The 72,089-nt window shown below is 35.2% G+C and overlaps 5 protein-coding genes and 1 pseudogene across 10 annotated transcripts in view; 2 read left to right on the top strand and 4 right to left on the bottom strand.

Annotated features, from left to right (window-relative positions):
• Positions 1-37,409: 37,409 nt before the first annotated feature.
• On the bottom strand, positions 37,410-38,320 carry LOC107806168 (homeobox-leucine zipper protein ATHB-52-like). Its single transcript, XM_016630275.2, has 2 exons — positions 37,997-38,320; positions 37,410-37,900 (listed from the first exon to the last, which is right to left on the bottom strand). The coding sequence occupies exons 1-2, from the start codon at positions 38,185-38,187 to the stop codon at positions 37,480-37,482; spliced, it is 612 nt and encodes a 203-aa protein (XP_016485761.1). The 5' UTR covers positions 38,188-38,320; the 3' UTR covers positions 37,410-37,479.
• A 3,095-nt stretch (positions 38,321-41,415) lies between these two features.
• Positions 41,416-45,053, bottom strand: LOC107806170 (uncharacterized protein At4g28440). Its single transcript, XM_016630279.2, has 2 exons — positions 44,672-45,053; positions 41,416-41,745 (listed from the first exon to the last, which is right to left on the bottom strand). Exons 1-2 carry the CDS (start codon positions 44,910-44,912, stop codon positions 41,558-41,560), a joined length of 429 nt encoding a protein of 142 aa, XP_016485765.1. The 5' UTR covers positions 44,913-45,053; the 3' UTR covers positions 41,416-41,557.
• A 2,384-nt stretch (positions 45,054-47,437) lies between these two features.
• LOC107806169 (putative aminotransferase TAT2) lies at positions 47,438-51,550 on the bottom strand. Of its 2 annotated transcripts, none has more exons than XM_016630276.2 (7): positions 51,099-51,550; positions 49,552-49,891; positions 48,970-49,188; positions 48,793-48,852; positions 48,390-48,560; positions 48,213-48,306; positions 47,438-47,835 (listed from the first exon to the last, which is right to left on the bottom strand). In XM_016630276.2, exons 1-7 carry the CDS (start codon positions 51,425-51,427, stop codon positions 47,705-47,707), a joined length of 1,344 nt encoding a protein of 447 aa, XP_016485762.1. In that variant the 5' UTR covers positions 51,428-51,550; the 3' UTR covers positions 47,438-47,704. The 2 variants fall into 2 exon arrangements, with proteins under 2 accessions (XP_016485762.1, XP_016485763.1); XM_016630277.2 differs by having other exon boundaries at positions 48,390-48,545; positions 51,099-51,548.
• A 5,994-nt stretch (positions 51,551-57,544) lies between these two features.
• On the top strand, positions 57,545-59,173 carry LOC107812237 (UDP-glycosyltransferase 79B6-like; annotated as a pseudogene).
• A 1,646-nt stretch (positions 59,174-60,819) lies between these two features.
• Positions 60,820-64,592, top strand: LOC107812240 (uncharacterized). 3 transcript variants are annotated; one of them, XM_016637294.2, is made up of 5 exons: positions 60,820-61,323; positions 62,698-62,916; positions 63,114-63,139; positions 63,226-63,497; positions 64,220-64,592. In XM_016637294.2, the coding sequence occupies exons 1-4, from the start codon at positions 60,952-60,954 to the stop codon at positions 63,464-63,466; spliced, it is 858 nt and encodes a 285-aa protein (XP_016492780.1). In that variant the 5' UTR covers positions 60,820-60,951; the 3' UTR covers positions 63,467-63,497; positions 64,220-64,592. The 3 variants fall into 3 exon arrangements, with proteins under 3 accessions (XP_016492780.1, XP_075083175.1, XP_016492781.1); XM_075227074.1 differs by having other exon boundaries at positions 64,224-64,592; XM_016637295.2 differs by lacking the exon at positions 64,220-64,592 and adding an exon at positions 63,747-63,878.
• A 1,212-nt stretch (positions 64,593-65,804) lies between these two features.
• LOC107812239 (protein SAWADEE HOMEODOMAIN HOMOLOG 2) overlaps positions 65,805-72,089 on the bottom strand; it is an 8,595-nt gene continuing 2,310 nt past the window's right edge. The window contains exons 2-10 of one of the 3 annotated variants that reach the window (XM_016637290.2): positions 70,936-71,021; positions 70,799-70,844; positions 70,485-70,692; positions 70,305-70,355; positions 68,926-69,007; positions 68,776-68,827; positions 68,235-68,378; positions 68,035-68,154; positions 65,805-66,929 (exon numbers count right to left, since the gene is read on the bottom strand). In XM_016637290.2, the coding sequence (XP_016492776.2) occupies positions 66,090-66,929; positions 68,035-68,154; positions 68,235-68,378; positions 68,776-68,827; positions 68,926-69,007; positions 70,305-70,355; positions 70,485-70,692; positions 70,799-70,844; positions 70,936-71,021 (1,629 nt within the window). In that variant the 3' untranslated portion in view covers positions 65,805-66,089. The remainder of the gene's footprint in view (positions 66,930-68,034; positions 68,155-68,234; positions 68,379-68,775; positions 68,828-68,925; positions 69,008-70,304; positions 70,356-70,484; positions 70,693-70,798; positions 70,845-70,935; positions 71,022-72,089) is intronic. The other 2 variants (XM_016637291.2, XM_016637292.2) reach the window with 2 other exon arrangements.

Raw genomic sequence — 72,089 nt, forward strand, 5'->3', positions numbered from 1 at the left:
ACAGAACCAGACAATGAAGAAATTAACAGAGCAAAGCTTCAAGATTTAGTGAGATTATATCAATTATGTCTATCTCAAAGGGGAATGGGGAGAGGTTTATATAGTAGCAAAAATTAGACGAATAAACAAGGCAACAAAGTAAATAAAACCTAAAATAAGGAAAGAAAGCATGCATAATCGATTTAGATCAATTTAGGAGAGAAAACGGGTAAACCCTAGTTCAAGAGGGAAAGCACAAATCATCAAAGATCTCACTGAAATCGGACTCACATATCGTGGTATTGAATGTATATAGACAAAATAATGATCAGAATCAGAGGTTCAAACCACTTTGGTTCGATCTCAGGAGATCTTGCTTGCCAAACTTAGGCAAGCACCTAAGTAACACTACAAACGGACGACCAATACCAAAGGGCTTCAAACATGGTAAGAAAATAATGGTCGAATCCCATTATCAGTGGGATCAGGAAAGGGAATTAAGAGGAGGCTAGGGTTCTTCAAAAGATAGAAGAGGAGGTTAAGAGCGTTTAGGGGTGGCGGGTTAGAGGGGAATGTATTAGGGTTTCAGGTCTAGGGTAATTAAAATGGTGGGGTGATTGTAGACCGTTGATCTTGAAAGATCACCGGTCGAGATTAAGGGATAAGCGAGGCTGGTCATTTGGAACGGGCATCAACCGGTTTAATTATAGGGGTCATTTGGATTGGGCTTTGGGGGGTTGGGTAAGAGATTTGGGGCTTGTTTGGTCTGGAAATTGGCTCAAAATTTGGGCAAGCCTTTAAATAAGAAATTAAGAATTTTTTTAAAATAAAATAGTTAAATAAATTATAAAAATATTGTTTATGAAAATTAATACCTTCAAACAATAGTATAATATTATAAAAATATAAGATATTATTTTAACCCCGAATAAAATGACAAATGCAATACAATTGTAAAATATAGACTATTATTGCGAGATTGTGGAAATAGCCTGAAAATATTAATGTAATTATAAAAAAAATAGAGTAAAATACCTAAAGCAAATATTATAGATGCAAAATAAGGATTAAGGTAATTGAGTTATAACAAAATAATTTGAAGGAATAATTAATAATTATTCAAGCAATTTAAATACAAAAATCAATTTCAAAGCTGTAAAAATTATGAAAAATTATAGAAGATCCTTGCATAAATCTTGTAAATTAAATAATGATGCAAGTTAATGTTTTGAAAGCATATATGATTATTTGCAAAAATATGAGGGCAAAATTGGATATCAACATAGTGTCCACTTTGGTTGCCATGTCATTTAGGGTTAGTGGGCCCTCAATCATGTCCCTAATGACTGGGTGGTTTGGGATCCAAGTATCACTGAAGAAGCTCACCATGTTCCCTTTGTGGACAACCCATCTACTGACCTTGTTGCATGTATCCCATCCTTTGAGAATATATTGCCGGATTAGTGATTTGGGCTTCTTAGGGGGTATGTTTCCAGCTACAATGCTTAGAGATAAGGACTCTAGCCCATAAAATGGAAGTGTTATGGTAAATCCTCTAGGCTAGACCAGCATGGGAGGCTTTATACTTGTACTCAGCTTTCTGCAAACCCATCCCAACATGAGACTTCTGCCTAGTGACTTTGTCCCAACTAACCAAATGCATTTATTTCTTATTTGGAGTGGTGCCCCAGATAAAATTCCTTTGAATCCTATCAATTTGGTTGGTCGTCTTGGTGGACAATTTGATGTATTGCATAACATGGCTTGGACTGCTGCTGAGGGAGGCTTTGGCTAGAATGATTCTTCCAGTCATATTTAGGCAATTTGTTTTCCAGCTAGCTAGCTTGAATTTGAGGGAGGCTTTGGCTAGAATGATTCTTCCATTCATATTTAGGCAATTTGCTTTCCAGCTAGATAGCTTGAATTTTATATTGTCTAATATGAACCAGAAGTCGTGGAACATTGGGAACCCAAGGTACTTTCCAAAGGATATAGTAACTAGGATTGAAAGGGTATTTGTGAGGTTCTCCATTGTGTCAAGCTTTATGTTAGAGAACAAAAGAACCTCGGACTTGGTAAGATTGATTTTTTCCCTAGAATCCTCATTGAAGGACTACAGGATAGAGTAGATTGTGTTCTAGTTCCTAACCTTTGCCTTTGCAAACAATGTAAGGTCATCAACAAAGAAGAGACGAGAAATATGTGGGCCAGACCTACTGATACTGATAGGAAGCCATTGCTTCTCCTGAACAACTTTATCAATTAACTTGGAGAGCTTCTCCATGCACATAATGAACAGGTAAGGGGAGATTGAGTCCCCTTGCATGATTCCCCTACAAGGCTTGAAGGTGTCAGTTTTGCCACCATTAACTAGGATGGAGAAGCTTGATGAGCTAATACAGGATAAGATTAACTTAGTTAGCCCAGGTGGGAAGTTAAAGGCTTGTAGTGTGTCTCTAATGAAGGACCACTCCAGTCTGTCAAAGGATTTCTCTAAGTCATTTTTGAGAATCATGTGAGAACGGACCTAATTCTATTGACAATGATCTTAGAGATGGTCTTGTAGACGGTATTACAAAGACCTATTGGTCTGAAGCTTTGGGGCAAAATGGCTTGGGGAAACTTGGGAATGAGACAAAGAAGAGTTAGGTTCATGGTCTCATCCATGGAGTGTGTGTCAAAACATGACTTGCACAAGTCAACTACTAAATTTCCCACAATGCATTTGGTAAAAGAATGGGTTAAGCCCATCGGGGCCAGGAGCCTTAAAAAGTGTAAAGGAGAAGATAGCCATTTTGATTTCTCTATCCTCTAGGGGCCTATCCAAGCTATCTATTTGAGAGTTTGAGAGAGTATGGGTCATGTCCAAATGACTGGTAGTGAAAATGGATGCTTGAGTATGGGAGGAAGTGTAAAGGCTCTTGAAGAAGTGTATTATATAGGTCTTAATGTCCCCTTGGACATAGAGCCAGTTCCCACTGTCCTATTTGAGGGACATGATTATGTTCCTTCTTCTCCTATTGAGGGTGGAGGTATGGAAAAACCTAGTATTAGCATCACCTTCAATTAGCCAACTGACCCTTGACTTGAGTTTTCAGAAGTCTTACTCATTATTGAGGATGGATTCAAGTTCTCTAGTTAGGCTACTTTCCAGATTCAACAGAAAATTTCTAAATTGGTAATTGGGAGATTTTTGGATTCCAGCAATTCTGGCCTGGATCCTTCTCTTTTTGTGGAAGATATTACCAAAGGTATGTCTGTTCCACTGGGTCACTAGGATTTTGAAGGTGTTTTTTTATTGGATTAGGGAGGTGTTAGGGGAGAAGGCTCAATTGATGATGCTAGGAAAGGAAGGGTGGCTAGTCCACATTGATTCAAACCCAAAACGTTTATTAGAGTTGTTGATAGTATCCCTTTTTAGCATAATTTGTATAGGGCAGTGGTATGAGTTGGTCCTAAGAAGATGGTTCACACTATCCTCGGGGTACTGATAAATCCAGTAGTCATTAGCAAAGCATCTATCGATCCTTTCTAAGATTAGACTACTCCTATTTATTTATCTTTTGTTTGTCCAAGTGTACTTACGGTCTTTGTATCCTAAGTCAACTAGCCTGTATTCATTGAGGCATTCCTAAAAGAGGTTGTTGTGGCTTAAGTTAATGGGATTACCCCCCAAACTTATCCCTAGATTTTAAGACTTCATTGAAGTTTCCACCTACAAACCAGTTCCCAATATTGCTCTTAGAGATAGTAACTAGACTATCCCATAACAATTTCCTATCAGCTTATTGGTGTTAGCATAAATGACTGAAAATAACCATGGAGTATGGGATGGGAGTACCTTCACCATAACATAGATTCCCAGAGGGATAGTAGACATTTCATCAACTTTGACACAATCCTCTTTCCACATCATAACAATCCCACCTGACAACCCCACTGCCGGAGACTAGATCAGCATGTCAAAATGTAGTTCCTCAGCCAGTTTCTTATGGCCATCCATCTTAGTTTCTAACAGAACCAACATTGATGGTTTGTGGAGCTGCACCATTTCAATGCAGCGTCTCCTGAACTCTGCATTGTTGATGGTAGGCTAGAATCATGTGTTTTAGTCATAGTTTACACTTTAATTACTGCATTTTACTTGTGTTTGAGCTTAAATGTTAGTGTATTGCGCTTATTATGTGTTTTATACCTTGTAGGAAGTAATTTCGAGTTAAAGAGATATTCAGGAGCTAAATTGAACACGTCGAAGCTTTAAAGTCTGAGTAAAAGTCAAAAGGATTAAACCGGGATTGCGTTCAGGGGTTTGGAGCCAAGTCTGAATATAAAAAATTGACAAAACAGAAACACTCTAGAAAACTTGGATTGCCGCGCCGCATGGGGCAGCGCGACAGTATATTTCTGTTGCTTCCCATCAGAACCTGCTCTCTAAACTTCTCCACAAGTGCCCCGCATGGGGCGGCATACCTTTGTAAATTTCTTAGAGTATTTGTCTTGTTTCGGCTAGGAAAAGATAATTTTGCCTATGCCCACTCCTACATGGTATAAATACACCAAAAAGACATTTTTGAAGGGACTTTTGACCTTGGAAGGTGTTGGGAGAGCATTGGAGGCTACAAGACTCAGCATTTCATCATCTTTCCATCAATTTAATACGGGAGTTTGGATTGTAACGTTAGATTGATGCTTCCTTATTCTTTAAGTCATTTTTGATGACTTCCTCCATAATTATAGAGTAGTTTACCTTAGGGTTTGACGTGATTTGGTGACTTGGTTGTTGTTTATAGATTTGATTACTGCTTAATTACTTAAATTTATTGGAAGAGCTTTAACTCTAGTTGTGATTTTATTCATTATCTTGTTTAATAGGAAGATGAGCATAACATTGAATATTGTTGCAACACATGCTTTGTGATCTACCTCTTAAATTAAGCTTAAGAAACATTCGAGATAAGTTTCTCTTAGACCATTCTTACCAATAGATTCTTGCAAGTTTTACCGCATTTCACATTAGTTTATTTAAAAGATTTAGATTTAATCGAGAGAGAAGTCTGAATCGAAATCATAAGCTAATCACCTATTGAATTCGTGAGAATCGATAGAACCCCAAGAGTGAAATATAAAAGTATCATATCCAGAATCAAACCTTGCACCTATCACATCAAAACCATTGTTCCTCACATTGATAAGAAACTGACTTTGCTAATTTCTGGTTTGTTGAAGTCAATCATCAATTATTTTATTTTAGTAGTTAAACGTAGTTCATAATCATTACAAATCAAGTTTTGATCATTCTGCATAGCATTAAACCAGGAATTACTTGAACATTGTTTAAATATAATCCTTGTGGAGACGATAATCATAATTATACTATCTTTGACTAGCAAGTATTAATTTTGTATTGTGTTTTGCGCTCGTCAAATTTTGGCGTTGTTGCCGGGGATTAGCAATCAATAGTGTTCAAATTAGTTTTTGGTGCTAATTCAGGAATTTTTTCTTCACGGGTTTCCTCTTCCATGTGCAGGCAATAGATTGACTTCTCTGGTGTATGACTGATCGTCTTCAAAGGAATTCATTCCATACAATCCTGAGGTGGGAAAAAGTCTTCGACGGTTGAGAAAAGAGAAAAAACTCACCGAAAGTTTTTTGGGGCAACCTTCAACCCCAAAACACATGGCTAAAAACGGTTAAGATGAGGTAGAGTTAGCTACAAGAGAGGTAACACAATAGAGAGAAGAAGTTGCAAGGATAGCAGCTGAGGAAGCCCATAGAGCTGATGATGATACTGTCAACGATGATGTGAGTTGAAGATTCAATCTAAATCGGCCCTTGATTGAAGACCAATTCGAGAATGATGTACCCAGGCCTGGTAAGTATTGGATGATTATGCCAGACTCTTCTACAATCAGGGACTGTCCTATGTCAGACCTCCACCAGTAGCAGCGAATAATTTTGAGTTGAAGGAAGGCTTGCTTCAAACTATCCAGAACAATTGTGTCTTCAGAGGGAAGGTGCATGAAGATCCTAACACTCACTTGATGGATTTTGAGGAAATCATAAACACTATCTAGTACAATGGAGTGTCGAAAGATGCAGTCTACTTAAGGGCATTCCCCTTTTCACTGAAGGATGACGCGAAACGCTGGCTTCGTAGCTTACCAATGGGGTCAATCGGGACATGGGAATATATGACTAGAAATATTTTTGACAAATATTTCTCAGCTGCAAAAACAGTAAAGTTCAGAAGAGAAATTCACAACTTCTGCCAGATGGACACCGAAACAGTTTTCGAGGCTTGGGAAAGATTCAAGGAAATAATAAGGAAGTATCAGCATAATGGGATTGAATTATGGATGCAACTCCAAGACTTTTGGGATGGACTGACACCTCCCTTATGACGAACTCTGAACATTGCAGTTGGTGGTCCTTTAATGAAGAAGACTCTAGAGGAGATCATGGCAATACTTGATTTGCTCTGTGAAGATGCTAACCAGTGACTGGCTAAGAGCAAGGATAGAAGAAAATTAGTTGGGATTCATCAAGTAGATTCTAACACAGCAATGCAAGCCCAACTAGACGCAATGACAAAAGAGATAAGAAAGTTGACCTTAGCCAAGGTACAGAATCAACCATCATCAATCTGTGATTTCTATGGAATGGGTCATCCAACGCATGAGTGTCAGGCCGTAGCTGTAGATGAAGTGGTAAATGCTGTGGGAAGCTTTGATAGAGGCAAAGCTTTGATAGAGGCAACTACCAGAGTGGTCACAATTTCAATCCTATGGGATAGAGGCACCCAGGGTTTTCTTGGAATTCACCAAGTGGTAGCATGAACTCATGGCAACAAAATAACTTTAGACCCCAGGGACATGGAGCTCCAGGCTTTCAAAATCAGCAGAGGCAGAAATATCAGCCTCCTAGTCCAATCAGTCTAGCATGGAAAATCTTATGAAGGCCTTTATTATTAAGACAAATGAGAGGCTTGAAACTCATAGCTCGACTATACGAGAACATGGTGCAACTATCAAAGAACTGGGCACAACTTTTCGAAATCTGGTAAGATAGGTTGGGCAACTAACTACTCTATTATCTGAGAGGGTTCCAGGAATGCTCCCTGCTGATATTGAAAGAAATCCAAAAGAGATAATAAATGTAGTATCTTTGAGGAGTGGGCACAAGTTAGAGGATCCCATGTCAAAGCAAAAGGATGAGCTTATTGAGAGACATGTGGAGATTATAGGCCATCAGAAAAATAACAACATTAAAGAAGGAGAAGTGATGGTAGATAAGGATCTAAAAAAGAAGGGGAAGAGTAGAGCTCAGAAAAAAGAATAGAGATGATAATGCAACAATTAATGAGACTGAAGAGAGAAAATACATGCTTGCTCTACCTTTTCCCCAGAAACAAAGAAGAGAAAAGCTGGATAAACAATTTGGGCACTTTTTAGAAGTGCTCAAGCAGGTGCATGTGAATATACCTTTAACATAGGTGCTTTCACAGATGCCAGCTTATGCTAAATTCATGAAGGAGATATTGTCCAAGAAGCAGAAAGTGGAAGAGACATTTGTTGTCAAGCTGACAGAGCATTGTAGTATCATCTTGCAAAACAAGCTCCCTAAAAATGTCGATATCCAGGGAGTTTTACTATACCTTGCTCTTTAGAAAGTACTAAATTTAAAAAATCTTTATGTAATTCAGGTGCTTCTATTAATCTTATGCCTTTGTCTATTTTCAGGAAATTAGAGGGAGAGATTAGAGGGATCAGGTCGATACTTGTGTTCTTGCAGCTGGCGGATTAGACCACAATCATACCTGAAGGAATAGTAGAAGATGTGATGGTTCAGGTAGACAAATTTGTGTTCCATGTGGACTTCATTGTGGTAAATATGGAGGAAAATAGGGAGGTCCCTCTAATTTTAGGAAGACCCTTCTTGGCTACGGGCAGAGCAATTCTAGATATTCAGGAAAGGCAGCTCATGCTCAGAGTGGGGGATGAAAGGTTGATCTTCAAAATGGAAGGAGAAAGGGGGGCCCTGAAAGAGCAAATCGGAATGAGTGAAGCTGATAAGTGTGGGGTGTACCCACAGAAGGTGGAAAAGAAGCTCTCAACATGGATGTGTGCACTGAGTCGGGCATACAAAGGAGATCTCGACTTCAATTCAGACCCCGACTAGATGAATCAGGGAAGTTTTCTTTTCCTCTTGTTTTTTATTTGTGTGCCATGGGGACATGCCACAATTTAAAGTGTGCGGTGGGGAATGTATATATGTAGATATGTGTTTGTAATCGTCTCTTTGGATTGAAAAACAATTGACTTTTCTCGACGATGGATTTCCTCGATTGTCTTCTTGAGCGATTAAAGTCGAAGAGAAAAAAAAGCTTTAGCCGTTTATTTGTGTTATTTTATTAGGTAGTGTAACAATTCCCCCTTGGGTTTTCTTTGTGTCGTGGTTCTTTTCTAAGGGTTTTGCTTGAACCGGATGTAGTTAATTTTTCTTTTAGTAGGAGTAGTGAAGTCTTGTGCTAGGAGTTAAATGGATATGACTTTCCTTGACTTTGTTGTGCCTTGAGAGCAGTGGGTGCTTTATTTGTGACGCATAGGCTCAACTCTTGAATCTTAAATAAGTACCTTAAATTGCATGGTTGTAATTTTGCTTAACTGCTTTGACTAGAGAGTCGGGATAGATCTGATCCTAAGAGAAATATGTGCCAATGTGTGTGTGAGGTTTTATGATATTCTGTGCATGTCGGTTGATGTCTAGAACTTGCCCCGTGTATTTGCAAAACAAAATAGTAGTCTTGTGCAGTCTAGGAAGTGATATAGGCATGTCTTTGTGAAGCCAGATATATGTTTTTACCCATCTAATTATGATGTATCTTAGTTAGCCTGGTTGAGCCTGTAATCCTATTTCTTTGGCAACCACACTACAAGCTTGATCACTTTGTTTGAATTGTCTACCTATTTCAATATTTTTACCTCTGGTGAGCACTTGAATTTGTAAGAGCTTGTAAAAGTTAAGTGAGGTATGGTCAGGTTTTGAGTGGAACTATAGAAAAAGAAGAAGGGTGTACTGTTTGAAAATTTGTGAGAGCCACTGATAGAGAATTGGAAAAAAAGTGTTTGATTGAAAAAACTAAAAAAGAAAAAAAATGGATTCCATGTTAGTGGTAGTTCTCATCTTATTTGTGCTTAAAGATATTGGGAGCTTGATACTATTATGAATGAAGATTGGGATTTGGTTCAACATAAGTGTGGGGTTTGAATTGTTAATGTATATGTATTAAAGTGCTCAGGGAGGTGTAGTCACTATATCCAAATCTATCCTACCCGTCCTGTAGCCTATATTACAACCAAATTAAGTCCTACTTGATCTTTGACTGAATGAGCTCAAGTAGTAGAGTATTATACTACGGGCAAGCCTATGGTGCATATTCTGTGGCATATGAATCTTAATTCTGCAAATGAGTGAATTCTTTCTATCTTTAGTTCCTAATTGTTCTTGAATTTTATTGTATGTGGAACTACTCTCTAATATTTGTGTGAGGGCACATGATTTGCGAAGGTAAGGTGAATTCTTTGACCTCTATGTTAGAGAAGGTGAGCATGTTGTGAAAAATGCGTGGTTCTTTTGAGTCAACTCTTGAGGTTAGAATGTTATGATAGGGTGCTTAGTCTATTTTAAATATTATTGGCATGATGTGTTAGGGAAGTTGTCTGATAAGAAGGTCGTCTCTATGTGAAGTGCAATTTGATTGCTCGAGGACGAGCAACTCTTTAAGTGTGGGGTATAGATGGTAGGCTAGAATCACGTACTTTAGTCATAGTTTGCACTTCAATTACTGCATTTTACTTGCGTTCGAGCTTAAATATTAGTGTATTGCGCTTATTATGTGTTTTATGCCTTGTAGGACGTGATTTCAAGTTAAAGAGATATTCAGGAGCTAAATCGAACACTTGGAGCTTTGAAGTCTAAGTAAAAGCCCATGGGAATAAACCGGGATCGCGTTCGGAGGTCGGGAGCCAAGTTTGGATATCAAAAATCGACAAAGCGGAAACACTCTAGAAAACTTGCATTGCCGCGCCGCATAGGGCGGCGCGACGGTATATTTGTGCTGCTGCCCATCAGATCCTGCTCTCTAAACTTCTCCACAAGCACCCTGCATGGGACGGCGCGCTTGTGTAAATTTCTCAGTGTATTTGTCATGTTTCGACTAGAAAAAGATAATTTTGCCTAGGCCCACTCCTACATGGTATAAATATACCAAAAAGACATTTTTGAAAGGACTTTTGACCTAGAAGCTGCTGGGAGAGCATTGGAGGCTACAAGACTCAGGATTTCATCATCTTTCTATCAATTCAAAACTGGATTTTGGATTGTAATGCTAGATTGATGCTTCCTTATTCCTTAAGTCTTTTTTTTGATGACTTCCTCCATAATTATGGAGTAGTTTACCTTAGGGTTTGACTTGAATTGGTGACTTGGTTGTTATTTATGGATTTAATTACTGCTTAATTACTTGAATTTAATGGAAGAGCTTTAATTCTAGTTGTGATTTTATTCATTATCTTGTTTAATCGGAAGAGGAGCATAATATTGAATATTGTTACAATGCATGCCTTAATTTATTTTGGTACTTCTTTAAAGTAATCTAAAGAGCTTTGTGATCTACCTCTTAAATTAAGATTGAGAAATATTCGAGAGAAGTTTCTCTTAGACCATTCTTACCAATAGATTCTTGCAAGTTTTATTGTATTTCACATTAGTTTATTTGAGAGATTTAGATTTAATCGAGAGAGGAGTCTAAATCGGAAGTATAAGCTAATCACCAATTGAATTCGTAAGAACCGATAGAACACCAAGAGTGAAATATAACAGTATCATATACAGAATCAAAACTTTGCACCTCTCACATCAAAACCTTCGTTCCTCACATTGATAAGAAACCGACTTTGCTAATTTCTGGTTTGTTGAAGTCAATCGTCAATTGCTTTATTTTAGTAGTTAGATGTAGTTCATAATTATCACAAATCAAGTTTTGATCATCCTGAATAGCAATAAACCAGGAATTACTTGAACATTATTTAAATCCAATCCTTGTGGAGATGATGATCATAACTATACTTTTCTTTTTTTGGCTAGTGAGCATCAATTTCGTGTTGTATTTTGCGCTCGTCGGTTGTTTCCATCCCTAACATTCCATATGATGTAATTCATCAGAGGTGGTTGGCAGTTGGGGGGCTGGTTTCTGTGAGCCTTCTCTATCCCTTTGGGGGATGCCACTGATTTCTTTTGGTTCCTGCTCTTTATTCTCAGTACTAGAGTCAGATTGGGGAATGGTTTGGTCACACCTTGACTGTGGTGAGAGACAAGGATCATACCACATTTGGTCAGAGCCTTGGGATACAGGAGAATAAGAACATCGCTGCTCTCCACACGAAACTCGATTGCTCTAACTGAGTCCAGTAGGAGAGAGTTTGTGTGTTGAGGGTCATAGGTTGTTCCTTCCACTTCCAGAGGGCTTTTACTTTTCAGAAGCTCTAGGGCTTTGTTGATCTCCCTTGTAATGTTTCCTAGAGGTTGCGACTGGTTCCTCTCTACTGGAACAGAAGATGATCGATGTGATGACCCAAAATGTCATCTTTAAATTTAATAATTAATTCTGTATTCTAAGACCTCGAAAAGAACTATTTATTATTCCTCGACTTGCGTGCACAATCCATAAAATTTTCCGGAAAGTTTTTAGGTGACAAATGGATTAAAATGTGAATTAGAGCTTTAAAACTCAATTGAGTTGACTTTAGTCAATATTTTGAGCAAACAAACTCGGATCAGTATTTTGACAGTTTTGGTAGGTCCGTATCGTGATTTGGGACTTGGGCGTATGCCCGGAATCAAATTTCGAGGTCCCTAGCCCGAGATATGGAATTTTGATGAAAAATTAAAAGTTTAAGTTCAAATAGTGATCGGATATCGAATTATGGGCAAACGACTCCGGAATAGAATTTTGATGATTCCAATAGATCCGTATGGTGATTTTTGACTTAGGAGCGTGATCGAAATTTTATTTGGAAGTCCGTAGTAAATTAGGCTTGAAATGGCTAAAATAGGAATTTAAGTTGGAAGTTTGACCGGGGAGTTGACTTTTTGATATCGGGGTCGGAATCCAGTTCTGAAAATTTCCACAGCTCTGTTATGTCATTTATGGCTTGTGTGCAAAATTTGAGGTCAACCGGACTTGATTTGATAGGTTTCGACATCGAATGTAAAAGTTGAAAATTCTTGAGTTTCATTAAGCTTGAATTGGGGTGTGATTTGTGATTTTTGCATTGTTTGATTTGATTTAAGGTTTCAAATAAGTTTGTATGATGTTTTAGGACTTTTTGGTGTATTGGCTTATTGTCCTGAGGCCCTTGGGTGAGTTTCAGATGGTTAACAGATCAAAAGCGGGACTTAGCTCCTACAAAAGCTGCTCCAATTTTTCTGCTGGAAATACTATCAAAATTGGGCTGACTGTCAAAATCAGGATGCCTATCAAAATCGGGCTCCCTGACAGATCTGTAAGTTATAAAAATAGGGGATTTCGTCTCATTTGCCATTTTTGACGAATTGGAGCTTGAGGAGAGACGATTTTGATATATTTTCAAAGAAAAACATTGGGGGTAAGTGATTCTAACTCGGATTTGGTCAATATACACGAATATATCATTATTTTCACCATTTAATTAGTGTTTTGAGATTAAAAAAAAATTGGAATTTTTTTAGAAATCTCATAGAAACGAATTTTTGAGATTTCGGTGTTGATCTGGAGTCGGATTTGAGTGAAACTGGTATGGTTGGACTCGTAATTGAATGAATTGACAGATTATGTAAGTTTCATCGGATTCCGAAATATGGGTCCCACGGGCAATGTTTGAGCTAATTTCGGATTTTATTGAAATATGTAATATTTTCTTATGAAATTGATTCCTATAATTTTTGTTGACTGTATCGAATTAATTATGACTAGATACGAGTCGATCGGAGTCGGAAAATCGAGGAAAAAGCATAATACTTGGTTAAATTGGAGCAAGTCGAGGTAAGTGACTTGTCTAACCTTGTGTGGGGAAAATTTCCCCTAGGATTGGTATTGATGTGATTATTGAAATGTGTTGAAAGGCATGTACACGAGGTGACGAGTGTGTACATGGGCTAAATATGAAAGATTATATTTTTAAATTGTGTAAATCACTGTTGCGCATTTATTAAATTATTTTATCTTGTTATATTCTTCATCATTGATCTGAGATATATATTTTAAATTTGTTTGACTTTTTCCTGCTAATTATTTACATGTTTAGTTAAAACTTGGTTTCTTTTATTCTGTGTATTATTTGAAGGTTGATTTTTTAAAATTAAATATTATTAATATGAAGTATTTGACATTTTTAAACTTGATATTGAAGCAACGTAATAAAGATTTTGAAATATTATTTTCCTAAATTATTTATTCCTGAATATTTTTGTAAGATTTTCGTACTCATTGTGATGGAGCCGTGAACTCTTTATTGTGGAAAAATATTATTGATGAATTATTTTGGCAACTTAAATTATCTGAGCACTTGAGGTATAAATTATGAAATATTGTGATATTGATACGCATGCGGTGGTATAAGGTCTGGGTATTGAAACGCATGCGGTGAGATAAGGGTGGCTTGATACGCGTGGCTAGTAGGGAGAACTACTAGAAGTCATACAGTGTGATAAGGATGGCTAAAACACGGGATGCTATTTCGGAAAAAATATATTTTTTCAAATAAACTATGAAGGCTCCCGCGGTGAGATAATGAAATAAGATATTGTGAATTTATTTATGATTTGGGACTACGAAGCGGTACCTCGGGAGTGACCTTGTTGATACAGATTTATGGCCGCAGTTGCCTTTAATTATTGTTGTGATTTTCTTAAAGTTGAAAAGAATTCTCTTTTATTTTTCGCGAAGTATTAATTTCCATTATTTGGTGTAATTAAATGGTGACATACTACTTGATTCATTTCCATTGTCATTTTATCTATTATATTGTTAAATATTTTACCATGCCATTATTTATTTTCTAGTAGGTCCTGACCTGACCTCGTCACTACTCTACCAAGGTTAGGCTTGGAACTTACTGGGTACTGCTGTGGTGTACTCATACTATGCTTCTGCACATCATTTTGTGCAGATCCAGGTACTCCTCACCAGCCCTGACATCAGTGAGTTACCTGTACACGGAGACTTCGAGGTATATCTGCCAGTGTCCGCAGACTCCAGAGTCCCCTTCTATCATTTTTGTGTTGCTTCCTTATTTTATTTAGACCTTCAAATATATAGAGACATTGAGGATAAATTATTAGAAGCTTGTGACTTATTTCTACCGAGTTTTAGGAGTTAAAATTGTTTGAATTGTAGTTTATTTATTTCAGATTTAAATTTTTATTCCGCATTGATAGGCTTACCTACTCTTAGAGACTATGTGTCCTCACGACATCCTGCAGAGGGAATTTGGGGGTCGTGACAAGTTGGTATCATAGCTCTAGGTTCATAGGTGTTATGAGTTACAAGCAGGTTTAGAAGAGTCTTGCGGATCGGTACGGAGACGTCTGTACTTATCTTCAGGAGGCTATGGAACTGTTAGGAAAATATTCACTTCTTTCGTTTCCTTATCGTGTGCCTTTGTTGATTTTCAAAGTTCTAAACAATTGCCTTTATATTCTCTCATAGACGGTGAAGACACGCACAACTGGATCCGATGATCAGACACCCGCACCCCCTGTTGGAGCCGCAAGAGGTCGGGGTCGGGGCAGAGGCCGAGCCAGAGGCCGAGGGAGACCATGTGGTGCAGCCAGGGCACCTACACGAGCTGCTGCACCAGAGCCACCAGTAGCTCCAATTGGAGAGCAAGCACTTGAGACGCATGTTACTACTCCCGCACTTCAGGAGACTCTTGCCCAGTTTTTGAGCATGTTTGGCACTTTAGCTCAGGCAGGGTTAATTCTACTTGCTCCTGCCACATCTCAGGCCGGGGGAGGAGCACAGACTCCCGCCGCCCGTACTCCAGAGCCACGGGACAAAGTTGACCATATCCCAGAGGTTATACCAGTGCAGCCAGTTGTCCCAGTTCGGCCTGAGATTAGGACAACAGTTTCAGAGGGGGAGCAGCTCAAGCTCGAGAGGTATAAGAAGTACCACCTACCCACTTTCAGCGGTTTAGCTTCAGAGGATGCTCACAGTTTTCTAGAGAAATGTTACCGTATCCTTCGTACTATGGGTATTGTGGATTTCAGTGGGTTTATTTCATGACATTCCAGTTTAGAGGAGCAGTCTACCAGTGGTGGCGGGCATATGAGTTGGATAGTCCCGCTGAGGCACTTCACTCACTTGAAATCAATTTTCATATATGTTCTTAAGGGAGTATGTTCCTCAAAGTCTTAGAGATGCATGGAGCGCAGAGTTTGAGTAGTTGCACCAGGGTTCTATGATTGTATCAGAGTATGCGGTCCAATTCAGTGATTTGATGAGGCATGCACCAGCCTTAGTTTCTACTGTTCGAGAGCGGGTTCGCAGATTTATTGAGGGTCTCTACCCTAATATCAGATACAGTATGGCCCGAGTTCTAGAGATGGACATCACATACCAGCAGGTGGTGTCAATTGCTAGGAGATTGGAAGGTATGCAGATCTGAGAGAGGGAAGCTAAGAGACCTCGAGATTCTGGCACATATAATAATTCTCGTGCCCCAGTTGCAGTCCGTCATGGTAGAGGTTATGTGAGTCGTCCTATTCATTCAGCACTTCTAGCTTCCAGTGGTATTCCGGCTACTCCCAGACCCCGGGTTCCATATTATGCACCGCCAGTGTCTACTGTACCTCCTGTACAGGGTGCTTTCCGCGGGCAATCTAGTCGATCAGTCCTAGCATCCACGTCCTCCGAGGGCTTGTTTTGAGTGTGGTGACACTCGTCATATCATGAGGGATTGCCCCAAATTTAGGAGGGGTGCACCTCCACAGATTTCTTTGGCCATGATTACTGCACCAGTTGCCACTCCACCTATACAACCAGCTAGAGGTGGAGGTCGGGTAGGTAGAGGTCTCCCTAGAGGGGGAGGCCAGGCCAGATATTATGCCCTTCCTGCTAAGACATACCAGATATTATGCCCTTCCTATTAGGACAGAGGCCGTTGCATCTGATTCTATTATCACATGTATTATTCTGGTCTATCATAGAGATGCATCAGTCTTATTTGATCCAGGCTCCACTTATTCTTATGTGTCATCTTATTTTACCCCGTATTTGGGCGTATCACGTGAGTCCTTGAGTTCTTCTATTTATGTATCTACACCCGTGGGTGAATCTATTATTGTGGACTGTATTTATCGGTCTTGTTTAATTGTTATCAGTGGTTTTGAGACCAGGGCTGATTTATTACTGCTCGGTATGGTGGATTTCGATATTAGGTTGGGCATGGACTGGTTGTCGCCCTATAATGATATTCTTGATTGTTATGCCAAGACGGTGACGTTGGCATGCCAGGTCTACTACGGCTAGAGTGGAGAGGTACCGTGGATCATGTTCCTAGCAGGGTTGTTTCATGTCTTAAAGCTCAACGAATGGTTGAGAAGGGGTGTGATGCGTATCTGGCCTATGTGAGAGATGTTAGTATTGATACTCCTACTGTAGAGTCAGTTCCTATAGTAAGGGATTTTTCTGATGTATTTCCAGCAGATCTTTCGGGTATGCCACCCGACAGGGATTTTGACTTTGGCATTTATTTATTACAGGGTACTCATCCCATTTCTATTCCACCATATCGTATGGCCCCATCATAGTTGAAAGAATTAAAAGAACAGTTACAGGAGTTGCTTGATAAGGGTTTCATTCGGCCCAGTGTATCACCTTGGGGTGCTCCTGTCTTATTTGTGAAGAAGAAAGATGGTTCTATGCGGATGTGTATTGATTACCGCCAGCTAAACAAGGCTACAATGAAGAACAAGTATTCATTGGCACGCATTGATGATCTATTTGATCAGCTTCAGTGTGCCACAGTATTCTCTAAGATCGACTTACGTTCAGGCTATCATCAGTTGAAGATTCGGGAGCCAGATATCCCAAAGACTGCTTTCAGGTCTTGGTACGGTCATTACGAGTTCCTTGTGATGTCTTTTGGGCTAACCAACGCCCCATCAACATTTATGCACTTAATAAATAGTGTATTTCAGCCCTATCTTGATTCTTTCATCATTGTGTTTATTGACGACATTCTGGTGTATTCCCGGAGTCGGGAAGATTATGAACAACACCTAAGGACTGTGCTTCATATTTTGAGAGAAAAGAAGTTATATGTAAAAAATTTAAAAGTGTGAATTCTAGCTTGATTCAGTGGGATTTTTGGGTCATATAGTTTCGTGGGAGGAAATCAAGGTAGATCCGAAGAAAATTGAAGCAGTGCAGAGTTGGTCCAGACCGTCCTCAGTTACGAAAATCCGAAGTTTCCTTGGTTTGGCAGGGTATTATCGCCGATTTGTAAAGGGTTTCTCTTTTATTGCTGCATCTATGACCAAATTGACCCAGAAAGGTGCTCCGTTCAGGTGGACCGAAGAATGTGAGGAGAGCTTCCAAAAGCTCAAGACAGCTTTGACTACAGCCCCAGTATTGGTATTACCTACAGGTTCAGGGGCTTATACTATGTATTGTGATGCATTGATGCAAGACGGTAGGGTGATTGCCTACGCATCCAGACAGTTAAAGGTGAATGAGAAGAATTATCCTATACACGACCTTGAGTTAGAAACTATTGTTCATGCCTTGAAGATTTGGCGGCATTATTTGTATAGTGTCCATTGCGAGGTCTACACTGATTACCGAAGTCTACAGCATCTGTTTAAACAGAAGGATCTTAATATACGGCAGCGGAGGTGGTTGAAGTTGCTTAAGGATTATGATATCACCATTCTCTATCATTCTGGGAAGGCCAATGTAGTAGTTGATGCCTTGCACCGTAAGGCGGTAAGTTTAGGTAGCTTAGCATATTTACCGGTAACAGAGAGGCATTTAGCCTTGGATGTTCAGGCCTTAGCCAACCAGTTTGTCAGATTGGATATTTTCGAGCCGAGCCGAGTTTTGGCTTGTGTGGTTTCTCAGTCTTCTCTTTATGATCGTATCAGGGAGCGTCAGTATGATGACCCCATTTGCTTGTCCTTAAGGATACCGTTCAGCACGATGATGCCAAGGAAGTTGATTCTCTAGGAAGCTCGCAGTTCGCGATACTCCATTCATACGAGTGCTGCAAATATGTATCAGGACTTGAGACAACACTATTGGTGGAGACGGATGAAGAAAGACATAGCGAAGTATGTAGCTTGGTGTCTAAATTGTCAACAGGTGAATTATGAGCATCAACGATCGGGTGCATTGCTTCAGAAGTTAGAGATTCCAGAATGGAAATGGGAGAGAATCACTATGGATTTCGTTGTTGGGCTCCCACAGACTCATAGGAAGTTCGATGCAACTTGGGTGATTGTGGATAGATTGACCAAGTCAGCTCATTTCATTCTTGTGATGACTACCTACTCTTCCGAGCAGTTGGCTCGAATCTATATTTGCGAGATTGTCAAACTTCACGGCGTACCAGTATCTATCATCTATGACTGGGGTACGCAGTTTACATCACGGTTCTGGAGGGTAGTACAACGTGAGTTGGGTACTCGGGTAGAGTTGAGTACATGATTTCACCCTCAGACGGACGGGCAGTCCGAACGCACTATTCAGATACTGGAGGATATGCTTCGTGCGTGTGTGATAGATTTTGGAGGTGTTTGGGATCAGTTCTTACCACTTGCGGAGTTTTCTTACAACAACACTTATCAGTCAAGCATTCAGATGGCTCCGTATAAGGCCTTGTATGGTAGGCAGTGCTGGTCTCCAGTAGGTTAGTTCGAACCGGGGGAGGCTAGACTATTGGGTATAGACTTGGTTCAGGATGCCTTGGAAAAGGTTAAGTTGATTCGGGATCAGCTTCATACAGCCCGATCTAGACAGAAGAGTTATGCAGATCGGAAGGTTCATGATGTTGCATTCATGGTTGGTGAGCGGGTATTGCTCCGAGTTTCGCCTATGAAGGATGTGATGAGGTTCAGGAAGAAGTTCAAGTAGAGATCTAGGTATATTGGGCCTTTTGAGATTCTTGAGAGAGTTGGAGAAGTAGCTTACAGACTTGCACTATCACCTAGTCTCTCTGCAATTCATCCGCTATTCCATATTTCTATGCTTCAAAAATATCACGGCCATCTGTCTCATGTGTTAGACTTCAGTTTGGTTCAGTTGGACAAGGATCTATCTTATGTTGAGAAACCCGTGGCTATTTTAGATAGGCAGGTTAAAAAGCTGAAGTTAAAGAACATTGCTTCCGTGAAGGTTCAGTTGAGGGGTCATCCGGTCGAAGAGGTGACTTGGGAGACCGAGCATGATATACGCATCTGTTATCCACACTTATTCACCAGCTCAGGTACTTTTTCTAACTCCGTTCGAGGATGAACGTTTGTTTTAGAGGTGGAAAATGTGATGACCCAAAATGTCATCTTTAAATTTAATAATTAATTTTGTGTTCTAAGACCTCGAAAAGCACTATTTATCATTCCTCGACTTGCGTGCACAGTCCAAAAAAAATTCGAAAAGTTTTTAGGTGAAAAATAGATTAAAATGTGAATTAGAGATTTAAAACTCAACTGAGTTGACTTTGGTCAATATTTTGAGCAAACGGACTCGGATCAGTATTTTGATAGTTCCAGTAGGTCCGTATAATGATTTGGGACTTAGGCGTATGTCCGGAATCAAATTCTGAGGTCCCTAGCCCGAGATATCAAATTTTGATGAAAAATTAAAAGTTTAATTTCAAATAGTGACGAATGTCGAATTATGTGTAAATGACCCCTAAATAGAATTTTGATGATTCCAACAACTCCGTATGTCGATTTTGGACTTAGGAGCATGACCAGAATTTTATTTGGAACTCCGTAGTGAAATTAGGCTTGAAATGGCTAAAATAGAAATTTAAGTTTGGAAGTTTGACCGGGGAGTTGACTTTTTTATATCAGGGTCGGAATCCAGTTCTGATGATTTTCACAACTCTGTTATGTCATTTATGACTTGTGTACAAAATTTGAGGTCAATCGGACTTGATTTGATAGGTTTTGACATCGAATGTAGAAGTTGGAAATTCTTGAGTTTCATTAAGCTTGAATTGGCAAGTTATATTATCTGAGCACTTGAGGTGCAAATTATGATATATTGTGATATTTATATGCATGCGGTGGTTTAAGGTCTGAGTATTGAAACGCATGCGGTGAGATAAGGGTGGCTTGATACGCGTGGCTAGTAGGAGGAACTACTAGATGTCATGCGATGTGATAAGGATGGCTAAAACGCGGGATGCGATTTCGGAAAAAAATATTTTCTTTAAAATAAATTGTGAAGGCTCCCGAGGTGAGATAAGAAAATGAGATATTGTGAATTTATTTATGATTTGGGACTACGAGGCGGTACCTCGGGAGTGCCCTTATTGATTTTGATTTATGGTCGCAGTTGCCTTTGATTATTGTTGTAATTTTCTTAAAGTTGAAAAGAATTATGTTTTGTTTTCCGCGAGGTATTAATTGAATGGTGACATACTACTTGATTTATTTCCATTGTAATTTTATTTATTATATTGTTAAACATTTTACCATGCCATTATTTATTTTCTAGTAGGGCCTCACCTGACCTCGTCACTACTCTACCGAGGTTAGGCTTGGCTCTTACTGGGTACCGTTGTGGTGTACTCATACTACGCTTCTGCACATCATTTTGTGCATATCCAGGTACTCCTTATCAGCCCCGACATCAGTGAGTTACTTGTACAGGGAGACTTCGAGGTATATCTGCCAGTGTCCGCAGACTCCGGAGTCCCCTTTTATCATTATTGTGTTGCTTCCTTATTTTCTTTAGACCTTGATATATATAGAGACATTGAGGATAAAGTTTTAGAAGCTTGTGACTTATTTCTACTGGGTTTTGGGAGTTGAAATTATTTGAATTGTAGTTTATTTATTTCAGATTTAAATTTTTATTCCGCATTGATAGGCTTACCTAGTCTTAGAGACTAGGTGCCATCACGACATCCTACGGAGGGAATTTGGAGTCGTGACAATGGAGTTTGATGGGATCAGGGCTCGATAGTCACAAACACTGGAGACGTTGTTGGGTCCTTCACTACTGGGTCTAGGAAGAAGGGGATTCATTGAAAGGCTTGGGAGATGAAGATGTTGATCATCATTGGGTCTAGATTGGGTGGCATGTTGCTATTGAGTGGCATCGCCTGCTAGAGGCTTAGGCCAAAGGCTTCCAAGGCCCTGTTTAGGGCCTCCACCGTTACCCTCGCCAGATGCACATGATTTTGAACAATCAAGATGACTGGTTGGTTTCCCGGGGTGAAATCATAGGCTAGGCCTTGGCCTTAAAGTGCCACTTCCACCCATGATGCCTGTGAGTGGTCCGGCGGTAGTGGAAGGGACGTCATAATGGTGGGTGGCTGTTGGGTTTTTTTCATTTTTGTGTTTTACCTCTTTAGGTAAGGGTGGGTGTTATGTTAACGAGTCGATTCATAATGGCGTCGTTTGGTGTCAAATCTTGATCAGTGAAAAAGTCATAGGTTATAGCATCTGGTAGCTTGGATTTGAAATTAATGTGGTATCTGTTGGAGTGGACGGAAGGTGTCATGTCACCTGAGATTGGGGTTTTCTCAGGTGGGGCACTTGAATGTCCATGGAGTGTGGCGAGTTTTTCCCATTAGAGTATTCTTCTAGGAGGGGAATAGGGGGCACGCAGGTATTTGGGCAGGGATAATTATTTGGGCTAGGTGGATCCAATTGGGTATGGACCTTATTTGGTGATTGGTTAGAGGCGTGGTGGCCCAAGACCGCATCACTAGCTGAGTATAGGTTTGAGGTTGGGCTAATGATAGGGGTCTCCTGATAGGCATCATTTACGGGCCCAACTGATTTTTCGACATCACCTCCATCAGGCCCTGTCCCCCGATTTTCGTTTGGCACTGTGCTTGGGCTGGGGCCTTGTGGATTGGGCTGCTGGGGAGTGGGGGTGGGAGTGTGTTTATTCATAGGGCCACTAGGACTATTGTAATTCTTAGATTGCATTTTACTGGATTTTGAATTATATTGAAAAGTTTTGGTTTCAAAACACTTATTAGAGTTTACATCGATCATCTTTACTTGGATCTTTTGTTTTTTTTTGTGCATGATGTTGATCGCTTTTGTTTTTGTTATTCCTTCCCTTCATATGTTGTTGGATGGGCTTCTTTTATCTAGGGAAGGTTACTGTCTTCCGTCCATCGTCCTCATCCTCTTTGGTGTGTATTTTCGAACTTTCAGGGGCTTCTTGTGGTGATGGTGATGGTGGTGGTAATTATTTGAATTTGCAACTTTTTGTCATGTGGCCAATTCTTCCACACGTTGTACATATAGTACCTTCACCTTCATAAATCATTGATTTCTTGTGATCACTTATGATGGCTGGTGTTTTCACTGGGGTTTCAAGTGGGACTTGGATACAAACGCGTGCATACCTTCCTCTCATTGTGGAAGATGTGCATGAGTCAATTTTAAGTAGTTTGCCAAGTTTTCTACCAAATTTTTACAGTATTGTTTTATCATAGAATTCTGTTGGTAATTGGGGTAGGCGAATCCAGATGGTTGTGGAAGATAGTGTAGCTTCTTGTGGCACGAATTTTGGTCCCCATTTGCGCATTGATAGGAAATTCCGAGAGACGAACCATGTCCCTAAGTGTAGTGCCTTAGCCATATTTTTCTCTAGACCAAATTTTACAATGAAAAAGTCTCATCCTAAGTTAATCAAGATTAACTGTTCAGATGGTTTCCATAGGTCAATTAGTTTAGATCGAAGGTAATGGTGAGGCATTCTACGACCAAAGACCTTTATGATTACTGAGAAACGCCATGGTTGGTATAGGCGTTTCTTGTCTTCTTGTGAGAGGAAAATTGAGCCTTCAATACTTTTTCCTTTATCTTCTTTGATAATTGGGGAGGGATCCTCATCGTAGTATTCTGTTTGGCTTACTGCCTCCTTGTCGAGTAACATTTCCTTGTAGGAATATGTTGTTGTTTCTTCCACATCCATTTGGTTATTTTTATCCAGTGGTTCTGGTGGTATAATTAGCGGTGTAGTGATTGTGTCCATGTAGGTATTCTAGCGAGAGGGGAATCTTTCTCTTTATATTATTTATTTCGTACTAGATAACATATTTTCTTTTTAAATATCTATAACAACCCAACCCCTTGATCTTAGTACTTGCATTTTATTCTATGATCAAAATTAAAGAATACTAAACATGTCATGTTGTAATATGTCTTATTTGAGCATAATGTTTTAATAAAATTCTTACTACCACTTTATGTTTTATCTCAAAGTCAGAATAAGTCTTATCCTTCTAAATTTCCACCCAAATAAAATTTCTATTTAATCTTTGCTTAAAGTTGCTATATTATTCATTACTTACTATTGTTATATTTTCATGTAATATTTTGTTAGCTTACTAATTGACTTAATATCTTACTTATTATCCCTTTAATAATCATATATAAATATAAATATTCTATTCCTAAATTTAATGTATTTTTATACGTTTATCCTCTTACTCAGAGCTCTTTCGTCATTTAAATCTATCAATAATAATTTTGAGTATTATTTAATTATTTAATATACTTATCCTTGAATTAATTCAAAGTATAAATATTCTCACACTATCTCTATTTTCCTCTTTATATATTTTTACCCCTATTATGAAATTTTAATTAGTTTTTTATATTAATATTTGATAATATAAGTTATAACTTTGAATTATTCTAAAATATTAATACATAAGTTTTTAATTATTATATTTTAAATTTTCTTATAATTATTTTTATATCACGTGCAATTAAATTTTCTTTTTCTTTTAGTTTCATGATACAAACTTAACTTTTATTTTTGTTACTAAATTACCTACATGAGATTTTTATTTTATATTTGTAACGACCCAACCAGTCGTTTTGACTGTTAGAATCCCATTCCCCTAAATAAAACTTCTCGTATGTACTTTAAATGATTTATGACTTGTGGAGATGGTTGGTTCGGGATTTGGAAGTGTTTGGGTTGAAATCGGAACACTTGGTTCCTTAAGTTGGCTTTAAAATGTCAAGTTTGACTTTGGTCAACATTTTGAGCAAATGAACTCGGATCAGTGTTTTGACAGTTTTGGTAGGTCCGTATCGTGATTTAGGACTTGGGCGTATGCCCGAAATCAAATTCTGAGGTCCCTAGCCCGAGATATGGAATTTTGATGAAACAATTAAAACATTTAAGTTCAAATAGTGACCGGATATCGAATTATATGCAAACGACCTCGGAATAGAATTTTGAAGATTCCAACAACTTCGTATGGTAAGTTTTGGACTTAGGAGCGTGATTAGAATTTTATTTGGAAGTCCGTAGTGAAATTAGGCTTGAAATGGCTAAAACAAGAATTTAAGTTTAGAAGTTTGAGCAGGGAGTTGACTTTTTGATATCGGAGTCGGAATACAGTTCCGAAATTTTTTATAGCTTCGTTATGTCATTTATGACTTGTTTGCAAAATTTGAGGTCAATCCGAGTTGATTTGATAGGAATCGGACGAGCAGAAGTCTTTTTTGAAGTTTTTGAATACATAAGTCAATTCATGCGTTTTGGCGTCTGATTCTAGGTTTTTGGTGTTATTTCTGGATTTTGATCACTCAAGCTAGTTTGTATGAAGTTATTAGACTAGTGTGGATAGTTGGTGTGGAGCCCCGAGGGCTCGGATGGGTTTCAGACGTTCGGAAGGAATGAAAATACATCAGTTTTCTGGTGTTTCTTGGCAGCAGTTGCAGGTTTTGCAAATGCGAGAAATTGCTCGCAAATGCGAACCTCGCATTTGTGAGAAGGGCTTCGCAATTGCGAAGAAGTCCGACCTAGGCAGTGTTCGCATTTGCGACATATTTGATGCATTTGCGATCCCAGCAGAGTTCGCATTTTTTGGTTGCATTTGCGACCCCAGCAGCTGAAGGCCATGCTTCGCATTTGCGAGAGTTGTGTCGCATTTGCGACCCTCGCATTTGCGAACCTGGTGTCGCAAATGCGATATCAAAGGCATATGCCAAGCTCATTTAATGTGTGACTTATACCATTTATCTCACTTTTCTTTCATCTCTTGGGCGATTTCAGAGCTCTTTGTGAGGAGTTTTCAACTATCAACTTGGAGGTAAGTTAATTCTACACCCTTTGAGTTAAAAATATAGATTATGGGTAGATTATAACTAGTAAATCTTAGAAATCAAGGGTTTAGGTAAAAAACCTAGATTATTATAAAAATGAGATTTTAACCACGTAAATAGTTATGGAATTGGGTAGAAATTATATATTTAAGTTCTTGAAATTATGGGTAACTTTTTCATCCGAAAAATTTCAGAATTCGAACACGTGGGTCCGGGGTAAATTTTAAGAATTTTACCATTTTGGATAAGGTAATTTATTTAGTAGATAGATTTTGAATCATTTAGCATATATTAATTATTTTGTACAATATTTGAATAGTTTCGGATCTTTCGGCGTCGAATCGAGAATTCAACGTGACGCAATAATTGAAAAGCAGATTTTGAGACGAGGTAAGTCTCTTGTCTAATCTTGTGAGGGAGAAATTACCCCATAGGGATTAAATTGAATAATTATTGCTAATTGCGGGGGCTACGTACGCACGAGGTGACGAGAGTCCGTGCGTAGCTACTATTAATGCTAAAGTCCGGGTAGTTTAGGACTCAAAGCATGAATTACTTGTGTAAATTATATTCTTTGTTTAATTAATATTAATTAATATATATGAATATAATTGTGAATTTATATATTGTGAATTGTTAGATAAAGATACTAAAGGATGAAAATCTCATATGCTTGATTTTCTGTTTAAATTAATTAATTATTAAAAGAAATTATTGTTCCTCTCGAATTTATCTTATAATAAACATACTCTCATTCCCGGAGGTACATAAGAAAAATGTCCTCTTTTCTTGTGGAGCGGGCCGAACGCCTCGGCATAATAGATGCATCTATGGATCGTGTCGTACGTCCCTCAGCAATGTACACGACACTCTGGATCGGGCCGTACGTCCTCGGCATAAATCGTGCTTAATAATAATAATCACACGATACCTTAATAGTTTATTGCAGCTTGTGAAGCTAATTGATAAATTGAAAATCTTTGAAATTTAATAAATTATTATTCCTGCTTGTTAAGGAATTATTGTTATTCCTGTAAATGAGACTAATTGATAAATTGAAAATCTATTGAAATTAAATTGCAACTTGTAAAACTATTTGATAAATTGGAAGTTTTATTGAAATTGAATGATTTAATTAACAGATTGGAAATTGTTGCATTTGAAGAATTTTTATTATTTATGCTAATTGATTAAAATTATTGTTAACTCTGTGAATCATGCTGATTTGAATAATTATTATTATTATTGACCCATAGTGAGCGTCAAAGTCGGCTATCTCGTCTCTACCACTGTATTCTGAACAGATGCTGTATTTTATTTTTAATTCCCTAGTAAATTTTCATGCACTTGTGACATCGAATTTTGAAAATTTTTGTGAATTGTTTAGAAATTTATATGCTAAAAATATTTATCATTTACTCTATGAGTTTTATCTTTACAATTTCATTGAAGAAATTTTTATTTCAAAAATACTAAAATGGGTAATTAAGTTAATTGATTATGGTTGGCTTGTCTGACAGTAGTGTCCGGCGCCATCACGACCTTTTTGGATTTTGGGTCGTGACAGTGTTCTTAAAATTTTAATTATCCAATTTTTATTTTTATTAATCTAGTAAAACTTCGATTTTGTGGTCATATCCATAGGTTTAGCTTTTTCACCATAATTTCAACCTAATCTCAAGTTCAAATCATCTTTCCCTTCTATTTTTAATATTAAATATTTTTGAATTTTTAATTATTGCTTTTATGTTACCTAATATATAGTATTTTATGTTTTCTTGTGGCCTTCATTACCTTTCTTCTTTATTTAATATCATTATTCATTTATATCCTTTCATATAATATAGATCAACGTGTGCCTTTTTAATCTTTTATAAATATTTATATTATTTTAAATTAATACTCAAAATTATTAAATAGTTTAAATTTAATAATAATATTTTTAATTATATAGTAAAATTTCTATTATTTTTATTAATTTATTATTAATTAATTAATAAGTTATATGTGGCCTTTTCTCGTTATGTCATATGGCTGAATTAGTTATTAGTTAATAGTTAATTAATTAATTAATATTATTTTATTTTTATATGATATTTTATTAGCTTACTAATTGACTTAATATCTTGTTTATTACCCTTTTGATAATTATATACAAATATAAATTTTTTATTCCTAAAATTTAATGTATTTTTATACTTTTATCCTCTTACTCGGAGCTCTTTCGGTATTTAAATCTATCAATAATATATTGAGTATTATTTAATATACTTATCCTTAAATTAATTCAAAGTATAAATATTATCACACTATCTATATATTCCTCTTTATATATTTTTACCCCTATTATGAAATTTGATTAGTTTTTTATATTAATATTTGATAATATAATAAAAATATGTAGTATCACATTTTCTTTTAAGTTATAACTTTGAATTAGACTAAAATATTAATACATAAGTTTTTAATTATTATATTTTAAAATCTATTGTATTATTTCTTATAATATCACGTGCAATTAAAATTTCTTTCTCTTTTAGTTTCAGGATACAAATTTAACTTTTATTTTCATTACTAAATTACCTACATGAGACATTTATTTTGTATTCTTAAAAATTTATCCAATTTTTATTTTTATTTTATGTAGTAAAACTTTAATTTTATGGTCCTATCCATAGTTTGAGCATTTTTATCAAAGTTTTAATCTAATCTCAAGTCCAAATCATCTTTCCCTTCTATTTCTAATATTAATTTTTTTAATTTTTTAATTATTACTATAATGTTGCCTAATATATAATATCTCATGTTTTCATGTGGCCTTCATTAACCTTATTCTTTATTTAATATCATTATCTATTTATATCCTTTAATATAATATAGAACAATGTGTGATTTTTAATCTTGATATAACTTATTTATATTATTTTTAATTAATGCTCAAAATTATTAAATTGTTTATTTTTATTAATAATATTCTTAAGTATTATATAATAAAATTTCTAATATTTTAATTTAGTTATTTATTATTAATTAATTAAGAAATAAGTTATAAGTGGCTTTTTCTGGTTATGCCATATGGCTAAATTAGTTATTAGTTAACAGTTAATAAGTTAATACATTATATGTGGCTAATTTTAAGGTTGCCACTTGGCTTAAGGAGAGGGCTTCTTCCTCTCCTTTTAATAATATATAGAAGATATAGATATGTAACCTTTTTTATAGGAGTGAATGATTAGGATAGAGTAGCCTCCAAATTAGGGTTTTGGTAGGGTAAGCCTCCAAGCAATCCTAATAGACTCCTAGAATTTCAATAGTCGTCTCGTAGTATCTTGAATTTAGGATGTAGGCTAATCCGTTAAAATTTTGATGTCTACAAATAATATTTATTTTTTGTTGAAGTAGGTAATACAAAGTTAAAAACTAAGATAAATATAAGATGAATAACTTCCATCGATAAGTTAGATGATATTTTCTTGTAATCAAACATTAAAGAATAATTTTCTCATATATAGAAAATATTTTCAAGAAAAAATAAATTCAGTTATACCAAATACTCTGATATTTCGATCTCCAGATCCCCACCTTTTCTGCCTGATTATCTACCCCACAACTCGGTAGTGTTAGCTGCAAAATCTTATAAATAGAAATTGTTTTTCGTTTTTTTCAATTGATCATTCTTACCTTAAAACCTTGGTCCAGAGTTCCATTAAGGCAATCAAACTAGTACTCTATCGTTTTCTTTCCCACTATTCAATTGTCCACTTTATTTTCAAATAAAGAATAAAAAATAAAAATAAAAGGTGGCAAAAAAGTATAGTATAAGATAATAGATTAATTTAGCACTGTTTTTTAATTGATTTTAAGGATATGAAGACAATTTAAAGTCAAAAGTTTTAGCTTGAAAAGTTACTTACAATTAAGTGTGAGAGAGAAGAGTAAGCACGTGCGCGAAAGCTTATCCGAATATTATAATTAAATGGGCATTTGACATAAGAATTGTGAAATTTCAAAAAAAAATAAAAAAATTGAAGTTGAAAATGGTAATTGAAAATGAGAGTTGTGTTTAGACATTAATACAATTTGGAGCTATTTTTGAATTTTTGTCAATGGTTTGAAGTGAATTTTGAAAAATAATTTTTTGTAGTTTTTCAAATTCTGAAAATTTTAGAAATTCAACTTCTAGAACACTGATTTCGAAAATATAAAAAAAATTCAAAAAATAAAAAAACTTTTTTAAGACCAAACGGGCAAAGAAGTGTGAAACAATATATTAGCACCACGAATATTTTTAGTTCTTTAATTAAAAAAGTAGCCACGTGGGTATGAGTACTATTTACATGTTATCTATCACCTAACCTAACACGTGAAATCTTAGTCTTTAACCACAAGGTTTAATATATAACTTTTCTTCCGCAGCATTTTGCAGAGCTTACGTCTTAACATAAAAAGATTCAAAAAGTGATAAAATAAGATGGAAATTGTTATAAAATAAAGACAGTAAAGTAAAGACAAGAAAAAAATTGATATATTATTCAAGCTTCAAACTTATGTACATAATGAACTGAATTCTCCTCTATTTATAGAAGAAAGAAAGTTGTTGTGCAAGCTGTTGTGTAAGTTGCTGCTGCAAGCTGCTTGTAAACTGTTGTGTAAGCTGCTTGTAAGTTGTTGTGCCAGATATAGATAATCTTATACCATGGGTAATATTTATCCATAACGAAGTACTAAATAGATAAACATATTTACGGCAGAGTCTCATATGGATAAACTTTTCCAGGAAGCTTATTTACAACGGAGTACTAAATGAACATCCATAATATAATATATTTATAACACTCCCCCTTGTATGTTCATTAAAAGATAATGTGCCTCATTAAAACCTTACTAGGAAAAAACCATGTGGGGGAAAATTCTAGTGAAGGAAAAAGAGTACACATATTTAGTAATACGCATTGCTAGTTGCCTCATTAAAAACCTTATAAGAAAAACCCTGTGGGAAAAAACCTTAGTAAGGAAAAGAGAGTACATAGCATATTTTACTCCCCCTAATGAAAACCTTGTTTCAAATATTTAAGTCTCCGCATTCCAATCTTGTATACCATCTTCTCAAAAGTTGAAGTTGGTAAAGATTTAGTGAATAAATCTACCGGATTGTCACTTGAACGGATTTGTTGCACATCAATGTCACCATTTTTCTTAAGATCGTGTGTGTAGAATAATTTTGGTGAACTATGTTTCGTTCTATCTCCTTTTATAAATCCTCCCTTCAATTGGGCTATGCATGCAGCATTGTCTTCGTATAAAATTTTGGGTCTTTTCTCACATTCCAAACCACATTTTTCTCGAATAAAATGAATTATTGATCTCAACCATACGTATTCCCTACTTGCTTCATGAATAGCTATTATTTCAGCATGATTTGAAGAAATAGCAACAATAGATTGCTTTGTGGAGCACCATGATATGATAGTACCTCCACATGTAAAAATGTACCCGATTTGAGATCTAGCTTTATGGGGATCAGATAATTAACCTGCATCTGCATAATCAACAAGATCTGAACTATCTTTGTTAGCATAAAACAAACCCATATCAAGAGTTCCCTTTAAATAACGCAATATATGCTTAATCCCGTTCCGATGTCTCCGTGTATGAGAAGAACTATATCTTGCTAGTAAATTAACAGAAAATGCTATGTCAGGCCTTGTAACATTAGCAAGATACATTAGTGCACCAATTGCACTGAGATAGGGTACTTCGGTACCAAGGAGTTCCTCATCCTCTTTTGGAGGTCGGAACAAATCTTTATTCACTTCAAGTGATCGAGCAACCATTGGTGTACTCAATGGGTGCGCTTTGTCCATGTAAAAGCGTTTTAAAACTCTTTCTGTATATGCAGATTGATGGATAAAGATCCCGTCTGCTAAATGTTCAATTTGCAGACCAAGACAAAGTTTTGTCTTTCCAAGATCTTTCATCTCAAATTCTTTCTTAAGATATTCAATTGCCTTTTGGAGCTCTTCTAAAGTTCCAACAAGATTTATGTCATCAACATAAACAACAAGTATAAGAAATTCTGAAGCCATTTTCTTTATAAAAATACATGGACAAATAAAATCATTTATATAAACCCTCATTCAACAAATATTCACTGAGGCGATTATACCACATGCGCCCAGATTGCTTTAAACCGTACAAAGATCTTTGTAATCTAATTGAGTACATTTCCCGAGATTTTGAATATGCTTCAGGCATTTTAAATCCTTCAGGAATTTTCATGTAAATTTCATTATCAAGTGACCCGTACAGATAAGCTGTAACCACATCCATTAGATGTATTTCAAGCCTTTCACGTAAGGCTAAACTGATGAGATATCGAAATGTTATGGCATTCATAACTGGTGAATATGTTTCTTCACAATCGACTCTAGGTCGTTGTGAGAATCCTTGTGCAACAAGGCGAGCCTTGTATCTTTCAACTTCATTTTTATCATTCCTTTTCGCACAAAAACCCATTTATGACCAACTGGTTTTATACCAGCAGGTGTTTGGACTACTGGTCCAAAGACCTCTATTTTAGCAAGTGACTTCAATTCCGATTGAATTGACTCTTGCCATTTTGGCCAATCGATTCTTTGTCAAAAAATTTCGACAGATCGGGGTTCAAGATTCTCACTATCTTGCATAATGTTAAGTGCAATATTATATGCAAAAATATTATCCACCACTATTTCAGATCGATTTAAATTAATCCCATCACCAGTAGAATTATTAAAAGTTCCTCACTCACTTGAGTCTCGGGTTCATTGATTTCTTCAGGAATCTCAGAACTAATCAGATCTTGGATCTCTTCAGGAGATCCCTTCATAATATCATTTTGATCATTTATCGATTTTCTTTTTCTAGGATTTCGATCCTTAGAACCCAAAGGTCTACCATGCTTCAGGTATGCTTTAGGTTCACTAGCTCTCATGCTAGTAGATGGTCCTGCCGGGACATCAATTCGGATAGGCACATTCTCTGCAGGGATATGCGACTTAATTATCCTTTTCAAATCAATAAATGCGCATGGCATTTGATTTGCTATATTATGTAAATGGATGATCTTCTGGACCTCCTGATTACATATGGGGGTGTGTGGATCAAAGTGAGATAATGATGAAACTTTTCATACAATTTCTCTTTTGATTTCCTTTTTCTCTCCCCCTAATTGTGGGAAATTTGTTTCATCAAATCGACAATCTGCAAATCGAACAGTAAATAAATCTCCCGTCAATGGTTCAAGATAGCGAATAATAGAGGGTGATTCAAACCCAATATATATTCCTAACCTTCTTTGGGGAGCCATCTTACTGCGTTGTGGTGGTACTACTGGCACATATACGGCACATCCAAAAATTCATAGATGGGCAATATTTGGTTCATGACCAAAAACTAAATGTGACGGAGAATATTTATTATAATGTGTTGGTCTGAGACGGATAAGTGATGATGCGTGCAAGATAGCATGGCCCCAAACAGTAGTGGGCAATTTTGTTTTCATAAGTAGTGGTCTTGCTATCAATTGCAGTCGTTTAATAAATGACTCTGCAAGGCCATTCTGAGTATGAACATAAGCTACAGGATGTTCAACTTTTATCCCAACTGATAGACAGTAATCATCAAAAGCTTGAGATGAGAATTCTCCAGCATTATCAATGTGAATAGCCTTTATATGATAATCTGGGAATTGTTCCCTTAATCGAATTATTTGGGCTAATAACTTTGCAAACGCCAGGTTGCGAGATGATAGTAGGCACACATGAGACCATCTTGAAGATGCATCTATTAGGACCATAAAATATCTAAACAACCCACTTGGTGGGTGAATAGGTCCACATATATCCCCATGTATACGTTCTAAAAAGGCAGGGGACTCAATGCCAACCTTCATTGGTGATGGTCTAGTGATCATTTTACCTTGATAACAAGCATCACAAGAAAATTCATCATTTGTAAGAATCTTCAAGTTCATTAATGGATGCCCACTCGAATTTTTAGTAATTCGTCTCATCATTATTGATCCAGGATGGCCCAAACGGCCATGCCAAAGCACAAAAATATTTGAATCAGTAAACTTCTGGTTTACGATAGAGTGTGCTTCAACTGTACTAATAGTTGAATAGTATAAGCCAGAAGATAAAGTTGGTAACTTTTCTACAATACATTTCTGGCCAGAAATATTCTTTGTAATACAAAGATATTCCACGTTCATTTCATCTATTGTCTCAACATGATACCCATTTCGGCAGATATATATAAAACTCAACAAGTTTCTTCGGGATTTGGAGGAGAACAATACATTGACGATAATAAGTTTTGTTCCCTTAGACAGAAATACAGTAGCTCTTCCAGAGCCTTCAATCAAACTTATATTACCAGAAATTGTTGAAACATTTACTTTTTCCTTATGCAAATAAGAAAAGTATTTCTGATCTTTGAATATGGCATGAGTTGTTCTACTATCGATTACACAAATATCTTCATGATTGGTCTTTGATCCAAATATAATGTGAGGATTATCCATATTCTTCAAAATGACATAAAGAAAATAAATATGATAGTAAACATCATTTTCAAAGCATAACTTTTATTTATGTACAACAATTACATAACCATACTATCTACTCCAAACAACAAAAATTAAAATATTTACATTTCTACAGATTCACTACCGATCACATGACTTATTTCTCCTTCTAGGAGTGCAAAATAACCAGCTACATCCAAATGCATGAAGTCTAAATTATCTTCGAAAATAAAATTTGCTTCAGCATATTTCTCTGTCTTCTTCAGGGAGGCTAGATGCAGCTCAACCAGGTGCTTTGGCGTACGACATGTACGTGACCATTGCCCTTTTCCTCCACATCTATAGCATGCATTTTCTGGCTTTGCTGCTTGCACCGCTTCATGCTTTTGGTCCTTCCTTTTCCACTGCTGGTGGTGAGGAGGGTTCTTTGGTGCATTGTTATTACCAAGATTAGAGTTTTCTCCACGACCACGGCCATGACCACGACTGGCCCCACATCCTCTTCCACGCATAACTTGGTGGAAGTTCGTCTCATTCACTTCAGGGAATGGACAAGAACCAGTAGGTCGGCTTTCATGATTTTTCATTAATAGCCCATTATGTTGCTTGGCTACAAGAAGATGTGAGATAAGTTCAGAATACTTTTTGAATTCCATCTCTCGATATTGTTGCAAGGGCATATTCGAGGCATGAAAAATGGTGAAATTTTTTTCCAACATATCATGATCAGTAATATTATCACCACATAGTTTCAATTGGAAAATAATTCTGAACATAGCAGAATTATACTCACTGATAGATTTAAAATCTTGTAGCCTTAGATGAGTCCAATCATAACGTGTCTGTGGAAGAACGACCATCTTCAGGTAGTCATATCTATCTTTCAAATTATTTTACAGTATGACTGGATCTTTAACAGTAAGATATTCCATTTTCAGGCCCTCATCAAGGTGGTGGCGTAGGAATATCATTGCTTTGGCACGTTCTTGGTTTGATGCCTGATTTTTATCTTTGATGGTGTCTGCTAGACCCATCACATTAAGATGAATTTCGACATCAAGCACCCAAGACATGTAGCTTGTGCCCGATATATCGAGGGCTACAAACTCAAGTTTAGAAAGATTTGGCATTATTTAGAAAAAGAAAGTTCGTAATTCTGATACTTTCAAAGTATTTTCTCGAGATGGCAGAGTCTCGTGCTGATAACGTGTTATAAAATAAAGACAGTAAAGTAAAGACAAGTATAGAGAGAAACTGATATATTATTCAAGCTTCAAACTTATGTACATAATAAACTGAATTTTCCTCTATTTATAGAAGAAAGGAAGTTGTTGTGTAAGCTGCTACTGCAAGCTGCTTGTAAGCTGTTGTGCAAGATATAGATAATCTTCTACCATGGGTAATATTTATCCATAACGGAGTACTAAATAGATAAATATATTTACGGCGGAGTCTCATATGGATAAGCTTATTCAGGAAGCTTATTTACAACGGAGTACTAAATGAACATCCATAATATAATATATTTATAACAAAAATAACTGTAATAAGCGACAATAATTATGTGCAACCACACATCACGTGTTTAAATATTGTTAACGATATATTTTCTAGTCATTAAATGGTGGTTATGTTTTAAATAGCATCCATAAAACTGGCTATCTGATGTCATTTATATTTTTATTGAATGCTCAGGCCCATATCCGCCTTACCAGATCATGGGCCTAAATACCAAGTCCAAGTTAGCTAGGTTGGACCCAGCCTGCTTTTAGGACTCCAACTAAAAGTTTTGTCATTTTCTTTAGATGATTTTTCTTTAAACACTGAATTTGGCCGGCTATTGTGTAATAGTCCCATAACCTAAATAACTGCTTAACCGCTTATACTAAAAATAGTCAGAGAATGCATAATATTTGTATAGTGCATGTATAATCTATGTATATTATATGTATAATATGTGTTAATTTATTAACACCGGATAGAAAATATAAATTATAAATCTGACCGGCTATTTGCGTAAAATTGATATTTTTGTCGTCTAATTCTCTATATTACACATTTGAGAAGTAAATAGTTTTGCGTATTTGTATTTCATAATAGTATCGAAGTAATTGGATATATGTTATTAGTGTGTGCCTCGACGGGCCAATTGCAAGCTATTAGTCCAAGTCCATATTGTTTTTTTTGTTCTATTTCTCTTTATATTATTTAATTAACCTAAATAACCGTTCACTTAATCAGTTAAACTAAAAATAACCGTCATATATATATATATATATATATAATATGTATAATAAGTGTATAATCTATGTATACCGATTAAGAAAAGCAAACGATAAATTCGTCCGCCTATTTGCTTAAAGATCCCTTTTCTATTCAACTGAAGGTCTGCAGGCCCATGCTAAATAATATTGTATATTTATTTTTTAACCCAATGAACCAAACATCTACTAATAATAGTATATTCATTAAATAATCCCGTTATTATTAATTCTCATATAATAATCCTGGTATAACTTGTTTGCAAATGAGACGATCCCTAGATGTTATACGGTAAAGTCAATTATACAATGCCTTAGCAGACTATTTCAAAACATTGAGATATATTACCACTTAGAAACTTTAATGACTTTCTTGCTTACTATTATCTTTTTTCATTCCTAATGATTCAGATCTTGAAACCAATGTATCATTTGCTCCTCAACTCCTTATTGATCTAATTACGAACAATACTTATCTCTAATTTCCGAGGAAGAGAATGCGAAAGAAAGAAATGAAATCGTATATACTTTGCCGTAATTTTTTTACATGCCTTTTAAATAGTTTGAATTAGCCTGTAAAGGTTGGCTGAGTTGGTTGGGTGAGTAATTTTTCACATGGAAGACCTGAGATCGATTCCCCTCACCAGTAGCCTTTCAGTCTGAGCTCGTCGCCCCGGAATTACGTAGTGCAGTTTACATCTCTTGTGTGGTTTGCGAACTATTGCACAATAAGCAAGTTACCCAATGCGCACCCGAGGATAACGGTTGAGGGTTTACCTAGGTATTTTAATAAAAAATATTGTGACTTATAGTATTTTTACGCAATTTTTAAATATATAAATTTTATTTTCAAAAACATAAAATTTTTATGTCCAAATACACGATTAAATTAGAAAATTTAAATCTCAAAAAATAAATGTATCACACAAATTGGAACAGAGAGATTATTGTTTTATTATGGTTAACAAGGTGGAGATATGATTGATATGTAAGTTTCTTGGCAACTTACAGAACGATATAATTAAGGGAGATATTTGTAGCCCAATAGTGAAGGAATTTAGCAATTAACGCAAGATCTTTGTACTACAAATAGTGTAATACAAGGAAAATATTTACGCGTACTATATGCTTACACCAAATCAAATAATTCAACCTTATCAATTACCAATTAGAAGTGTGAAAACATGTCACTTAATTATGATCGATAGATCGATAAATATGTGCATGAAAAACACATATCTCGTATTAATTAGTTTGATGTAAGCAACAGAATACAGTACGTAAATTGTTTCAATATATAATACATGTCTTTCAATTTTTCCACACCCAAAGATCTTTTCCATTTTGCCAACTTAAACGACAATTTGATCCTTCTTCTCCACCCATCAAACAAGCATAAAGCTCATCAAATTGCAAATTAGACTCACTATTATTTTTTACCAATGAACAACTCACATCTTCTTGGAAGCTAGAACTCACTACTACTTCCTCACAACCACTAGAAATGGAATTAGCTGCAATTAAAGGAATTAATCCTTGTGTTTCCTCATGTCCTTGTGCTTTTTTACAAGCAACTAACATCTCATTTACCTTCTTCAACTCGACTCGAAGACGTTCATTTTCTTTCTCAATCTTCCTCTTCTCAGCTAATGCAGTGTCAAGCTTATGTTGGAGTGCATTGTAGTCAAGCCCGAGGCTTTGGTTCTTCCATCTAGCTCGTTTGTTCTGGTACCTGTGGAAGACATAATTAAGTAAATAAAAGTATGCTTTTTCCGATAGCTTAAGTTTTTAAATGAAATGATCATATAATTTAACAGAACGTGCATACCATATAGCAATTTGTCGTGGAGGAACACCCAACTCTTTAGCAAGTTGGGTTTTTTGCTCTGGCTCAAGCTTCTTTGTTGAATCAAAACTCTCCTCCAACCTCTTGACTTGGTCTTGATTTAGCCTCTTTTTGTTGTGGTTCAATATAGATTGGTGTTTATGTAGGTATTGAGAATTCAAGAAATTATTCATGTTAGAGAAATGAGATAAAGTTTGGGAATTTGTAATGAAATGGTGTAATGCTTTTATGTTGTTGCATTTATACAAAAAAAAAAATCAAGTCTTGAAAATATTTTTAAATTATTCTTTTGAATTGTTTAATATACATAGGGAAGGTTCAAAATATTTGTGTAGGGATAGGGCTGACTTCTCATGCAGAGAGTTTGATGTTCACGTGAAGTTGGTCCTACTATGTTATTAAAGAACAATATTTTTAGTAAATTAACATTTAGATTATTTAACTTTATTATCCGATACAGATTAAGGAGTTGATAATCTAATAAAGTAACAATATCTTTCTGTTTTTTAAGAAAAAAATAATAATACCAAACTAGTTTCAATGTCCGTATCATGTACTTGGTCATCTTTTTGTTGCTCCACTACAACAATATTTCATTTTAAAAGACAAAAAAATATTAAAGGAAGAGAATAGAAAGAAAACATATCCAGATTAATGCCATCCATTTTTTTTGTTTTGGTGATCAAAGCTAAATTTTAAGAGAGCATAGCTGTATATATGCAATAATATATATTCCTTATAGTCCTTTTGAAAAGAATATTCAGTTCTTTGATAAATGTTTAGTTGAGATTTTAGGCCGATCAAATTTTTGTAGCAAGCCATTTGTTAAAAGGAAAGTTTTTTCAATACAAGAAAGATATTTGAAGTAGTACACCAATAATTTCTTAGTTAACTTTATTTAATCAACTATTTTACAATCATTTAAAAAAATTATTTTGACCATTTCTAACTTTATCTATATCATCTAGTCCTTTCTTATTATGCCCATCACCAATCCGAAATCAACAATCTTGAAATGACATTTCTTCTTAATTTGGTACCTTATCAAAAAAAATTATTGGGTTGGGTTCATCTATAAGACATGCTAATTAACGCATTAGCTCATTAACTTTAAATCCTCCTAAATCATACTTATAATTTATAAATACATTATAATGGGTGTAGAAAGATAAGATTTTTCTAACGTTTTTTTTTTTGTGGAAAACAAACGACGTTTAGGGACTAGCTACACAAAAATATTCTTGCATCACTAGAAGATGTTTGTGTTGTGAAAATAAGGGAGTTCATACCTCTTGTGAGGATTCCCAACAACCGGTAACTCAAATTGCTGCAGATCTATCTCCGTAAGGAGAAACCCTTAAGTCTTCTAAACTAATTCCGTCGTTTATTTTTAGTTGTTCACTTTTGATTTTGCACTTCTTTTAAGAAAAAAATAAATGAAGTATATATTTTATAATTTTTTCCATAATAAACATAGTATTTCCAAAAGTCTTAGAAAATGAGTAGTTAATGATAAGGATAAAATATGAAAAACAAAATTATTTTTTTCTTAATTTAGTATAGAGAACAAATAAAAATGAAAAATTATATTTTTAGTATAGTGAACAAATAAAAATAAACGAAAAAAAGTATTACTTATCTCAGAACAGTACATACCCAAAAAAAGCATTTCTTCTTTTGGTAGAGTTGAACTAATGTTTGTCAAAAAATGTAGGCTGCTGGAAGGGCATAACATTCCCCACAAATTAAATAATGGTAGTTGGAATCTTTGTTCATGCACCTGAGGGTTTATGTAATATTGACATGACTACTGATTTCTATTTGATATAAATTTGGGATCTTGATCAAGATTTTGGACCTGACCCTCTTTACTTAACTAGCCCCACCCACCCTAACAGCACCATCCTATCCCCCCCCCCCCTCTTTGTCCTTCTTCCTCATTGCCTCCAAAATTATTTTTGGTTTAAGTTATATATATGTGCATTGAAAATAGGTGATTTTTATTTTATTTTTTACAATAAATGTTTTTTAACGTATGATAGCATACATGTTAGTTACTATTTTTATCAAGCAAATGGAGTAGAGAGCTTATTATTTCTTTCTATTAGAGTCGCGAGCTTATTGTAGTCGATCCCAAGCCGCTTTCCCTCCCTTCAACTAGCTCCAACTCCTTATATTATATATTATATATCAATATAGAGAGCAAAATATAATTATTGCAATTATTTGTTGCTTTAGTTTTACTGTTCCTTGAGCCGAGGTCTATTGAAAACAGTCTCTCTATCTTCATAAAATAAGGGTAAGGACTGCATACACATTACCCTCCCAAAACCCTACTCGAGGGATCATACTAGGTTTGTTGTTGTTGTTGTTTTAGAAGAGCAAAATATAAGAAATGTGATATTTCAACATATTGTGAGAGACATCTTTCATTTTTGTAATATAAGTTTACTTATAATTATTATATAAGTGATACAATTGTGTAAATATTTTTTATGCAGTCATTATATAATATTTAAATTAATTTTTTTTATGCCATTAATTAGTTAAGGGGGATGCGAAGAGCTAACGTTGGATTTATGTCTGCCTGTGGAATCAATCATCTTTAAGAAACATTAAACAAACTTATCTGTCACATGACTTGCTAGCATGACTACTAAAGTATTAACTTGATAAGCTCGTTCATATTTGTTTGACCATACCATTTTTGGAAACTTTATATTCAAAGTAAACACTCGATTTTGCATTTAGATAATTAGGTTTCTAATTAAATCCTAACCTACTATATTTATCTTCTCACCAATCTATGGTATCGTTATAGATATTGTTTCTGTCCCAACTTACATGGCACATTTTACTTTCCGAAATTCAAGTTATGTAAATTTTAACCGATATTTTCTTATAGCTTTTGAATATTCATATTTTAATTTTAAAATATTGAGTTGATGTAATCCAATTTAGCTTCAAAAAATTAGTCAAATTGACTTTCGATAAGTTAAAATTTAAAAGTGCCACATAAATTGAAAAGAGGGGAGTAAGTAACAACAAGAACTTTTAAGCAGAGAGAGAGAGCCGATGAAAAAAGGCAGCCCGGCCCCGGTGTACAAAATATCCTACATTTACACGGGGTCCAGAGAAGGGCGCACCCCAAAAAGTGTGATGTAGACAACCTACTTTAATGCAAGTATTAGTGGCTGATTCCACGATTTGAACCCGTGACTTATAGGTCATTTTTATGACCTAGGAACGACTTAGGAAATATGAAGCTGCCACACTTAGAAATTAGATTTATATATCAAGTTAAAATATCCCATACCCTTCAGAAAAGATTTCTACTTTTTATACCTTTGCACCCTGCGAGTTCCTGAGCCTCCCCCTACCAAAATAGTAAGCCATCCAACTATTAAACAGTCCAATTTTATCATCTTTAAAGTTAGTGTTTTTCCATCCCAAAGGAAACAGCCATAGCAAAATAGAGGACAACAGTAATACTGGTACTAAAACTATGACTTTAACTAATTAGCTGATACCAAAGATTTCTTGTCATTCCTCCACATTCACAAGCTCATACTCAACAAGGGAGAGATTATTACCCTGTTTCACTTCAAATCCAGCAGTTTCAGTAACCTCGATTCGTCCCCATTTGTCGACTGCTAGTCTCATGGTGTTCTTGAACATGTCAATCTTGGCATTCCGAAGAATGACAGTTGCATCAGGCTTCATCAGATCGACTGACCACATATCAAAGTTAAGCATCAAACAAATTTTCGTTAACACAACAAGAAATGATGTCAAATATGTAAAGATAAAAGAGAATTGCTGGATTCCTTGGCAGTTTAAAGTAAATGATATACAAATAAGCCACAAGAGAATTGCTTCAACGATTAAAAGGAATTAAAAGTCAACTGTTTGTACAAAGAAAGACACTGTGATCACAAATATAGACTCGAAATACATCAGAGGCTAAGTAAACAGGAAAAGAGAGAGTAAAGACACACAACATAGAAAATATCGTAGAAAACTAAAATTAGAAAGACCACTACATAGCAGTGCCAAATATAAAAAATTGTATTGCAAGAATGTTATATGCTCTGAAAGGAGAAGGAAGTGAATTTAACATCAACTGAAGAAATTAATTTTTCCTCAGAAAACACAGAAGAGTATCAACAATAGTATGAAGCCTTGACATACAAAGGGAAAGCTCAAATGCGCTCAACGATAGGATGTTTTCCAAAAATACAGAACGGTCTTCAACTAACATTTTCAAGTTACTAATACACAAGGATAACAAAGAAAACACATATTTTCAGCTAAATTTCCCACTTCACACAAAAATGCAGTGCGAGTCTGGTAAAGAGCAATGATCCACCGGAAATTTCATAATACCAAAGAAGACAGAAGTTGCAGAGTTGATTTTGTACTGTCCCTAACAACTTTCTTTTACACCTTCTAGAAAATAAAAACTTGTGACCCTAGAATTTGTTTCATGCAAATATATAAGTTTCCAACTTTCTTATGAAACAATTACTATTGAGCAAAGAACCGTTCCTCTTTCCAAACATTTAAGGCCCTATAAATCAACATTAGCATACATAAATTACTATGTTAAATGTATTTGTCTCCCAGTTAGAGCCCTATAATAGACTTTTGAATGTATGCAACTTAGGTTGTGTGTTAAGTACGATATTAGACACAAACAGAAATTCTCCATACAATTACAGCAGCATCTATCATTCTTTCGAAGCGGCCAAACATATCAAAGATGTTACGATAGATAAGCATCACCTTTTTCCTTTTTCTTTGATCCTGCATCAGAACTCAAACATTAACCTAGAGCAGGTAATCGTCCAGTAAATTCCATGTTATATTTCCAAAAGTCCAAACGCTACAATCTTCTATTACAAAGGTTAGCTGCTTGTCTCCAACTTGATTGAAGATGGAATACAGAAAAAAATGTCTGAGCCTTCCGCAATAAGAAGGCGAAGGGAAAGTTATGGACAACAGAAGGTACAATTTGAAGCTCTGGCTCATGAAATGCTTTTGTACATTTGTGTCCAGGAAACAGGAGGTCCGAAGAAGTTCAGAAAACTTTCTCAACTTCAGCTCACATATGATGAAGAAATCAGAATTACTACTACCATCATACCGTTTTGTAAGAGCGAGTTCACTATGAGGATTGAAATCGATATATATATCTTTTGGAGAAGATTATACATTTAAAGCTAAGATGAAATACATCGCCAATTTTTCAACTAAAAGAACAGCCAAGTGAAGAAAGTTGTGGGCTTCTCAAATATCAACTAAGTAAAATAAAATGGGACCAAGTAATTACTAGTCATTAGAAGGTCTTTTTCTACCCCTTTTAATTGCACACAAAAAGAAAAAAATGTAACAAAGGAGCTACCCTCGCACTACCTCCTCCTTCCTCACTGTTATATGACATTGAAGCGAATGTATGATAAATGCAGAGAATAGGATCGCTTCCATTGATAAATGCAGATTTATCACAACCATACACCCACTAAAGAAAAAGGAATTATTCTCGTCTTTCCCATTCAACATGCACATTTCTCAATTTGGAATAAGAACAATATCCTCTAATCGCGAGAAAATGTTACTCTGCTCTACTATCATGTGACATATTATAAATTCAAAATTTAAGCACAAAACTCAATACTAGGAACAAATGCAAGTAAGTGGCAATGGGTGCACATCTACAACTTTCGACCATATACTGAGTATGATTACCCTCAGTATCCGCTAACTTAAAATTCTTCAATCTGCCTTTGTTTAGTGGTTTACATTTTGTTATTTTTTCTCAAACATTTTCCCCATAAAACAAAAACAAAAATGCCTGTAAAGAAGGGGCATATCCAATATACAAGTAGATGTTGGGTTAACTACTTATATTTTCTTAAACGAGAGAGACATCGCTGCCACAACTTATACATACACATCCAATTTTATAAAAAGAGTCCAAAATACAGCATGCCATATCAATTCACTAACCACTCAAAACCGGCACCCTAGGGTTTCATAACGGAATTCACACAATTATCAGCGCTCCAGAAAGCTTCAGTAACAAACAATGACTGAAAACTAAAAGTATAAAGCAGCCTACCTTATACGCTGGATACATTAGGTCTCTTTTGCATGTAATTTTTAAAAATACTACTAAATGTAACCATAGCCTAATCAAGGAGGTCTAATTTATCACAATATTAGAACTGGCACATTTCCTGATTTATGAGTCTTCCTAATGGCCGCACCCAAGGGTATGATGTAGGCAGCCGACCCTCTAGTGAAGCATTAGTGACTGATTTTACGGCTTGAACCAGTGGCGTATAGGTCACATGGAAACAACTTTAACGTTGCTCCAAGGGTCTTCTTTAGTCTTACGATCGCTAATTTAATAAAACAAATTCGTCTCTTTGACCCGAAAAATCTTATCGCATGCTAAAATATATAATTGCAACAACAACAACAAACTCAATTCAATCTCATAAGTGGGTTCTGGTGAGCGTATGCATACCTTAACCTACACTATAAAGGTAAAGATACTGATTCCGATAGACTCTCGGCTAGCCGATCAAGTAACACTAAAATATATAAGTGCATCTTTCCAAAAAGGTGATCGCAAAGTTCATCTGTTCGTACCTTGATCGTTACGAGCAGTGAAGAGGATAGTGCCGGTCTCATCACCGATCAAGCATTCAGAAATACGAGTATTACGTAGATGCGGAGACACCGAACGCCCCTTCTGCAACACAGTATTCGATTCCAGAACTTTCGCGATCAGCGTATGGCCGTTAGTTCCAGGCGTTAAATTCTCCACTTTTACGAAAACCGGCTTTCTTAAACCCGGTTTCGGCTTGTCCTGTGTTGAGTTTTCAGCCATTGATCTGATCTGAGCTTCACTGTAAATGTAGCTAAAACAAAAACTGAACCTTTCTCTTTAATGGAGAAAATGTGAATGGGTATTTGTAGCGTTTTTTCTTTTTGAAATTCGATTCGAATTCCCTTTCGAATTTTCTATTGTTGGGACTTCAGATTCTCTGTTTCGTAGGTTCAGTTCACGAGGAAATTGTGCAGTCAAACTTGTTGATTGACGAAAGATCATTACTATTCGCCACGTGGCTTATGCTAATTGAGTCTTCTAATTTTGGGAAATTTTCTATTCTTTTTCTTAAAGTACCTTTTGGAATTTTCTACTATGGTCTATGTTCATTTTATTTAGTCTGAATATATGAAAACTATTAGATCAAGCATAGTTATAGGTATGCTGTGTATTAAGTTTGCTGAATAGGGGAACCCAAGATTTAGAGGCAACGGGTGCATATTTACATTTAATCAAAAATTATTTTGTATATAGAGTTTTTTTATTTTTAATTCGTGTCAGAAATTATTTATATTTAGTAGTCGAAAAAATATCTAAAATTTATATAATTTTATATATATATATATATTTCGATTAGTATTTTGAGAGCGGCTATACAATATCATTTTTCTTTATATATATAAGGTGTCACAAGAATACAACAATAAAAACATATATATATATATATATATATATATATATATATATATATATAATTTTATCAAATTTTATGGGTACCGGTGATCCCTTATTTTATAATATAGGTCTGCCTATAGCTATCGGTCTCTTTCCGATGATGAAAGAACCTCATCCAAATAATCGTGCTAAACATTCTTCAGGCGTGGCTTATTATGACTCTGCCAACGGGAAAACTAATGCATGCACAAAATAATCAAGAATCCTCACTAAAATAACGTTTATGTAGTGTTTAGATAAGCCTATTACAAATTGAGTTTAAGTTATATGAATCGAAGGTTTTAAAATATTTATACAATTAGGCCAATCCTATAATTATAATTTACCGGTAATCTCTTAATAAGTATTAATTGGTAATTTGGTTAAAATGCTAACTAACCTTCTATCATATGTTAAAATTTATTGATAAATTTTTTTTATACAATCTTTCGGAAACAGACTCTCTACTCCCTCAGGGTAGGGGTAAGGTCTGCGTACACACTACCCTCCTCAAATCCCACTAGTGAGATTTTATTGGGTCGTTGTTGTTGTTGATTTTTTACACAATCTGTGGTTGTGCTCATTTAGGCTAGGGCTGTCAAATTTGGCCCAAACTCAAATAACCCACCCAATCCGCCCAAGATTGGGTTGATTATTGACCCGCCTACATCTCCCACATTATAAACAACACAAATTATTTCAAGAGTATGCTATTAAGGTGGAAGTAGAGATGTCAATTTGAGCCCAAATTAAACCCATTTGACCCGTCCAACTTGTTCAAGGTTGGTCTGGTTAATTGACCCGCGCATTTATTAAACTCAATTCATCTTGACCCAACTCATTTCAACTCATTTAAAGTTGGGTTAATTTTTAGCCCAAATTGATCCATGAGTAACTTTGCTAAAATATCTTTAAAATATTTTTTTTTATTTTTTTGATATGTTATATATGACCATAACAATAGAACAAAAGTCTTATTTAGCATTTATATACTCCCATAAGAAAATACCACATATTAAGTAAAGTTTGGTAAGAGTTGGGCGGATTGAGTTATGACCCAACTTTAGTCTATCTTGATCCAACTCATCTCAGCTCAAGTAACTTTTGGGCGGGTCAAACACAGTTCATCTAAGCCCAAGTAACTTTTGGACGGGTCATTTAGTTACTCAGTCCATTTTGACCCGCTCAAAATCGGCCTAACTCACCTATTTGACGCCCCTAATTTAGGCTACGAGTACTAGACTTACTGGAAACTTGATGGAGATATTATGGAAAGTATGTGGAAAGTTGGAAGATATTAAGAGAGGGAAAGTGATCCATTCCTCCTTACCGATAAATGCTCCTTCCAATGTGTTTGTGGGGTAGCTTTAGATAGTTCAGTAGCTGCAATAGTCTAAATTTTTATGGGTATATTGTATGCAATTAGGTGATCAAAATATTCATGCATCTTAGGCTCTTGCTTTGAAGAGGCTTTGACAAAGACCTCGGCATTCTTGCTTATGTTATTAAGACTCACTTGTCTCCCGGGGCTTGAGCCTACTACCACAGATCCTGGAGAAAAGGCTATGCCTTATAGGGCAAGACTGCGGTAAAAGGATGTCCGTCTTTAGAAGCAGAATTCATGTATGCAATGCATGAGATCGCACAACCAGTCAAATACTACAACTACAACAATAACAATCCAATAAAATCCCACAAGTGAGATCTGGAGAGGGTAGTGAGTACACAGACCTTACCCCTACCCGATGGGGCAGAGAGACTGTTTTCAAAGAAAACGAGAAGAGACAATACATAAGTACCGTCAACAGAAACTATAGAAATAGTAGCAGCATCATAAAAACCCTAAAATAGATGACATGCAATACAAACTCAAAATCAATAGTAATTACATATTTCATTTTTGGTATGTATAATTCAGGTTTCTCTTACACAAATTAGAACGTCGAGAACAACATTGGCAGTTCAACGTGTTTGTAACTTGCCATGTAATCAACCTATAAAATTAATATAGACAAGTATATTCATAAATCAATAAATTGTTATAACTTGCACTATGACTGTGACTAAGCAATCCAACTGTAGCTATAGGTGCTCAGCAGAGAAGAAGATGGATTACATGGATGGTTTACTCATTAGAGTCAACAATGAGCATTTTCTTGATATGAATGCCTTTGACAGAACGACTTGAGCCGTCCTAGTGCTTCCTCAAGAGAAGGCGGATCCGCTGCAAAGGTTATTCTAATCCAGTTTTTGAGACCCACAGCGAGTCCTGCAAATGTTTTGTTCAAAGAAAGAAGAAGAATTAACCTAAATAGTCGCCCACCCAACACCTTAAACTAAAAATAGTTAGCGGATGAATAATATATGTATAATCTATAATATGTGTATAACCGTATATAATTAGTGTATAATCTATGTATACCAGCTAGGAAAAGTAAATAGTGAATCCGGCCCGGCCAGCTATTTGTCTAAAGATCCCTAATAAGAAATCACCTTGATATTTTTACAAATGCGCGCTCATTTATATCTCCAAACAATGGTTTCCTAAACTATAGACTTCCTTTTTTTGGTTTGCTTCGTGTCTAAATTGTGGTTTTACTTTTTCACTACTACGATCATCATTCTTACTCGATTGTTAGCTCTTACCTGGAAGGAGTATAACAGATTCTTCTTTCGCCAGTTTGAAACAGAAGTCAATATCATCGCTAATGTCTGTCAAAAGTGATAGATTCAGCTTCACCTGCATATGTTAGAGAAATTGTTTTATAAAGGAGAGCATATCCCTGATAAATTTATAGGTGTTTGATTTCTCTTACTGCTCACCATTACAGCCATTGAGCCTTCTGGTTTATGTGGACAGCTAATACAAGGAATCTCCTTTATCTTTTCGCAACAAATGTCTGCTGTCCACTTCAACAAGTTAATGGTTTTCCTGAAGAAAAATTCTTCGGTTTGCTGAATAATGCGAGGGACCGCCGCCTTCAACATCAACGGCTGTTAGTATCAGGTTATTGGCGCAGATATTAAATGACTTGCCTAAAATTCCAATATGGGACAGCTATTACAACCAAATATCTGATAAATATAATTCCAAATTTTATCCTGGGATAAGTATCCTTATCCTGGTAACCAAACGACCCCTAATTGTATTTATGAGTTATCATATCTATAGCTAAAACTCTACAACGCTTTAGACATATAACAATATGAAGGATTAAATGCAAACCTGTATAAAGGTAGCTGGACCTCCGCAAATGTCACAATACTTCTTAATGCGCTCAACAAACTGATAAATCAATTCCATAGAGAAGTCGTGTTATTGCTAATATTAGTATCATAATTCCAGAACTGATATACCAATATTGATCCCTAAGTACTTGATTATGCTGTGTTTGGTACAAACCTTCGGATTTTTGAAGGTGCCGTTGGGATCATTTGTGACAAGCCAACCGAGGCGCCAGCCAGGAACTAACCATCGCTTAGATAAAGAACCAAGAGTAAGCACGGGAGCAATGGCTCCAAAAACTCCCATCGACACAAATGGTTTAGCTCCAAAAGCAAGGTGCCCGTATACTTCATCCGCAATCACTATGGTCCTAAGCTTCTTAGCAGTTTCTGCAATCTGATAAACACACAAACAAATTCTCAGAACTAATGCAGACTGCAAAAAGAAAGGAAAAGAATAGTACTCCACGCGTTTCAATTTATATGTCTTACTTTCCTTTTTTGATCAGTTTCAAAAGGAATGTCACATTTCTATATTTAGTAAATTCGTAATTTCAACATTCCCATTTTACCCTTGATGACACTACTCTGTTTAAGACCACATAATTCAAAGGGTATTTTGGTATGTTGTACACACCTTTAGTTTAAGACGACAAGATGCAAACAATTTCTTTACATTCTTAAACGCCATGGCCAAGCAAACTAAGACATGAAATAAAACGGAGTAATCTTTGTGTGTAAAAACAGTACTAAGAGCAACCTCTTGAAGATGCTGATAACTATAAACATTTCCACAAGGATTCCCCGGATTTATAACAACTATGCCAATAGTGTTACGATCAGCTAGAGCTTCGACGGCATTGAGATCAACCTCCCAGCCCTTGTCTGGAACAAGATCAAAGTATCTAACTTCGATGTGTCTAAAGGCGGCACAAAGTGCATAAATAGGGAAACCAGGCCTTGGTAGCAATATGTTAGCACCGGGGCGAGCCAGAATTGATAAAGCTATTTCAATGGCTTGAGTGCAACCAGCTGTGACATAAACATCATCTGCACATAACTTTTCTGGAAGGTCACGCGACAAATAATCTGCAATTGCCCTGTTCGATCAATAACATGCAACAACAAATTAAAATTAAGAAACCAAGTGGTAAAAGATAAAAATAAAGTAACTTCATTGAACATTCAGAACTTCAATTCAAGAAAAAGAAAAGGAACAGAAAGGGAAAAGAAGTTACTACCTCCTATCCATATTTTCTGCGATCTTTTCAGGTTTTTGCGCATAAGACTGACAGTTAATAACCTTAATCAATCTCACTTAATTAACACTTCACTAATTAGAACAGTATAGGTAGATTCGGAAAGAAGCATTATGATTTCTTGTTTTTCTAAAACGTCAAATATTTTGAAACAAATTCAGATTGCACTAATATTTGGGACCAAAGGGAGTAACAAATATGGAATGCCTACACAATAATAACAAGAAAAGCTCATACTTTTCCTAATTGTATATATTTGCAGTATAATTGAAGGCGAATTAAGGTTGTGGCCTAGTGGTCAATCAATAAAGTGAATTGAAAACCATGAAGTCTCATGTGCAAATACCTTGTGCAGAAATATTAGGTGATTTCTTCTCATCTGTCCAAACCTTGATGGACAGAGTTACTCGGTACTTGATGCGAGATATTAGGTACCTCGTGGAATTAATTGAGGTACGTGCAAGCTGGCCAAGAACATCACGGTAATAATAATAAAAATGAAGGAGAATTAAGGTGAGTGTACATTACTAAAACGTCAAATATTTTGAAACAAATTCAGATTGTCAAAACGACTAATATTTGGGACCGGAAAGAGTAACAAATATGGAAAGCCTACAGAGTAACAAGAAAAGCTCATATTTTGCTTATATATATATATATATATATATATATATATATATATATATATATATATATATATATATATATATATATATATATATATATATATATATATATATATATGCAGTATATATAATTATCCAATATAAGTGAAGGAGAATTGTGTCCAAGCTTTGGTATACAGAGTTATCTGTGCTGACGGGATGTGACGGCGGGAGGTAGCAGGTAGAGGTGAAGCTGGTGGTCAATATTACACTGTGTATAATGGGTATATAGATAAAATATTAGATGTCTATAATATATCGAACACCCGAACCCGAAGGGGACCTTTTTTACTTCTTTTAAGTTTGAATACTATTCAGAAAATTTTTGGGCAAACTAACCCGACGAACGTAAAACTGAAAAACAATTGAGGTGAAAACATTACCGTCTGGTTTGAGGAAGGCCAACAGTAGGAGAATAACCATTGAATTTGTGAGAAGCAAGAGTTTCAAGAACAGCATTTTGTGCAACATCAGGAGAATGGAAACAAGAATAAGCAGTAGGATCACCCATTCCCAATGATATCACCTTCTTCTTCCTCTTATTTTTCTTGAAATTTCCACCATTTTCTTCATCTTCATCTTCAGTTGTTTCTACATTAGCCATTAACAATCCAAGAATGCCTTTGATTGTAATATTATTTGGGGTTTCAATTTCTTGGTTGTTAACTCCGTCACTCAAATTTGCTTTCACTTTCACCCCATTCGTCTCCATTTTTTTAGTTGAAATTCAGCTCAATTTGAAATTACTCTTCAGCTCTGAAATTGGAAATTTGGTTCGTTATATAGAGAGACAAAAATGATAGTCTAAAATGCAAAGAATAGGAGTGGTTTGCTAAAGGCCACACGTTTTTAGACTTCTAGAGCTTCACGCTCTATTTTTTGTTTTTAACCCTTCCAAATCTTGAAACTCACTAGTTCAATTAATTCACACTCGTCATTTTGTGGGTGTTTGGACATAAAAAAATATAATTTTTTGAAATTAAAAAATAATATTTAAAAAATAATATTTAAAATTAAAGAATAAATTAAAAAATAATATTTAAAATTTGGAATTATGTTTGTACGTGCATTTCACTTGAAAAAATATTACAGGTTTGTGAGCGGGGAAACAAAAATTTCTAAAAAAAATTATTTTTGAAAAATTTCCAAAAATTTATAAAATTTCATGGACAAACACATTTTATTTTTTAAAAAAAATAAAAATAAAGGGAAAAAACTTATGGACAAACGGCCTTAATATTCTGATATACAAAATTAACTAGTTCAATTAATTCATATTCTACCCGTGTCAATCTATTATGGGATAAAATATTTTCTACCAAAAAAGTTTCTATTTTGAAGGCTCAAATTTCGAGACTTTTGATTAAAGTTGGAAGGATAACAACCATCCCATTTCACCTCTCTTGATTTCACTAGACCGAACATATAAGCTCATTAATTCGACCCGTTGAATTTTGTACCGTGTAAACCTACAAAATGAAAAAATATTCGGTAGAGTAAACATATATGAAAAAATGACATTATATATCCGCTTTCAAAATAATAACAAAAAATATATATAATTTATATAGTTTTTATTTCTATATGTTATTTATAAAAAATATATAAAGTTTATAAACTTGTGGGACTAAAATATTAAAATAAAATTCTGCCAAAATTGCTTGAACTGAAAAAAGATCCGTGTTCTAAGTGGGGCCCAGTTTGATACTTGTCGGATCTGTGTATGTGGGACCCATATGATACAAGGAAACTGTCCGTATGCTCTGACGCTGTGTGGTTAAAAGTTTCCCACGCGCCCGGATGAGAGCTCTATACTCTTCGTGGTGTTGAAAAATTATTTCGATTTTATAATTAAGAAATTTGGCGATTTAGATTACTTCTCAACGTACATTATTTCCCTTGATAGTTATACTGATTTTCTTATTTTTCTTTTGAATTTTAAACAGTTTTTAATATACATAATATATATTTTTTATTTATAATGCTACCTTATTTATATAAAAATTAAAATTTTGTGGAGCTTAAGCCCTGGCACGTAAACCTTTCAGAACAAACTTTAGCTACTTTTTGAAAATCTAAAAATCTAAAAATCAAGCTAAAGAGGGTAAATATTGTCCGATTTTTGTATCTTATAGAAAAATATTTCATGTTTAAAATAGATAAAATATGAATAGATTGTGTAAAATACACTAAAATTTGTATAAAAATGTTACTCCGTAAAATCAATTTAAATATTTAGTCACCATAACATATGTACACAATAATTTATTAAATTACGAATTAGATCAAGCATATTACAAAAGGTACTATAAAATATTAAAAAGTTAAAGAAGATATATGCTTAATTTTAGAGCATAGAGTAAGCAACTTAAAAAAAAATAAAAAGAAGAAATTTTTTGCATGAACTATCAGTATTTATTGCTTAACCATGATCAAGTAATCTGTATTACCACTTTTAAGTTTTATTTACCAAACCAATTTTGTACCTTAAAAACATACTTTAAACCAATTTGAGGGCCGAAACTCTTTTAAGTTGTATACGTAACAATTACTGCCACTATATAGATGATTTTGGCTTCTAATATGTGCTAAGTTGAACGAGTAAAAACGACAGAAAGGAATTACATACTGTAAACACTGGATTGGCAAAATCAGAATTTAAATTTTATGAGTTTCACCTTTAATGTTATTAGCATTGAACTAGTTATATTCTTAAAAATTATTAGTTCATATTACTATTTATTAAAATTTTAGTAAACTTTTTATATAAAGCATTGAAATTACTGATTTTGGATGAACCCGATACATCAAAGCTCCAAAAGAAATATTTCTGGTCAAGAAAAAAGAACTAATCCTACATAAAGCATTCGAAATACACCCACATAAAAACTTTATAAAGATTTTTTTTTTTTTTTTGTGAACACTTGAAGAGAAATTATTTTCTTGGTAAAAGTTATTAGGTAGTAAAATATTATACTGTATCTTTTTTGGAACTTAAGAAAATATCTTTAAAAGAACAACTATTCGAATACATCTTTATTTTCTTTTCTTTCCAATTTCAAAAACCTGTCCAAAGTCGAAGCAAGATTTTACACGCAAAAGGAAAGAGTCCATTATAGTTGGAACACCATATGAAATCAAGAAGTTCAAAGATAAGCATTGCAATGTACGCTATATTTACTAACAACCTTTTGTTGCGGGGACTTTTCAAAATATTATCGCATTCACATAAGTTTTTGTACGAGCCAATAATCGTATCAAATAATTAGGATAAGTTTGTATTTTCATATAAAAATCAAAAAAATGCCAAACCAAATCTACTTAATAATGTGTACAAGAATCTCATACGTGTAAGATAAACATAAAAAAAACTACTAGTATTTTGAACCTTTGGAATTATCAAGATACTTCAAATGTTCATCGTTATATGAGGGAAAGTAAAAGGGAAATTGATATCGGGCGATGACATATAATAGGAATTGATAAAAAAAATTGGTCTTAAATTACATAATACATTATTAATTTATTATTTTGATACATAAATGTGTAATAATTAACAGGTTGATACACGACGCCAAATTTCCCAATTGTTTTTCTTACATTGCCTGTTGTTGGGCCTCAAATTATGACAAACGATGTGTTCATTTTTTCATTTTTGGGGTATTATCACTTTTAGCCCGCGCGAGAAACTATTTATACCTGGTAGCCGAAAAAATATATAAAATTTATATAATTTTTGTATATAAAATAATAATGTATATATATATATATATAAAATATATAAATTTTATATATTGTTTCGAATATTATTTTTACAGCGGCTATACAATGTCAGTTTTCCTATAATTATCTATCTACCCACTAGCGAAAAGTGATCATGACCCAATTCTTCACTAGTTAGACGCCCAAATGGCGGAGTTATCCAGGAATTTACTATTTATTTTTTTAACATACATAGACTATATATTAGTTATATATAATTATATAAATTTTATACATGAATTATAAACAAAATATACATCTATCAATTTTTTTTTAATTTAAGTGATTGGGTGGACTGTTATTTGGGTTAATTCTTCTATTTTCTTCCCTTAGTTATTTAGCTTTCGTGTCTCGTTTTTGTCTTTATAAGATCTCGAAATAGGCTTCTATATTCATTTATTTTTTAATTTTTAACAATTCAACTTTTTTTTATAACCGTGATGTCCGGGTCAGCTTGCGCGTACCTTGACTAATTCCACGATATACCTATCATCTTCCACTAGCAGATATCAGGTAATTATATCCACCAAGATAACTATTATGTGTATAAAATCTAATCGTTGAAACAAAGCAAATTTAACCATGTTGTTATCATTTCATCAATATTATATGATTTAAAAAGTCAGTGAACATGTAACATAATAGCTATACTATTTTTCAAAGCTGTAAATTGCCTCTTCATACTAATTCCAACATAATAAACGTCTATCGTTCCGTTTTTCTTTTTAATATAAAGTAAAACTAAGACTCACAGTAGGCATTATTCTTCTAGTGGAAAGCATACCTGTAAGTAGAAGTAGATGAAACTTTGTCGAGAAATATTGCAACTGTAGCAACCTTAATTAGCACTTGTGGAAAATTGGGGCTGCTAAGTCTTATATATATATGGCTAAGTGATGGAGCTTTGAGGTACTGGATTTATCTGAATCCTAATTTTTGATGCAAAATATAAATTTACGTTAAGAGGATCACTAAAATTATAATAAATTAGTGGATATAAATTAGTAACTTTACAAAAAAATAATGAGTTAAAGATTGAACCTACAAAATTTAAATTCTAAATGCGTCTGTAACTAAGTCTTTTTTTGGATATGCATAGCATTAGAAGAATATATAGCAATGTGAGTCAGCAGTAATGCAGATGAGGATGAGAAGTCTCACATGAAGACGTCTCTGCCTGTTGGAAAACTAGACGTCGACAAACTTAGAAGGAAGATATAGCTAAAAATGAGTTTAGAAAAAATTTCCAGATGTGAGGTATGATCTTTTTATTCTTAATTAGAAGTTTCCAATTTTACTTTGGGAATAAAAGAATTCCTGATACAGATAGCGTTTCCCTCGTAAAGATGATTCAGAAAACAATATATATTGACAACTTAAATTCTAGTACCAACTTAACAAAAGAGTAGGATTCCAACTTAGAATGGCCAATGAGTTACCCTATTTGAATTCAAACTCATGATATCATAGTTCAATATGTGGGTTTTTTCCAAAGAAATACGACCTCTCTGAGATATATATACAATTTAAAACTCATGATACCATAGTTCAACATGCCAGAAAGATACAAAGTTAGACTAATTTGAAAATATTGGGCAATTTACTATGTACATATTATTTCATCTGATCTTTGATTTCTAGTCTTATTTTATTAGTAGACAATAATATTAATTAGTTACGGATACTTGGTGCATGTGCATAAATCGATCTTATCTTCCTGATTAAGAGCTTCTCTCCCGCATTCAAAGATGGTGCCAGAATTTGAACTTTACAGGCAAGACGGATTTACAGGCAACATTATGAGGTACGTGAACTCATGGTCTTTTCGTAAAATTAGATATTTTATATACATATTTTCAAAAATTAATATAATATTAATTGTTGGCACCCCGCGCTCGTGTCCGTGTTAGATATTAGAACTCGTTTGCATCAAGAAGCAAAAGTCTCATTATCCAATAATTTGTTGACTATAATTTGCGTATTGTACCTTCACAGAGCTATTCAAATGTTACAATTATTATAAACTCTTATGCAGACTTGACCAATACTATACAATCGTTTGTCAAAATTGACAAATAATTTATAAACGTTTGCCAACTGAAGTGAAAGTTATTAGCTCATGTATTTTCCACACGTAAAATAATTCGAAGAATCATCGTGCACGCCATGATTAAAACGAATAACCTTGTATATAACCCAAGGAATTGTAGTTAAAAGACTTTATAAAATGCAAGTTCATTATTATTTTCTTTTTTAAATATACTCCGGTCAACATTTGTCGACTTTCGTATTATTAAAGACCTTTTATGTATGTGGAAATTTTATTTTTTGAATCTCTTGTATTATCTAATTTGTTGACTTTCCTTGCATTTTTAGAAGCTATAAGAATAAACATCAAATAAAATACATACAAATTTAGTTTTTAAAAAATCTAGGCCTCTTTTTAAGTTTTGGTTTTAGGTTACATATTCAATTGAGCCGCTCTTGCTTATTTCCAAACCAAACGAGCCCTAACTATCTAATCGCATGTTTGGCCAAGCTCTAAAATCAGCTTAGTTTGAAAAATACTTTTTCAAAAGTACTTTTGGTGACAAACAGTTTGTATTTGACTAATTAATTAGAAAATCACTTCTGAACAACAATTAGTGTTTGACCAAAAAAATACTATTAAGTGTATTTTCTCAAAAGTGCTTTTAAAAAAATATGCTTTGGGGGAGTAACTACTCTTTTCTGCTTCCGCTTCTACTCAAAAACACTTCTTTTTTTCTAAAAGTATGGCCAAACACTCAACTTTGAAGAAAAAAAGTACTTTTAGAAAAAAAAAATATTTGTGACTTTGAAGAAGCTTGGTATAGTGACAAGTGACAGCAATAACAACAAAAACAACGGAAGATCCTTCAAAAGTATAAAGTATTAGGTATAGTTTGCGGTGGAATTAATTCAAGTTGGCCAAACAAGCTAATAAATCAGCCACATGTTACTCAACTTTCTTGCTTTTCACATGTTTTTTAACTTGAACAAAAAATAGCCAACAAGACCTTTTAAAAGGATGGCCAAAATAAAAGCCACATTACACATACTTCGGCAAGTCCTATGGAATATATTGTCTCCTTCACCTTAACACACTTAACACTATACATATAACATGTCTGATTATAACAGCAAAAAATTACACATAGCCATGTTCCCATGGTTTGCATTTGGTCATTTCACCCCATTTCTACACATTGCAAACGAACTAGCTAAAAGAGGGCATCAAATCTCCTTTTTATTGCCCAAAAAAGCTTAATTCCAATTGCAAAACATCAATCTTCATCCAAATCTAATCACATTTCATTCTCTTACTATTCCTCGGGTTGAAGGCCTTCCCCAGGGCACAGAAACCGCATCAGACGTGCCCATATTCCTAACATGTCATCTTGCCACGGCCTTAGATCAAATGCGCGATCAAATTAATTTTTTACTCGCAAAATTAAAACCACACATTGTATTTTACGATTTTGCTTATTGGATACCTGATTATGCCCCTGAAATTGGCTATAAAACGATATGTTGCAACGTCGTTTGTGCTGCATCTCTAGCAATTATGTTAGTCCCCGTGAAAAAATCATGTCCTTCTGGTGCACCACTGTTGAAGAAATGATAAAACCGCCAAAAGGGTATCCTTCTTCAGCAGTAGTGCTCCGCGAGCACGAATCTCGTGCTCTTTCCTTTATGTTTCACGAATATGGCCGTGGTGTAACGTTTTATGATCGTGTCACAACAGCATTGAAAAAATGTGATGCTATATCAATTAGGACATGTAGAGAAGTAGAAGGACCTTTATGTGACTATTTGTCTAGCCAATATAATAAACCAGTGTTTCTAACTGGACCTATATTGCCCGAACCAACATCAAAAGAGCTCTTAGAGGAAAAATGGGCTAATTGGCTCAAACAATTCAAGCAGGGTCCGTTCAATTTTGTGCATTTGGGAGTCAAATGGTTCTTGAAAAGAACTAATTTCAAGAACTTGTTTTAGGAATTGAATTGACAGGTTTTCCTTTTTTAATTGCTTTAAAACCTCCGTTAGGTGTCAAGACGATCGAAGAAGCCCTACCAGAGGGATTTGAAGAGAGAACTAAAGGTATGGGCATAGTTTATGGAGATTTAGTGCCACAAATTGGGATTTTGAGTCACTCTTCAATAGGGTGTTTTGTGAGTCATTGTGGATTTGGATCAATGTGGGAGTCTTTAATGAGTGAATGCCAAATTGTGCTTATACCATATTTAGGTGACCAAATCTTGAATACTAGGCTTTTGGCTGATGAATTAAATGTTGCAGTTGAGGTAGAAAGAGATGAAAATGGATGGTTTACTAAGGAGAATTTGTCTAAGGTTATAAGAAGTGCAATGAATGAAGGGAGTGAATTGGGTTGTTTGGTCAAGAAAAATCATGCCAAGTGGAATACATTAACAAGGCCAGGATTCATGAGTGGTTATATTGAAGAGTTCATGCATAATTTGCATATGCTTTAGTTAGTTATTGTAAAGTTTGCGTATATTCTAGCCTCCTTAAATTCCATATTGGGAATGTTATTATTATTATTGCTACTCTAGGAGCACGTTGCTAAAATCTATTATGTGTGTGCCCCAATAATTGACGTTATGTATCTATCTTTCTGTCAAATGGTCATGATTTTTTTTGGTTTTCTGCAGTTCAATTTTATATAAAGAAATAGAGTGTGATTATTCGTCGAAAAATATTACCCTGAAAACGTCTTGAAGGAGGTTTTTGACCATTATACCCTTTGAAAAGACGGTAGATCAAAAAGTAATTGAACTAAAATAACTGTATTGCTAAAATGCCCGATAATTGTGTTGTTTAAGCAACTGTTTGAGCTTTAACCCACGAAAGGTATGAATGTCATGAATAGGTACTCTTGACATTTTCTCGTCGAAACTCTTTTTCGACACTTTTTAGTTGAGAAGCCAAATATCCACGTCGTGTCATACGTGGAGTCCTTGACCGATTGAAGTTGCAGGAGAAATTAAGAGATATGAGAAAAAGAAAGACAAGATTCTCCTTGTGCTTCTTCATTAATAACTGTAATCCAATAAAGATAGAGTCATGGTTTGAAGCTTATGAGTATAAAATTTTAAAATTATTTAGTTTGGTCGAACTCATAAAAGAAGAGCTAGCTCCGTCCGTGACAGCTAATGTCTAATAGACTAGATAAGAATTCTAATCTAAAGTTAGATCGATCAAGCTTAAATTTTGAGCTTATTTATATTCACAGGGAGTGAAATCTGGCTCGTGGTGAAATCCTGGAAGTCATGTAGTAGACTAGACGATTTGAATTTGTTTTCGTTTCTTCTTAAACTTTTTTTAATTGTTTATGCCTATAATATGGGTACGACAAGGAGATTTTATTCTTTATCTTTTATGACGTGGCATGCACATGCTGGCAAAATGATGATGACATGGCAATTTGGCAATGGCATGTCATTTTTTTGGCACCAAAATTTGACTTTTTGGTGTTCTGTATTTTCTTGACAGCTAGCACATAATATAGTGACTTTATTATACAAAAAAAAAATTGACTTTAGTATTACATAGAATAATTAACTTTTGGCATAATGATAACGTTTAATTCTTATAATCTTAAGCAAGGAAATATGTTTTCAGGTAGTACATTTTTTCCACTATCATATTATATAGTTGAACACCTTATGACAAATTAATACAGTAGTCACTAGCTACTATTTTAAAATTAATGGTAAAAACTTACCATTATTTGGACCAAAGTAGACCAGTTTATTATGGATGAGGTGAGAATACATACTCCGTGCATTTCAATTTATATGATATTGTTTGACCAGGTATAGAATCGAAGAAAGAAATAAATATTTTTGAAATTTGTGACTTGAAACAAATAAGAAATATTTGTGTGAGTATAAATATATCTCAAATAAAAGGTAATATGAGAAGTTTGAAGTTACCCCCTCCATTTTCTTTTACTTGTCCATTTTACATTTTGTACTCCTTTTTAAAAAGTAATTAAGTATTTATTTTACTAAATTATCCTTATTAATGTTACTTTAAAAACTAAGTGGACTAGTAGTATCCCAATTAATTTGGAAAATAGTTACTTAATGATAAGCTTAAATAAAAACAAATCATCAATTCTCTCTTAATTTACTAAAATAAACAAATAAAAAAAATCTATTATTTCCTTAATTTACTAAAAGAAAACAAAAGAAATAAATTATTTTTAAATATAAAAATATTTTGTACTTTTTCGGACAGGCTGAAAATGAAATAATATTACATAAAACAAAATTTGAAATTCAACCATGAAAGATATTTCCTTACCAGAAATCCTGATATTATTATTCAATCCAAGATTCTTGAATTTTTTCTTTTTTTTTTTTGAGTGTTCAAAACCATAACTCTTATCCTCTTCACCATTAACACAGCTCTAAAATTCTTGAAATGTTGCAGACACAATCCTTCATCTCATCCAACTACTTCTTCCCTCTCTCTTTCCCTCCTAACCCCATCACTTCATTTCACAATTTGCCCCACAAACCCATTGCCACGCGCCGTTCAGTCTCAGCCACTAAATCCCACGCGCCGCCGTCACAGTCATGGCTTGCTGAGGCCCCAGATGAAACAGTTACCGTTACAACCGACGCGCCACTGGAGGAGGGACCCATTGAGCTTCCATCTTCAATAACGGATATATTTGCTACTTCTGATGACCCTTCTCCTCTTCAAACTGCCACTAGTCTTCTCCTCACCGGTGCTATTTCCGTTTTCCTCTTTCGCTCCCTCCGCCGCCGCGCTAAACGTGCTAAAGAACTGGTAAAGCTCTCGTCTTTACACTCTCCATTGTGTGAATTTTGCATATTTTCACTAACTCCAAAATATATTTGTGTGACTATTGGACTAGATAAGGAGTTTGAAAGAAATAAAAAAATTTAAAACTTGTAGTTTAAAACATGTCATAAATATTTGTATGGCTCTATAGTCATGTTGTTAAAACTTAAAATGAAAAGTTTATAGTTAAATTTGTTAGAGTACTAAATATAAAAATGTATATTGTTTTTGGGATTGACTAAAAAGTAAACTGTGTCACATGAAATGGGAAGAGAGAGTAATATTTATGTGTTTGGTGCTGGATAAAGATATTACAAGTCCCATATTTTATTGTTAAAAATATTCAAAATGTTTGACAAATTAACAAAAATTATTGAATTCTCAAGAAGTAATAGTATCATATAAAATGGAGCAGCACAAGGTTATTAGGCAATGAATAGATTGTACATGCAGTGTCGTAGCCACAAATCTCGCCAAAAGTGTTCAAACTTTAAAGAAGCCAATAATTTTTTTTCTCGACGAATGGGTGCACAATTTTTTTAAAATTAAACTAAGCTACATTTATCTAAACAATAAAAACACTTGTAATCAAAACTAACATAAAAAAGATGACAATAGAAATTTACTGATAAAAGTAAGCATAAAATCAAAGGAAAGAGAGAGTCGAGAGGATTTGTAGTATCAAGAGAATTGTTATTGAAGAAATTTTTGCAAAGCTTGACTTTTAAATTATAAAATTTATTTAAGAAACAACGTTTAATTTTAAAACTACTTTTAAGATTAGTTGTTTGTTTTTACACAAAATTTAAATTTTAAGAGTTATTTATTAGAAAAAAATTCAGTATAAAAAGGAGTCAGATAGACCACATACGGTGGTATCCGTTTAGTTTGGCAAACAAAATGGGAAAATATATATATTTATAGAGATTTGAACTCGTGAATACCCTAGACTACTCGAGTGCCTCACTCAACTATATTAAGGGTGTTCAAAAAGTAATATTTTAACTATATAAAGTAATATTTGATCTTTCGGCGAAGGGTGTTCGCGTGACCACCCTTGCCATAGTGTAGCTACGCTGGTACATGCTTTCATCTTCATGTTATTCCTCTGTTTATTTTTAATTTCATTGATATGATTGTGGAAGTATGAGTAAGTATGTCACTCCTTAGCTTCAGTTCTTGTTCAGTTGATTGGATATGCATTAAGTATTTGACATGATAACATGTAATATGAGAAGGAGGCATAATCTACTTGTAGGACTTTAATCCCAGTTATGACTTAAGGTATTAGGTGAGAATATATGTTTTTTTGTCAAGCTTTAATGTAGTAATATGGGGCTTTCTTTTTGGTGGTATTAGAAACTTAGGTCAACAGGGGCGAAGAAAACGTTGAAGGAGGAGGCAATGGAGAGTTTGAAAGCTATGACGCCAACACCAGTTGACGCCAAAGCTCCACCTTCACCTGTTCAAGCACTGTTGGGAGGTTTAACAGCGGGTGTTATTGCACTTCTCCTTTACAAGTTCACTACCACCATTGAAGCTTCTCTCAATCGCCAGGCGCTTTCAGATAGTTTCTCGGTTTGCCTCTCATTTGCCTTTGAATTTGCTGTTTCTTTGCTCCCATTTTTCCATTGTTACCCCCACTATGCATAGTAAGTTGAGTAAAGATTCAGACAACTCATTCAGAATAGGAAAAAGGGTGAACGGGAGAAAATCTATACCATACTTCTATTGTTTACCATTTGATAATCATTCGTTCGTTGTGTTTGTAACAGGTTCGCCAGATAACAATAACGATTAGGTAGTTTCTAATATCTTTCCTTTATACTAATGCATGCATTACTGGTGAAAGATTATGAAACCTTCTTATTTAAAAACTGTTTGCAGAACTATTATAAATGGAATATGCTACCTCGCAACATTTGTCTTTGGCATCAACTCTGTCGGTTTGTTCCTTTATTCGGGTCAGCTTGCCTTGAACTCTATCATGGGAGATTCTGCTAGTGAAGAAACTAATAATAAAGGTGAAGCACAGTTGAGTTCGAAGGATCTAACATCAGCACGTCCTGTAGATAGCACTGAAGCGAACAGAGACGACCGCAATAAAACATCTGAGGATACAAAATAGTGCAAGAATATGATTTAGAAATGAAGACCAGGTTTAGTACACTACTTTTCCATTATTTTGCAATTTCCAGTTAGGAAAAAACATAATAATAGGATGAGACAAATTTCTGTGAGTAGATTTGACTACTAGTTTGTGGACATATTACAAAAGTAGAATTACTTGATGCTTTTTTTTGCTGCATGGCAGGAGAAAATAGGAAAACAACATTCTTTTCTTTTATCATCATAACTAATCGCTTTCGTATATATACCTCCAACGGGGACCAACCATTTTGTTGCAGTTGTGAGCTCTGGGTTACAGTAGGGTTGCTAGATGGAGTAAGAAAATTGACCTGATGTTTTGAAGTTAAGGCAAATAGGCACGTGATTTGAGGCAGAAACGGAAAATTACTGGCCTTGTTGAGGGATTTCTTGTTCAATTTATATGCTTTCCGTCATAGTTTATGTTTGCTCTGCTATCCGAGGGCATATTCTGTAACACTAAATGATACTATGGGCCCGTAAGGTTTAAACATGCTGCCACCACAGAAACAATAGCCATTGCCAAGATATTCCTACTTGCAGTGGAAATACATGCTCCTGTGTGTGCAGGGGCGGCAAATCTGTTCAAAATATAGGCGGCATTTTTCTTGAAGTACGACATAAATAAGTTGGATTATATGCAATTGTAGTGTCAAAAGTTTCTGATCTCCTATCCAGAGCACATATATAAGACAGAAATGTCATTCTGATGGACAAAAATTCCTTCTTGCAGCCAGACAGAACAGAAGCAGATACTAGCCAGTTTATGCGCAAGATTTCTGTAGTTGCACAAGGCAGTTCGGATCAGGCTATATAAAGGCCAGCAGTGCAAATCCGGAGGTGTTGGATTGGTTAAGGCCAGAAGACCATATATGTTCGTTCATCTGTCTTCTTTTTGGCGAAGTCAAATGATTTAACGACTACATCCATCCTCAACCAGTTCATGAAGTATAGTGCGATATGTAAATGCCAAACAGAAGTTGTAGGAGCCACTTGAAAATATTTGTTTCCAAGAAATAGGATCATTAAACAGTAGATAGTGAAGTTCGTGATGATCTTGTATGTTGTACACTTCGTATATTCTTCTAGTTGTGATATTTGTGAAATTTTCTTGTTGCTTTACCATAGTCTAGGGCCGTGGTTACCATTGGACTGTTCTGATTTGGTTCCCTTGTCTCTCAATGTAGTCTGCAGCTTGAATAAAAGTAACCCCTTGAATAATTTTCTTCAACTAGTGTTGGAGTTATGTGATAGCCAAGCCATTTGATTTTGTGTCCAGGGAATGTAGTACTGCAACTAGGCTTAAGCATAATTTAGTAAATACCGAATTATCGTATCGAAACCGAAAATTTTGCTATTTGGTATGGTATTTGGTTTAAGTTTTTAAAAAAAATTGGTATTAGGTATGGTATTCGGTATTTAAAAATAAAATACCGAAATACCGACATTGTACCGAAATATATATTAAATTACACAATACATATATTATTGATTCTAGCATAAATATTAAAGTTCTGAATTTACTTCCCGCTATTTTTATAGTTTTCTTTAACCTTTACCACCTTTTTTTCCCACTATACTTGTCTTTCCCCGCTTTTTCGGGTTCCTACTAACCTTTCTCCCGTCTAGGTTTAGCATTTGGGTTTCCATCTTTTTCCCATTATATTATAATATTTTTGTTTTCATATTTGTGAGTACCTTAAGAATATTACATTCTATGGCTTTATGCATTAGTTAATATTTGAGCCTAACAAACCGAAGTTGTCAAACTGAATAAACCGAAATAGAAAGGAGAAAAGCTGAATCATAACGAATTTAAATAGGTATGATATTGGTATAGTATTTTAAAAAACTGAATATCGAACCGAAATGACTAAATATTATTATGTACCAACTGACGAACACCCCTAACTACAACCATAATCAATGAGGTAGAAAAAATGGCTATTTGGACCAAAGATCCATAGCAGCAAAGTATAGCCTCCACTCACTACTTTATTGTTGTTGATCACTGACAAAACTCCTCGACCTTGGGTTCAACCTGCAGATTTTTCAGTAAGAAGTTGGTATTTTTCATTACATTTTAATTACCAAATATGAGAAAATTGAAAAACATGTTCTGATAAAGAGTCTATCGAATAACTTTTAAGTCAAGAAATTTACAGTTAAGAAGCTGCTGAAATTTCTGTGAAAACAAAAATCAGAGAATGGTAATGAACAAAAACAATAGGTCCACCTCACAAAAAAATTAAAGTAATTATATTGAAGAAGAACAGGAACAAGGGCAGAAAAGGAACAAAGGCATATTAAAACTCATGTAGCAAGAAGAATAGAGTAGTATCGGCTGATGATGATGCAAAAGATAAGAATCAGAGTTCAGGTTACAAGGGCAAATCTAAATTTTTTACAAGTCTATTTACTGACTGACTGGAGCTACTAGTAAAAGTCCCTCGTATTCAACAACATAAGGGAAGGAGGAATCCGCAAGAATAAGTTTTTATCCAGCCTCCTCCAACTCCGGGGCTTCTCTTTCCCTAGGAATCCTAACTTAGTAATATTGACCACACTGACGATGTTTATAACTTTTGGCGACAAAGATTTGCTTATACAGATGCATTATCATGATCCATGGAAGCTGCAGTTGCTCCAGCATAGACATGTTCCTCTTCCTTAGGCTGCTCCGCTGGTGCTTCGGCTGGCTTTGATATAGAATCAGCCGGAGGTTTAAGACTAGTTTCAGCAGGAGGCTCCTCTGGTTCTTCAGCTGGCTTCGACGTTGAATCAGCTGGAGGCTCAAGAGTTGTTTCAGCAGGAGGCTCTTCTGGTGCTTCATCTGGATTTGATGTTGAAGGAGCCGGAGGCTTAAGAGTTGCTTCAGCAGGAGGCTGCTCTGCTGCTTCATCTGGCTTCGTTGTTGAAGCAGCCGGAGGCTTAAGAGTTGTTTCAGTAGGAGGCTCCTCTGGTGCTTCATCTGGCTTCGACGTTGAAGCAGCCGGAGGCTCAAGAGTTGTTTCAGCAGGAGACTTTCCTGCTGTTTCAGCTGGTGCTTCAACAGGAGACTTCTCTGGTGCTTCATCTGGCACCTCAGTTGTTCCAGCTACAGGCTTCTCTGTCATTTCTTCCATACACTGGGGTGTTGTTTCCGCCAAAGTATTTCCTGTTAGAGAATCAGTACTAGATTTCTGCAGCTGCATAGGAGCAAAATTGGGTACTGGCTTGGTGGTGTCCTCCGGTGCAGGCTGCTTTTGTGTTGGTTCTGCTGCTATTATCCTTGATTCAGTTTGAGCTTTCTGTGTTGTTTCAGCTGGAGGATAAACCTTTGTAGTGTTGCCCCTTGTGATGTCGTTACCTATTTTTTGCTGCTTCAGAGATTCAGCATTTAGTTGCTGCAACCTATAGTCAGTTTCAGGCCGACGACAAACCTTTCTCAGAGGAACAATTTCCTGGATAGGAGAAGACAGTCAATTAAACCCAAGTGAAAACTATGATATGATGTCTATCCTTGACAAATTCTATAAAACTACTAACACCTATGGATGAAAACTAGATGTCTCAAGCATAAATGACCAACATTAAAGGTAGATAGTGTACCCCCATTGCGCAGCACAAGGTCTATAAAAAACCGACTTACATGCGACAAGCATCAGATATTACACCTAAACATTTTGAAGTCTCTTTTTAACTTCAAATTTAACATGGTCCTCTAAGTAGAAGCCTCAGATATATTCCAAAATAACCAGGAATAGATAACAATGCAAAAACTTTCATCTGCAGCAACTGTCGGTACCACCATGTTTGAAAATGGCTCCCTGACTATTCAAAAACCACTTGGCTGCATTAGAATATAGTTGGCCTCCAAGTCATTATTCTATTTCTTCTAATGGATGGGCTATACGGCCACACCCCCGTCCTCTCCCGTACCTATCTCATAACATTTCCTGGTTGTGCAAACCTATTTGGGATAAAACTCATTCTCTTCGGATGATGACAGGCTACACTTATGTTCAGTCTACGTGTAGCACCACATAATATCTTATCCATCATAATCACTGGTCTTTTCCTTAACATGTTCCTGGTATTTATTTCCTCAATATTTTATTTGATCAATTTCGTTTGTCTGTCTGACACTGATCGATATTCCAGCTGACGTCTTTCAGAGGGCAAGTGTTACTAACCATACAAAGGAACAAGGGGTGATCTCTCTTCAGTTGCTGATTTCAGCCAAAGGACAGCTGTAGAAACTAACGTATCATAACAGATCAATACAAGGCTAAAAAAAGGAGGCATGATAAAAAGATAGGAGTAATAACCAATCTGTAAACAGCAGTTGTCAAATTTACAAGGAAGATACAGTTTTTAACGAGCGATTATTTGCTGCTAAAGCTGTTTCTTCCTTATGAACAATTGTTTTTTTGTTAGTAACAAGCAACAAACACTTTTACCAGTAAAGCACAAAGTAGTCAGAAATCTGAAATACATTCAGGAAAGCTTAGGCCAGAATGTAGAGATAAAAGCAGAAAATTACAGAAAAAGGGATTAATTGAATACCTCAGACTGATCATGATCATAACGAACCAGAAACCGACAACGGCAACCTCTCACATCATGTCTGCGTCTTTGAGCATCAAGGACATGCGCATCAAAGTAGAGAGCCTGCTCTTTGCCTTCCTGAAAATTATAAGAGCCTTAGCTAAATGATGACAGTTTGGTAAGTTTAGCTTTAACATTTGACCCATAATAAAATGCACCTGGAAGCAAAGAATCAGATCGCCAGGGAGAACTGCAACACATTCTGACGATTCACATGGAAGGGATCGCTGTCTTACGTGCTTACGTACATTTACCCACTCATCCTCCTCTGCTCCAAACCCCGCGAATCGAACAAGGACTTCCTGAAATTAGAAGTTTGTGACCATTAAGAGAAAAAAAAAGGGGATAAGGTAAAACAGACAGGAAGAAGAAGATATGCACAAGGTAAATGAAACAACTTCATGGAGATAGCCTCTAGTTTTGGAGCATGTTCCAGAAAAAGACATAGTTTGAATTATGATCCTCAACATCAGACAAAAAGGCCACGCATGTTACAGAGGGGCTGGAAAACGAAACTAGAAAAGCACCAATCATGTATTTCCTGATTTAGGGCTAAACTTGCCTCAACAATCAATGGCAAACTCCATTGGGTAAAAAGAAAGAGCGGAAAGATAATTCTATTCATAATGTACAAATTTAACCACCAGGCTAACAATAATATCTTTCATGGAACATTAGATAGGTATCTCTGAGAATTACCGGATCAGCAGTCTCCACGGATCTATGTGATAGGAAGCTTGCTACATCATACCTAAGGAAGGATAATATCATTAATCTATAATTACTAGCAACCAAGATCTAATGATGATGGAAATGAAGCAAATGTATAGAATGACTTAAAAGACAAACCATGCACCATCTCTTGCAGATTTAGCTTCAAACTCCATTTGAATGTTATCTGAAGCACTCCTGCCCACATTTTGTACTGCCACTAAAAAACAAGTAGAAAATAGGTGGAGTTGGGTTACGACTCGAAAGAAATAAATTAGAGGAAAAAGTAGTTCTTTTTCAAGAGAGAAACAGGGAAAAAAGAGCAAAAGGAACCTGCAGATTTTTTGCTGTATTATTTTTTAAAACAGTACTTGAAATTTAGCCAAACTTCTCATTCATCATCTTATCAACAAGGGTAGTGATTCAGCCACTATTTTCTTAAATATCATTTTTGAAGTATTTTCCTAGAGAAGGACAGATTTCCAAAAAATGATCATCTAGTGAAACCACAAACAAACTCCTTTGATGAGATATGCCTTACTCATTCTGAAACAGCCTAATCTAATCACACATCTTCTGAAGATCAAAATCGGTGGACTCTATGTTTCCAAGAGTCAATCTGCTCTCGTTAAACAGCAGAGGAACCTCGTATTCGTGGATCTAGCTATTTGTTCTAATTAATTATCACCATTTTTCGTAATCAGAAATTATAGAGAGTATTCAGCTTCTTAACAATATGACGGCGGTTCACAGTTATCCTCCTCCAGTTAACATTTCATTGCAAGTTCTCATGAATTTACTTTAATAAAATCCAACTGAGGATCAAAATCACATCATCTTTTTCAGCAGTTCAATAATTCTGCCGGCCTACAGAATTTCAATTCTGAAAGCACCATCTTCTCAGCTAGCCGGGATCAACAACTACAACCTACCCAGTATATTCCCACAAGTGGGATCTGGGAGGGTAGTATGTACGCAGACCTCATCCCTACTTTAGCAATTCAAGATAAGGTGGATACCAAGAAGCTTAAGAAACAGCTTAAACACCGTAATGCCTTTACCACTTTTAGCACATTACACTATCAAAAGTATCAATAAAGATATTATTAGTATGGCATACTTCTGCTCCCTCCAGCTCTAGTTAAGACTGATCAAATGTGCACACTGCCACATACGAGAAGGCCACAGAACAGGGTAACTAGACATATAGTAATCAGACATTTATCACATGACAAAATATAGATTAGTAGAATGAAGTAATCTTCTTCTTCTTCTTTTTTGTGTGTGTGTGTGATAAGGTAATATTTAATTGATATTGTGGGATTAAAAAACCCCATACACAAGTAGTATATAAAAAGTAGAGAACCTACACAACAGTAGAATGAGGTAATATGCAACTAGCAATAAATGATAATTCGTGATAGACAAACATAAGTTGGTAAATCCATTGCAAGGATCACTAAGAAGACACTTTGCAAAAAACAAGAAACCATAAGAATATTGCTCAACAGTTCTACCTGATGGAGCAGGTAGAGGTTGAGGCGCTTGGGGCATTGATTTCACTGTAACTAACCAAAGTCAGACAAGTTAATGAAGAACAGTGAAAACCGAATATATAAGACTCTTATTAATCATAAATAAAGCATAAGAGAAATTCGTGATTGTTTAGAAACATGGTAGTAAATTTCAAATTCTACCTTGAGGAGAAGGTATCGGTTGAGGGGCTTGGGGCATAATCCTTACTGCAGCTGGATCACTCTGAGGCACAGGTGATGTACTCAATTTTGCAGGAGCTCTTACCATAGCTGGATCACTTTGAGGCACTGACGGGGTACTAAATTTACCAGGAACCTTAGCTGTTTTTGCTCTAATAGCATATCGTCTATTCTGGAACCAGTTCCAAACCTATGACAATACTTTCATAATTTCAGGAACAAAATAAATAGTGAATAGTTACGAAAACATTTTTCATTCAATCATCAGAGGTTTAAAAAAAGGAAAAGCCTCTTACTTGTTTCATTTGAACCATAATTTTTCCAGATCTCTCCGCTGAAGAACTAAATAGAAGTAGGTACATTACCATCCAACCTTCATGAGCACATAAAATCAAAGGAACAACTCTAAATATATGGCTCATTAACAACCTACCTAAACTTCTCAGCAAGAGCTACGAGAACTTCACGAGCTGGCATTGTAGCATTATGTGCTTGCAATATAGCTTCCATCTCAGCGACCTGCAACGTTTGACAAATTACTAAGGCTTTCAACACGATTCTATATCTCACTGTGAAGTTATCAGATGCCACTAATGTACACAGTACAATTAAGCTGTCAAGCACATGCTATATTGCTCAGACTCGGGTGGGGGTATCCGATGCGGGTGCGGATCTAGAGGTCGGACTCGCCATCACAGAAATTTAGGATTTGGGGGTATGGATCTGAGTGCGGATACAGATGCTTGGGTACGGACAATATATGTATATATAAAGTATATATTTTGACTAGTTAAAGTTGTTGAATTAAAACTGATAAACTATTATTCTTTATAAACACCTAATATTTTATTCATAAAATATCTCACGTAATAGAAAAGCATTCTCACACTTCATATAATTATACTTTGACAATATATATGCAAACCCCAAAATCAAACCCGATACCCAATCAATCTATACTTCTCGGTCATAGAATGTAGTCAAAGTACCAAAGGTAAGTTGACCAAATCCGGTATGGATCCAACACTCACACCCATGTCGTGTTGGCATGGGTGCAACAAGGATTTTGAAGAGTCCGTCAGTCCGCACAACATAGGTCACATGTCTGGAGAAATGTTTTGGTATAATAGTTGAAAAAGGGAAGAATGTATGATAAGTGGGAAAGCTTCTATGACGTACATTTTTTCTCCACGGTTATTTCAAAATTAACAAAAGCAGCTCATGAATTGATGAAAAACATCTCATTTTAACAAGTGACATCAATCATCGAATGGAAAAATAGCAAAGGAATGAGCATTTGTTTTGAAAGGATATGCATAACTAGTGTAAAGATAGGTAAGCAACTAGGGGCATAAATAAGCATCAGGACTTACCCACGGCTTTATTTCTAGACAACTCCATATCCCATATACTTATTGGACGATTACCTCCATTTCTCCAGTATAAACACTTCATCAGGAGTAAGTATGAATAAGACTTCCTTTCAGTAAGTAATGTCATCTAGCTTACTCATGATGTTATTTCATAATTCATATCTCAATTTGCACAAGTTTTCAACCTAGTGCCTTCAGTTGTAAGGAATATGCA

This window comes from Nicotiana tabacum, chromosome 12, assembly GCF_000715075.1.
Source record: "Nicotiana tabacum cultivar K326 chromosome 12, ASM71507v2, whole genome shotgun sequence".
NCBI lineage: Eukaryota > Viridiplantae > Streptophyta > Magnoliopsida > Solanales > Solanaceae > Nicotiana > Nicotiana tabacum.

Coding starts and splice junctions, on each gene's coding strand:
- LOC107806168 (XM_016630275.2), bottom strand. CDS start 38,187: ATGAATAATTTCTTGAATTCTCAATACCTACATAAACACCAATCTATA. Junction 37,901..37,996: donor CCACGACAAATTGCTATATG/GTATGCACGTTC, acceptor TGTCTTCCACAG/GTACCAGAACAAACGAGCTA.
- LOC107806170 (XM_016630279.2), bottom strand. CDS start 44,912: ATGGCTGAAAACTCAACACAGGACAAGCCGAAACCGGGTTTAAGAAAG. Junction 41,746..44,671: donor CACTGCTCGTAACGATCAAG/GTACGAACAGAT, acceptor ATATGTGGTCAG/TCGATCTGATGAAGCCTGAT.
- LOC107806169 (XM_016630276.2), bottom strand. CDS start 51,427: ATGGAGACGAATGGGGTGAAAGTGAAAGCAAATTTGAGTGACGGAGTT. Junction 49,189..49,551: donor GTTATCAGCATCTTCAAGAG/GTTGCTCTTAGT, acceptor TGTGTTTATCAG/ATTGCAGAAACTGCTAAGAA. Junction 48,307..48,389: donor AAGGCTCAATGGCTGTAATG/GTGAGCAGTAAG, acceptor TAACATATGCAG/GTGAAGCTGAATCTATCACT.
- LOC107812240 (XM_016637294.2), top strand. CDS start 60,952: ATGTTGCAGACACAATCCTTCATCTCATCCAACTACTTCTTCCCTCTC. Junction 61,324..62,697: donor CTAAACGTGCTAAAGAACTG/GTAAAGCTCTCG, acceptor TGGTGGTATTAG/AAACTTAGGTCAACAGGGGC. Junction 63,140..63,225: donor CAGATAACAATAACGATTAG/GTAGTTTCTAAT, acceptor AACTGTTTGCAG/AACTATTATAAATGGAATAT.